Source organism: Oncorhynchus clarkii, chromosome 3 (genome assembly GCF_045791955.1).
Source record: "Oncorhynchus clarkii lewisi isolate Uvic-CL-2024 chromosome 3, UVic_Ocla_1.0, whole genome shotgun sequence".
Lineage (NCBI taxonomy): Eukaryota > Metazoa > Chordata > Actinopteri > Salmoniformes > Salmonidae > Oncorhynchus > Oncorhynchus clarkii.
The window spans coordinates 32412809-32484897 of record NC_092149.1 but is presented as its reverse complement, the minus strand read 5'-3'; the positions used below and the strand labels follow the sequence as shown (position 1 = coordinate 32484897).

At 42.4% G+C, this 72089-nt stretch overlaps 2 protein-coding genes across 3 annotated transcripts in view; both read right to left on the bottom strand.

Annotated features, from left to right (window-relative positions):
* LOC139393465 (mannosyl-oligosaccharide 1,2-alpha-mannosidase IA-like) overlaps window positions 1-11687 on the bottom strand; it is a 208066-nt gene extending 196379 nt beyond the window's left edge. The window contains exon 1 of the mRNA XM_071141983.1: window positions 9940-11687. Within this exon, the coding sequence (XP_070998084.1) occupies window positions 9940-10509 (570 nt within the window). The 5' untranslated portion in view covers window positions 10510-11687. The remainder of the gene's footprint in view (window positions 1-9939) is intronic.
* A 13091-nt stretch (window positions 11688-24778) lies between these two features.
* LOC139393444 (Na(+)/H(+) exchanger beta-like) lies at window positions 24779-67589 on the bottom strand. 2 transcript variants are annotated; one of them, XR_011629787.1, is made up of 13 exons: window positions 66523-67589; window positions 45415-45878; window positions 43289-43539; window positions 40498-40715; window positions 39549-39751; window positions 37315-37404; window positions 35306-35376; window positions 34358-34534; window positions 33908-34031; window positions 33253-33354; window positions 32061-32142; window positions 28603-30923; window positions 24779-28508 (listed from the first exon to the last, which is right to left on the bottom strand). XR_011629787.1 is itself a non-coding variant. In XM_071141982.1 (12 exons), exons 1-12 carry the CDS (start codon window positions 66845-66847, stop codon window positions 30604-30606), a joined length of 2427 nt encoding a protein of 808 aa, XP_070998083.1. In that variant the 5' UTR covers window positions 66848-67589; the 3' UTR covers window positions 24779-30603. The 2 variants fall into 2 exon arrangements, 1 of the variants encoding a protein (XP_070998083.1); XM_071141982.1 differs by having other exon boundaries at window positions 24779-30923.
* Between the last annotated feature and the right edge of the window lie 4500 nt (window positions 67590-72089).

Genomic DNA, 72089 nt, shown 5'->3' with positions numbered 1-72089 from the left:
TTACTCCCAGACATCACCTCCACTGCTCTGCTCAGCTGACTCCACTGAGCCTCCAAGGCATGAAAAGACTTTGTTTTTTCATTAGAAGTGATTCACTGCTTTATTTCTCACCCAGTTTGTTCACGGCAGACCTTCTTATTTTCGCTCTCCAGTCAAGATAAACAAGCCAGAGGACACCGCCATTGCCGAGGAGGGTTGTAGTTGTAGGAGTATCATTTCTAACCTTTATTTAACGAGGCAAGTCAGTTAAAAACAAATTCTTATATACAAGGACGGCCTACACCAGCCAAACCCGGATGACTCTGGGCCAATTGTGCGCTGTGCCATGGGACTTCCAATCACGGCCAGTTGTGATACAGCCTGGGTTTGAACCAGGGTGTCTGTAGTGACGCCTCTAGCACTGAGATGGAGTGCCTTAGACCGCTGCGCCACTCGGGAGCACAAACCTGGAAAGATGCAAACCTCACTGTGAATAACCCCAGCTAATAAATTGTTAGTCTTCCCTTCCATTGAAGTTAGAGAACCGAGGCACAGTCCCTTGTCACATACACTTAAGAGTGTAATTAACGATCCGCAATCTGGCTCGAACACACACACACACACAAGCATAAACAATTGTTAGTCACTTATCGAGGGTGTTTATTTCTTGTTTGTTTTCTTTTTCGACGGACACAGCAGGCAGAGAATTGGAAATTGCCTTTCCAGAGCCAATCATGCAAACTCAATGGAAGAAAGGGGAATCTGTGCCACGGTCCCTAATGAGTAGAGTAACATTACCTCTGTTTGATTAAGAGCTTAATTGTGATTATAATTAACAAATATAACCTCATCTGGCCACAACGGCCTTCTAAGTGGCCACTAAGTTAAAGGGCTAATTCCCAACAAATGTTGACAGAGGTGAAAATCGCTCCGGAAACGCTCGGGTGGACTGGCGTTATCCATTTCCTTGTTCCTCCTTAATGGAACTGTCACACAATGTAGAATTGGAGATCGAGACAGAAGGCAGTGTAGCTTTAAGAAGCTAGTATTGTCCCCACGGCACTGCATACTGTATTTCCCCATAGAGGCCCTATAACCTGATTCCCTCACAGAGCCTGTTTCTCAGAGAATAGGCGTATTCAATAGCAATACAGCTTCCATTCTGACGTGAAAGCATCTGTGTGTGTCCTTGGGAAAGATGCTTGAGCTGCATGGATGAATTTTTTTTTTTATATGAGTTACTACGGTAACAACGTACGGTACAGATGGCAGACCCATTGAAAATATCAGAGTACAGAAGTTTAGCCTTGTCCATTGTAGTAGCAGAACTGTCGCTGCACCCCTGGGCTCCCGAGTGGCACAGCGGTCTAAGGCACTGCAAGGGGCGCCACTACAGTCCCGGGTTCAAATCCAGGCTGTATCACATCTGGCCGTGATTGGGAGTCCCATAGGGCGGTGCAAAATTGGCCCAGCGTCGTCCGGGTTTGGCTGGTGTAAGCTGTCATTGTAAATACGAATTTGTTGTTAACTGACTTGCCTAGTTAAATAAAGTAGAGGTCGACCAATTAATTAGGGCCGATTTCACGTTTTCATAACAATCGGTAATCTGTATTTTTGGACACCGATTGTGGCAGATTTTTTTTTTTACACCTTTATTTAATCTTTATTTAACTAGGCAAGTCGTTAAGAACACATTCTTATTTTCAATGACGGCCTAGGAACGGTGGGTTAACTGCCTTGTTCAGGGGCAGAACGACAGATTTCTACCTTGTCAGCTCGGGGATTTGTTTTTGCAACCTTCCGGTTACTAGTTCAACGCTCTAACCACCTGCCTTACATTGCACTCCACGAGGAGCCTGCATGGCAGGCTGACTACCTGTTACACAAGGGCAGCAAGAAGCCAAGGTAAGTTGCTAGCTAGCATTAAACTTATCTTATAAAAACCAATCAATCTTAACATAATCAATAGTTAACTACAAATGGTTGATGATATTACTAGTTTATCTAGCCTGTCCTGCATTGCATATACAGTGAGGCAAAAAAGTATTTAGTCAGCCACCAATTGTGCAAGTTCTCCCACTTAAAAAGATGAGAGGCCTGTAATTTTCATCATAGGTACACTTCAACTATGACAGACAAAATGAGAGAAAAAAATTCCAGAAAATCACATTGTAGGATTTTTTATGAATTTATTTGCAAATTATGGTGGAAAATAAGTATTTGGTCAATAACAAAAGTTTATCTCAATACTTTGTTATATACCCTTTGTTGGCCTCTGTCATTGCCAACAAAGGGTATATAACAAAGTATTGAGATAAACTTTTGTTATTGACCAAATACTTCCCCTTGCTCTGCAAGGGCCACGGCTTTTGTGGAGCGATGGGTAACGATGCTTCAAGGGTGGCTGTTGGTCGATGTGTTCCTGGTTCGAGCCCAGGTAGGGACGGAAGCTATACTGTTACACTGGCAATACTAAAGTGCCTATAAGAACATCCAATAGTCAAAGTTATATGAAATACAAATGGTATAGATAGAAATAGTCCTATAATTCCTATAATAACTACAACCTAAAACTTCTTAACTGGGAATATTGAAGACACATGTTAAAAGGAACCACCAGCTTTCATATGTTCTCATGTTCAAGGAACTGAAACGTTAGCTTTATACATGGCACATATTGCACTTGTACTTTCTTCTCCAACGCTTTGTTTTTGCATTATTTAAACCAAATTGAACATGTTTAATTATTTATTTGAGGATAAATTGGTTTTATTGATGTATTATATTAAGTTAAAATAAGTGTTCATTCAGTATTGTTGTAATTGTCATTATTACAAATACATTTTAAAAAATTGCTGATTAATCGGTATGGGCTTTTTTTGGTCCTCCAATAATCGGTAAAAGGTGTTGAAATATCATAATCAGTCGACCTCTAAAATAAAGGTTCAATATAAAAACTGTAGAGAGCTGGCAAGGTATGTCCCTATAAATATATCTGGGGCAGCACAGAGCTAAAGACCCAAAGAGAGAGACATGGTAAGAGGACAAGCAGGAAGTGAGAGAGGGTTATGGGGACCGGCGACCCTGGCCCTCTCTAGTGTCTCCTCTTTGACCTGCGCTGTTCAGAGATGTGCCAGATTTACACACATGTTGTTTCTGACCAATCAGACAGGAATAAAAGCTGGGGATGGGGCCGCAGGTTAAAACTGGACAACTTTACACTCATTCTCTCTCTCTTCGTTTCTCTTTCTGGCATTTACAGGGAAAGGGAGGAGAAGATGAAGACAAAATGAAAGCAGTCTCCTTTGGCACCTAGTAGAGATGTCAAACAGGGCCTGGGTATTGTTCACACACACTCATACATACACGTTGGCACCTGTGTGAGAACTGACCGGTCAGAAAGCATGTGCAGTGTGGCATGACAGCTGAACTGTATGAGCACACACAGAGGCAGAATCCCATGTATTGTATGACTCAGTCTGTCTCCATCTTTCCTCTCACACAGTAACCTGTCCTTGACAACACAGAGGGAAACGTACATTTTCTCTCTCTCCCTTTTTCTCTGTCTCATTGCTTTGCCTCACTTCCTCCCCATCTCTCTCCCTCTTTCTCTCATCTATGTAATAATGTCAGCGATAACAGCAACAGGGTGCAGCTAATGACACAGAGGGGAGGGAGATGTGCTCTTTAGTCCTTTCTGCTTTAGTGTGCAACATGGATGAGTCTCTGCCTGAAGAGAGAAGAGAGCTGAGCCATAGGCCTGGGAGAGACAGATATGAGAGAGGGAGAGAGAGAGAGAGAGAGAGAGAGAGACAGATATGAGAGAGGGAGAGAGAGAAAGAGAGAGAGAGAGAGAGAGACAGATATGAGAGAGGGAGAGAGAGAGAGAGAGAGAGAGAGAGAGAGAGAGAGAGAGAGAGAGAGAGAGAGAGAGAGAGAGACAGATATGAGAGAGGGAGAGAGAGAGAGAGAGACAGATATGAGAGAGGGAGAGAGAGAGAGAGAGAGAGAGAGACAGATATGAGAGAGGGAGAGAGAGAGAGAGAGAGAGAGAGACAGATATGAGGGAGAGAGAGAGCGATTACAATGTTATTCTATGGGAATAAGGAATAGTCTAATAATTCAAATAGACGTCTAAAGGACTAAAAAAGCTCAAATATAATTTTCAAAGCCATTTAAAATCCAAAATCCGTGTACCCCTCTGTGCTCCTGTGGCCCCAAAAACAAGGCCAACACTGAGTGAACTGTAAGACCAGGTTGCTTTCACTGGAAAGTGACACAACACACAGGCAACGGTAAACAAGTAGGGGTGCATGAGAAAAGTACAACAAACAAACTGTTTCTGTGTAATTTGGCGACACATCTGTGGAAAGTCAGCCACGTCAACAAATCCCTTTTTTCTACCACTACATGTGACTTTTGGACTCTCAGGCCTTTTAATTCCAATGCGAGCTAAATGACTCTCTCTTACACACACACACACACACACGCACACACACACACACACACACACACACACACACACACACACGCACACCACAACACACACACTCAAAGCTCACAAACCTCTCCCTGAATTGAGAGAAAATAAGTTGCGAAATAAATAGGTCCTCCTTCACTGGTGTTTATGAAGTAGTGGGCTACTCTCTCCCATAAACAGTGAGGCACCGATGACAGCCTCAAAGTGCCTTCCCTGGAAGAGGCCAGGCAGAAACCTGTGACTAGGGTCTGGTTTCAATTGCAGACTCTTTTGGCAACTTCGATACGGGGGAAAAAATTGTTCCGAGTTGGGTCCTCTTCAAACAAACAACTCTCCCAACAAATCACAAGACAGACATGCCAGAACGTCGCGATTCGAAATCAAACTTTGCAGTCAAAGCCTCTGCAGTGGTTTTAGTGAAGGTAGTTGATGCAAACTTAGCCACTTGTGAAATGCACTCATTAAAAATAACCTCTGGGATCTCCATCTTTCTAGCTACTCTGTAGTATTTTATTCAAGCAGATAAAGCAGTGACCTAGGCAGTGACGTAGTTCCTCTATGCCAACAGAGTCCGTCGTTGAAACCAGACCCTAGTCACTGTTCCCTAGGGTCGGCTTTACCAGACTAAGGCTTACAAGATGTGCTGTAACATGATATTTTACTTCCAGAGAGGAAGCTTCCCTCCTGGCTCCCATCACACACACACACACACACACACACACAAAGGCAAGGTAATCTAGGCCTTCTGACTTAAGAGGGAAACACACTCAGATACCTCTTGAAAAGCACGCCTCTACAGAGACTTTCCCTGGAGCTAGTGCCCTCTGTACAGAGGGGGGTGGGGGGTGGGGGGGGAACTGCCTTGATTGCAAGAAGGATGCAAGCTAACAGCTCCTCTCCAATGCCATCCTTCCTTTCCCCTCTCCTGTTCTCTCGCTTCACTCGCTTTCTCCGGGCCCTTTCCTGTGGGGATGGGCATCACCTGACTTACTCCTCATCAAACCACCATGAGTGTACTCTGCTTCAGGCTCAGAAAGGTTGCTTTGTCTGTGCATCGGCCTACACAAACAGAGTTGTTATTGCATTGACATGTCTGTAATATCACACTCAGCTGCTATCGACTTGCGCAATATCCCAATACCCAAAGGGCTCAGCTGCAAACTCCTCCACATGCGCTGGCCGGAGAAAACAATGGGCTCACATAACAAACACCAGCGTCTGACATTTGCACTTCTTCCACCGAGCCAGTGGCGAAACACAAACGTTTCCCAATCCTCCACCCCCCACAGAGACCCGCAGGGAGGGAGAAGAAAAAAAAGCATCTTTCCTTCCAACCTTCCTTGAAGTCATCACAAATCTAATTGGTTGGATTGGTGAAAGCAATATAGGATGGTAACATTGCTTAGGCTATACCTATCCAATCCATTTTAGACCTGTGCTTACCTCAAGGAAAGAAGAAAGGAAACAAGGAAGGTAACAACAAAGGATGGATTTGTAAAGTATTCCAACAGGGGCATGGCCCCGCTCTGTAAGCGGTAATTTCCCAGCCCAGGGTGAAGTCCCCTCGTGCACCTGGCCCTTAGCTGGAGACAGGAACAGAAGGTTGAGGGAGGTCATCGCACCCAGCTGGTTAGAGGACAGCAGCAGAACACAGTGTCTATTTTTAACGGGAGCTTCTAATTCAGCCGGTCGCCCATTTCCTTTTCATAACTCATGGGGGTTTTCATATGAAAGACAGTGAACATACGGTGTTTCTTTGGGGGGAATTGGGGGGGTGGGTGACTGATAAGTGTTGGAAGTGAGTGACAACAAAACAATATGTTTTATGGTGTACAATTCCCCTGTGGTTCACCATGATGTTCCACTGGTTTCTTTGGGGGGAATTGGGGGGGTGGGTGACTGATAAGTGTTGGAAGTGAGTGACAACAAAACAATATGTTTTATGGTGTACAATTCCCCTGTGGTTCACCATGATGTTCCACTGGTTTCTCTGGTAGAGAACGAACTATTGTGGGAATATTTCAGGAATGCCCTAAAAAGTACTCTCAGAGTTTTCGTTCTGAAAAGGAGAACTGATTTGTCGTCCCCGAAAAGTCTGACAAAGCAGATGAAGCTTAAATGCTGGACTGGTGTTTGGATTTTCAGTTTGTTATGACAGTTGTGGCAACCCTTCAGAACGCAATTACCCAACATCTTATTCAAATGACAACCAACATGGTCAAAACACATGCAAGCAGAGATACGCACCCACATGCAAGCAGAGATACGAACGCACGCACACACAGACACACACACAGAGACAGAGCCCTGGGGGAACTGTAGCCTTATCGCAACATTGGGAGGCTCTCTCTGCCACAGAAAGCCTGCAATGTGTCTGTCCCATTGCTGCAGTACTCTGAACAGCAAGCAGTGAAGCTGATCCCCTTCACTGTGTTACAGTGTCCCCATACAAATATCTCTTACCGAGGCAAACCACACACACACATATATACACACATACACTGTGTCCTCACATTGCAGTCGTACGTTCAGCATACGCACATCCCCTGCCTGTATTTGCCTGTGCCGACACATCCAGCTCTAGAAAAATACACAGAGAGCAAGGAGCAAATCTTTGGAAGGGAGACATTTTTAAAGGAGCTGCTTGATGTTTGGTGTGTGTGCTGTGCAGACATTACGATAAGACATATAAAAGAGGCTTCTGTGTGTGTGTGTGTGTGTGTGTGTGTGTGTGTGTGTGTGAGCCCTGCGAATGGGAGAAAAAGACGTGTGTTCCTCGATTCATGTCACACGTTCTGTTTGCTCTGGCGATTGTGTTTGTTCTGATGTACCCCTGCACCAGCCCCCTGCCTCAGCCCCCTGCACCAGCCCCCTGCACCATCACTACACTGGGCTTTTCTACACCGACTAATAACCTTGTCTGAAGGTAAAGTAGGAAAGATATTAACAATTTAAAAGAGAAGAGAGGTCAACTTCCCGTTGATTCAGCAATGACTAGAACAGACTTGGGGTAATCTGCCAATGGCCCCCACCCTGATATCAGCTCTTCAAGAGCCAATGAGGCAGCAGCAAACCATGCAGGAACCCAATGAGGCAGCACCAAAACCATACAGGAACCCAATGAGGCAGAATATCAGATAGTTAGAAGAATACAGAGGGAGGAATTTCCAAATGGAGGCCATTTCCACCTGATGAGGACTAGCAAAGGAGGGGAGACTTGCTGGGCTGTCTGTCCAAACAGAAACATGCACGCAAGCACACACACACCTGAACAATTGGCTTTGTTTAGAGGCATCATGTCCGTTTTGGCCAGGAAAGAGCCCTCGAACATTTACCTGCCATTGTCTCCTGTGCCATCCTGTGCCACCTTGTCTTGGCGGTTGGCACACACGGGGGGGGGGGGTGCCACTTAACGCCTCGGCAGTTTGTTGAGAAACTGAAGCCCATTCACATTTGGTACGACATGAGCTCAGCGGGAACATCGGGGCCCTTGCTTTGGGCTGATCATAAGATCGCAAGGCAACCCTCTCGCTGCCTTCGCAAGTTATTTTCCCCTTGAATATCTAGTGTTTATAGCCCTGCTGTTGCAATGTCCGCCACAGCACAGTCAGACAGCAACACAATATAGCTTGTGGGGATCATTTGCTACAGCTCATTCTTCATCATACAGGAATAATGTTGTTTTTTTGTGTTTATTCTTAAATCTCCATGACTATGAAGTCAGACAAACCACAGGCATGGTCTGCATCTGGAATGGAATCCTATTCCCTACACAGCACACTACTTTTGACCGGGGCCCATTAGGTTTCTGGTCAAAAGTAGTGCACTGTGTAGGGAATAGGGTGCCATTTTGGGATACACCCATGGGATTGGCATTGGGAATGTGAAGCACCAGGAATAGAGGCGATGGTTCTGGAACTCTGCCAAATGGGCTGAAACTGTGGAATCGCATGTAACACTTGGAAACAGCAAGAACAGATACCACTCCAGGGTTCCCCAATAGGTGGCCCGCTGTCAGACATAAAAGACCCTAAAATCACCAGAAGCTCAAAGTGATGTTGATTTAGGACATATGGTCCCAAGTATTCCCACGCAGAAATAGAGAGGCATATGTGATCGTGTCCCAACGGAATCAAGGTTTTGTCAGATACTATATCTGTTTGGGATTCTTGTGGTCAATTTGCAGTGTACAAATGATTTATAACTGTGTTCCGGCCCAGCGACCACCAGCTCAAGGAAAAATTGGCCCATGGCTGAATATAATTGGGGATCCCTGCACTATGCTATACTGTAGATAGCCAGCCACTAGAACCAGCCAGATAGTTGTTAACCTATATGCTTTTCTAAAAGACCATTTTTGGGGGGGGGGATGATTCATTCCGTGCTTGTTTCAAGGTTAGTGCAACGGAAACACACACTAGACTAGAGTGGACTTTCCCGCTGATTCAATACTAGGACAAAACGTTAGTGATGATGGTGTGGGACTGTTGGTGATCACTTAACAACATGACCACCAGATAGAAGAGAGGCATGTGAGGACATTGAGAGGGTGACAACAGAGTAAGTGGAAATGACAGCATGCCACATCCCTGTCACATGCAATGTCCCAAAGCCATCCATGCATACTGGACACTGCCTGTTTGTCCCAACACTATCCCCCGCCTCCTCTGCTCTCTCCCCCGCCTCCTCTGCTCTCTCCCCCGTCTCCTCTGCTCTCTCCCCCGTCTCCTCTGCCCTCGCCCCCGTCTCCTCTGCCCTCGCCCCCGTCTCCTCTGCCCTCGCCCCCGTCTCCTCTGCCCTCGCCCCCGTCTCCTCTGCCCTCGCCCCTGTCTCCTCTGCCCTCTCCCCTGTCTCCTCTGCCTTCTCCCCTCTGCCCTCTCCCCCGTCTCCTCTGCCCTGAGTCGGTGAGGATGTGTGATACAGTACAGACATATGCTCTCACTCTCAGGCATTACTGAACTTCACTGAGCTGAACAGCAGGCTGATGCCATACCCCTGGAGGTAGTCCTGAGCAAGTTGGTTAGGCAAACATAATAGCAGTTGGTGCGTAGACAGTGCTGTCTGTGTGTGTGTCTGTGTCTGTGTGAGATAGCCCATAAAATCACATTCATTACCCTCAATGCCTCATATCTATAACCATTGTTATGCACTAACAATGACGCATTTCATTTTGCATAGTCACTAACAATCTGTGTGACTAAGATGTCTAGCCTAAAACCTCATCAAAGACCATAGAGAGCATGTACAGAACATCTTTTCCATATTATTGGGAAGTGAACCCCCCTTCTGGACAATGGCCACATTAAAAACCCCTTAGGCAGCTTGATGCGTAATTACTGCACATGTTGATTACTTGTATTACATTGCAGTGGCATTTCGCATTGTGACAATTGGTCTGCAATGATTTGACAGCTTAGGACAGGGATCCCCCATCTGTTGTGTAGATAACTGTATTACACTGTGACTGCTTATCGTCTTACCTCCTTGACTTTCTCCCGACGCTGAAGGGTCTGAGGGTCGCTCGGCTTGCCATGTTCGATCCCCAAGGGCGGCTTTAGCAGACATTTTTTAAACTTGTTGTAATCGAAAGAAGTATCCGTGTTGCCACCCTGGTTAGAAGACGAGGTCACTTTCTCATCCTTAGAAGCCGAGTCCGTTTTAGACCTCGACAGCATCATGTCCTCCAACGCTTCCCCGCCAGCGACTTTCTTATCCGTTTTAGCCTCATTGGTGACAGAGGGCTTGCGGCTCAAGGCTTTGAGTTTTGTGCTCGTCTCCCCTTTGGCCGAGGTGATGCCCCGGAGATGTTCTGGGTCCTTTGCGCCCTTCTTAAGATGCTCCCTTACACCATTCTCAGACCCTACCGTTACTGGTTGGCTCTCCGTCTTTGAGAGAAAAATACGTTTCAAACGGACAGAGTCAGGTAAGAAGAATAAGGCCCCGAAACACAGAGTTACCAAGCCCGAGAGAAAAAGTAGAAAGACGAATTTCTGGGATAGGCGAAGACCCATGCCCGATGCTGACACACCGGGCAACTTTCGGAAAACCATTGAAATTGTTTTTCTTAATGATTGCCTTAACTTATTCAGCAGTCTACAGGCTACAATGGTTGTACAACACTCCACTCTAACACTATCTCTGCTGGGAAGTTTCCCTATGTGTCTTGTTTCATGTGTAAAAGTTGATATGAGGGGCTGAAAAACACACCCCCGTGACAAACTGATCGCCACAACTCTCCTTATCGTGCAGTCGATTGGACCTGCATAGGTAAAGTTTACCTTTCAAATTTTGCGATCACGTTTGGCAATGAGATCAATAACGTGTGGCTTACATTAGCAGGTATAGGTTATGACAGTCATAGCATAGGCATTTTAAGTTTTATATTGTTCAATATCTCACATTCACAAAGAAAAAGACAGGTTTATAATAAATGCTGGATGTAAAATAACGGAATATGCGGAATCTACGCTAAAATGACGTTTCGTTACTTTACGTAGCCTATTGATCCTAAAATGCACCCATCACAAAGCCAAAGTAAAGTTGATCGTATCTTCATTATTCCAAGGCGTGCCCATCATTGAACAAAAACATCACCGGATGGTAAAAGCATGCGTAGAGCGTCTTTATCGGCAGGTTCGTTCATAGCGGTCCCCGTTGCAGGTCACAGAATGTGTAAAACCGAAGAAACCCAAGCATCTGGTCTTGTATCCTGTAAGGTAGGGGGATGCTGCTGCTGTATGAACGTGTATATTTATTCATGCCGCCACCGTCCGTTAGAAATAGGCACGTTCTTCAGTCTCTCATCATATCTGAATACGCAGCACACAACCCACACAGCGAAGGTGAACGAATACGGTGTCGCATACGCGCACGAATTTGTTTTAGCTTCCAAAAATCCGTCGAATGGAGACTAAAAGACAACCATCCAAGAGAAATAGTGCCGCTTGCAGTTCAATCCCATCAACACATCGTGTCTTCCACCCGCCGTCTATGGCTTGTCTTCTCGTGCGCACCCTTGTTGTACAGTGTTCGCCCGCTTGCTCGCCATCAGCGCAGAGGGGGAGAAAGAATACATCAAATATAGGCTAGAGTGAAACGAATACTGTTGCTAAACCGAGTGGGTTGGTCGGGCTCTCTTGCTGGAGACACCGCAAAGGCATACGAATCCACAGTCGAAGGGAGGACCAGCAGCAGGGGGTTTATCGGGCTCACTGGGCAGTTATGAACCAAAGGGGCTGTGGGTCCTTTTCCCAAAAATGCAGTATTGGATAATCTAATTTTAGCCTACCAATTGGGGTGTTATATATCAATGCGATTGTAGATATTAACCTATTTTTTGCCATTTAGTTGTTTTTTTATTTATTTTATTTTGGGACATAATAATTCATTGCACCGTCACCACTCCATGCATTAATAACTCAAAGTAGCCAAAATAGTCTTTATGATGAATAGCCTGCCAAAATGATGTTTACGTCTATAGACATTATAAGCCAACATCTAATATGAAAGGTAATAACATTGACCAGATTCAACATGGGATGTGTAATGAAGAATTGTACTGCTTCTGTCGCATAGAAACAGTATGCTAATCACACGCTAAAAGTTTGGAAAGTTGTACCTCTGCATATAAGAGAGGGGAGAGCAGAGGATAAATTGCAGACATGCTGGTGTCCAGAACCAAAATAAGATAAATGGTCCCAATTAACATGGTGGTAGCTTTAACTAAAGAGCTATGCACAGCACTATCAAACCAACTGGAAGATGGGGAGGGTGTGGGGAGCACCATCAGAGAGTTTACAGAACACCTATACTGCATGGAGAACAAAAATACATATTATAGTCTCTCTCTCTCTCTCTGGGCCTAATAATGCTTGGTTTGGAGAATCTTGGGTGCATCTGCTTAAGTGGCATTGGGCTCTGGATAAGGTTCAATTGTGTGTTGAGCAGTTGTTTATGTAATTCTCACACTCTATTTGACCCCAGAGTCTGACTGTCAACACATCCCACTGTAGGTGTAATTCAATCAGACTAGCTGCTTGTAATATACAGCGAGGAAAGCAAAAGAGGACCGTTAAATCACCCCATGTATTTCTTCTGCAACCTGGTCTCAGAGCATTTCGTATTATTCTGTTGGTAAATCCGGGACACTCCATTTAGTATGATATATTATATTTTGTATGGTATATATTAATTTGTGAATCTCATCATCCATTCCGTATGATATGTTACAAATTTCAATTTGTATGATATGTTACAAATTTCAATTTGTATGATATGGTACAAATTTCAATTCGTACATGTTACGAAGTGGATTGTGGTACAATATGGTACAACATTTGCTAACGTACGATATGTTACAAATTCCAATTTGTTGTTGCTCATGTTGGCTAGGTAGCTAACGCTAATGAGAGCTAGCTCTAAGTGTTAAGGTAAGGAGTTAAGTTAAAGGGTTGTTAGGGTTAGGGAAAGGGTTAGCTAACACGCAAAGTAGTTGCAAAGTAGATTAAAAACAGTAGTAAGTAGTTGCAAAGTTGCTAATTAACCAAAATGCTAAAGTTGTCCGTGATGAGATTCGAACACACAACCTTTGGGTTGCCAGACATTCATAAGGTGTCATAACCACCCATAAATTAACACAATATGTCACAACAGGTGTAAATATAATGGTCATGACAGTGTTATGACCATATTATGACAGGTTATGACAAGTTATGACAGCTGTTATGACAATATGACATGGTTATTAAAATGTTCTGACACTGGGAGTCAAGTGAAATGTTACCAATGTGTCTCAATGGTACGAGTTGCAGCTGACTTGGCATGGAGATCTGTAGGTCAGCGGCAGGCTAGTTTATCATGAGGATAAACGAGATACATAACACACTCCCAGCTCTCTCATTGCAAGCAGATGTATCATTCAGTGCGTCCTTGGAAGTACATTTCTTTGTGCTTTGCTTTCTCTCATCGTTGAAACAGTACAGTTCTGAGTGGATGGGTTCACTGCATGGATATCATGTCAAACATAGTGAATGTTGGTGATCCAGAAAACAGCCTTGACACATATGGAAACCAGTGTTATTGGCTCAATAAGGACCACATTGGATCACTAGTGCGCAGAAAATACATACTGGACATACATTCCTCACTTTAGAGGGGAGTCATATTGTCCTCTATAATCATTACCCACTGGGCACACAGTGGCGAATCAACGTCGTTTCCACGTATTTTCAATTAAATGACGTTGAGCCAACATGGAATAGACGTTGAATTGACGTCTGTGCCCAGTGGGTAAACAATTAAATAAACGTCATCAGGAAAGAAACCTCTTTATGATATAGAAAGAATAGTCTTCTGCTTGTTAACCTTCCTTTTCCTGTTCCTCTACATTTAGATCTATGATTTGGCATGCGAACATCACTTTACAATTGATGCTTATTTAATGATCCATCAATACGTCTATCCTCCAGAGTCGGGCTATTCTTCTGTTTGACTAGAAGACGTACGCCTTGTTCTCATATTCAAACGTTCATCATTCCTTTACCAATGATGCAAGGTTTTAGTCATTGTTCAAGCGAGGCACAAATGAAAAAGTCCATCTCGGTGTCGTGTTCATTCTAATGCATCAAACAGTGTTGTTGTGGAGACGTATTGGCCTGTGCCAGTGTACTCTGGATTAATAATATCACAGCCGCTGCTATTTCTTTTTTTAAGCACCCGGGCAAAATGAACCCTGACACTGGAACTAATGGATATAGAGCACGTCTGATGTTTGCAGCTCAACTACGCCAATCAATCCCGTGGGGAGTAAAAGAGGCCATTTTGACTTGTTGCACAGGGGACAGACAGAGATAGTAGTGCTGACGGCACAGTCTTAACGAGTGAGAGGAGCCAGCCAGGGCTGCACGTCAGGACAACTACAGAGGGTGAACTAAAGGAGATGGTTGGTGTAGGACAAACTGACCTCCTAATGCAGATGTTGTGAGAGAGTCGGAAAGTCCTTCATCTCTCCAACATTGTGCGATTCATAACATGACTGTGGCTGCGCAGACATCTAACCGTCGTGTATCCAGATGTTCCAAGGACAGGTCTTAAGTCAGGGGTTTGTAGGCCTACTGTATATGTTGATAATTCATGACCATGTGCAAATCCCAACACGCTGATATGAAATGGTCGATTACGGTAGTTAGGATTTTCCTAAGTGGACAACGAATAGCAAATAGATGTTAGTCTACAGGCCTATTCATTCAGGTTCCTACACGCTGGACTATTAGATAACTGAGAAGCTGGGAACTCTGCTGAAGTCCAGTGCGTGTTTAGCGTGCTCAAATGAATTTCAAAACATTATTTTGAGGAGAATGGCTTACTGTTTTTAGTACCTAAACAACCATTAGCCAGCCATACATTACAGCAGGTATATGGACCGTGGAAATGAAAAAAATGGCCAAATGCAATTGCAAACCACTAATGCTATTGCCACCAGACCATTAGGCAAATGGAATGAACCGTATTACTTCTTAACTGCAGTGGTTGTATATCCTTATGTGCTAGCCAGTCAGTTCTCAATCAAACAAACCAGTGGAATACAATGGAAATCTCATTTTAAAAGGTCTGCTCTGTGATACTAGGATAGGGCACAGCACCATCTTCTGGCTGCTCTTGCCTATGTCTTTTGGAAATGTGGTCTCTTGCTGCCAGGGCATTGAGCCGGCTTCCTCTAGACTCACTGACCTTGCAACCTCACTGCACATCAATGTGTATTATTCAGAGAATGTGCTTGCTCTGCCCCCAACTGCCCTACAAAAAGTTTATTTGTTTTTATGTCCAAAAGTACAATAAAACTTAACTGGTTCCAAAGTAGCACCCAGAGGGGTATTCCAGGAATGACAAATAAAATCCTGAAAATGATTTTCACTCCATCCCTTCGGCTATGTTTGGAAATGATGGGAAATAAAAAATGACTTCAACAGCCTACGGTATTATTCCACATGAAGGACACCTACTCCCAACATTAAAAGGTGATCAAGAGGAAATAAACAGAAGTATTCATGCAAATGGTGCACATTTATCTTGTCCCACTATATTAGAGAGCATTGTGGATCCTCACGGCAAGCCGTTTGACAAGCAAATGAGTCACGGCGATTTAACATACGGCATTATGAATGAACAGATTGATGGAGCCTAAATGAGTCGCTGCCTTCGGTCTAGGCCCCTTATGCATATTTTGGTCATTCCACGAAATGAGTGCCTTTTGTGTCCCTTTGATATTTTAAGAAGAAATTGTGCACCAATATTTAATTTTAAAAGCCTGTTATATGGTCTATATGTTTCAAATAGACCACAAGGATAATTCTATACATCTTATTTTCAATATGAATAAAGACTGCAAAGTTTTAAAGAATGTCCCTCCATGAATTCTAGGAATATTTTAACCCACTTATTCCCAAAACGTCTCCAAGTTTTCACCATAATTGTAGAGCCGTGGTTATTTCGTTGCTTTCACAAAGTCATTTCTGGAGATTATTATTCCTTTGTGATTAGTGATTCATTTACGTCTGTCCCTCATTTTAAAGTCAACCCTGTTACGTGAACTGAACTCCCGTTTTAATAATGGTGAAACTATTCCTTTTAAAATATATATATTTTTTAAAGAAACATTGAACATCTAATAGTCAGATCATAGTGTAAGAGCAGGTGAGCTGGTTCTATTCTTTTTGGCCATTTTCTGCTGGAAAACTGAACGGGAGGAGCATCACACGTCAACCCTGTCACCCATAGACATGCAAGAAATGTTTTAACAGTTTAAACTTTTCGGCTTGCATTCAATTGCCCCTCCCTGTTGCACACAACACATCAAATCACATTTTATTTGTCACGTGCGCGGAATGCAACAGGTGTATCCCTTATCGTCAAATGCTTACTTACAAGCCCTTAACCAACAATGCAGTTCAATAAATAGAATTGAGAATATATTTACTAAATAAACTAAAGCGAAAAATAAAATAAAAAAGGCCAAAAAGATCATCAAGGACAACAACCACCTGAGCCACTGCCTGTTCACCCCACTATCATCCAGAAGGTGAGGTCAGTACAGGTGCATCAAAGCTGGGACCGAGACTGAAAAACAGCTTCTATCTCAAGGCCATCAGACTGTTAAAAAGCCATCACTAACACAGAAGTTGCTACCCTATATATGTAATGGCCTGGGTGTAGCTGGTGCAGAGGGGTCAGGCACAGGTCCGCAGAGATGTGTAATAAAAGTAACTTTACTCAAAATTACCAAATACATGTAGTAATACAAAGCCTACACAAAAGGACCGAAATACATAAAACAAACGCACAAAAACCATGGGGAAAACAGAGGGTTAAATAATTAACATGTAATTGGGGATTTGAAACCAGGTGCGTAAAACAAAGACGAAACAAATGGAAAATTAAAATTGGATCGGCAATGGCTAGAAGGCTGGTGACGTCGACCGCCACCCAACAAGGAGAGGGACAGACTTCGGCGGAAGTCGTGACAATATACATAGACTTGAAATCACTGGCCACTTTAATAATATAACACTAGTCACTTTAATGTTTACATATTTTGCATTAGCCATCTCATACAGTGGGGCAAAAAAGTATTTAGTCAGCCACCAATTGTGCAAGTTCTCCCACTTAAAAAGATGAGAGAGGCCTGTCAATTTTCATCATAGGTACACTTCAACTATGACAGACAAAATGAGAAAAAAAATCCTGAAAATCACATTGTAGGATTTTTAATGAATTTATTTGCAAATTATGGTGGAAAATAAGTATTTGGTCAATAACAAAAGTTTCTCAATACTTTGTTATATACCCTTTGTTGGCAATGACAGAGGTCAAACATTTTCTGTAAGTCTTCACAAGGTTTTCACACACTGTTGCTGGTATTTTGGCCCATTCCTCCATGCAGATCTCCTCTAGAGCAGTGATGTTTTGGGGCTGTTGCTGGGCAACACGGACTTTCATCTCCCTCCAAAGATTTTCTATGGGGTTGAGATCTGGAGACTGGCTAAGCCACTCCAGGACCTTGAAATGCTTCTTACGAAGCCACTTCTTCGTTGCCCGGGCGGTGTGTTTGGGATCATTGTCATGCTGAAAGACCAGCCACGTTTCATCTTCAATGCCCTTGCTGATGGAAGGAGGTTTTCACTCAAAATCTCACGATACATGGCCCCATTCATTCTTTCCTTTACAGAGATCAGTCGTCCTGGTCCCTTTGCAGAAAACAGCCCCAATGCATGATGTTTCCACCCTCATGCTTCACAATAGGTAGGGTGTTCTTTGGATGCAACTCAGCATTCTTTGTCCTCCAAACACGACGAGTTGAGTTTTTACCAAAAAGTTATATTTTGGTTTCATCTGACCATATGACATTCTCCCAATCTTCTTCTGGATCATCCAAATGCTCTCTAGCAAACTTCAGATGGGCCTGGACATGTACTGGCTTAAGCAGGGGGACACGTCTGGCACTGCAGGATTTGAGTCCCTGGCGGCGTAGTGTGTTACTGATGGTAGGCTTTGTTACTTTGGTCCCAGCTCTCTGCAGGTCATTCACTAGGTCCCCCCGTGTGGTTCTGGGATTTTTGCTCACCGTTCTTGTGATCATTTTGACCCCACGGGGTGAGATCTTGCGTGGAGCCCCAGATCAAGGGAGATTATCAGTGGTCTTGTATGTCTTCCATTTCCTAATAATTGCTCCCACAGTTGATTTATTCAAACCAAGCTGCTTACCTATTGCAGATTCAGTCTTCCCAGCCTGGTGCAGCTCTTTGGTCTTGGCCATAGTGGAGTTTGGAGTGTGACTGTTTGAGGTTGTGGACAGGTGTCTTTTATACTGATAACAAGTTCAAACAGGTGCCATTAATACAGGTAACGAGTAGAGGACAGAGGAGCCTCTTAAAGAATAAGTTGCAGGTCTGTGAGAGCCAGAAACCTTGCTTGTTTGTAGGTGACCAAATACTTTTTTTCCACCCTAATTTGCAATTAAAAATCCTACAATGTGATTCTCTGGATTTTTTGTTCTAATTTTGTCTATCATAGTTGAAGTGTACCTATGATGTAAATTACAGGCCTCTCTCATCTTTTTAAGTGGGAGAACTTGCACAATTGCTGGCTGACTAAATACTATTTTGCCCCACTGTATGTATATACTGTATTCTATTCTATCTTATTCTGTGCCACACTGACATTCCTCATCCAAATATTTATATATTCTTAATTCCATTCCTTTACTTAGATGTGTGTGTGTGTGTGTGTGTGTGTGTGTGTGTGTGTGTGTGTGTGTGTGTGTGTGTGTGTGTATTGTGAAATTGTTAGGTATTACTTGTTAGATATTACTGCAGTTGGAGCTAGAAAATCAAGCATTTCGCAATACCCGCAATAACATCTGCTAAATATGTGTATGTGACCAATACAATTTGATTTGATTTTGATTCCCTGTCATAAGGGAATTTTGGACTGATTTAAGATTAGAGTTTATTTATTTTTGAGTTTATTTTTATTTTTACAGGGACAGTGCACATTAATCAACGTTTCAGTAAAAGTGCCGGTTTTAGCCAGCCGACTAATTTTCAACCGCAGTCCCTGGGCAGGTTATTAAAAACAATTACAATATAGACAATCATTGAGCAGTGAGCACACGCAGAGCAACATAGGACAAGCAAGACATAGCATACAGACAGAGCAACATAGAACAAAAAGCAGCAAGACAAAATGAATAAAAGCAACAAAGTGTTTCCACACCTCACAAGCTACAGACAACAGACAACATGGAAAGCGGCAACACACAGCTAGGGACCATGTTCACAAATCTGATTGACCTTTAGCCATGTCTTCAAGCATTTTGTGAAAGTGTGATATGTGGTGCAGTTATGTATGTCTGATGGCAGTGTATTCCAGACATGGGAAGCTCTCACAGAGAAAGCGGATTTACTAAAGGTGCTTTTCCTTAAGGGAACTATACAGTCACCTCTCATGGCGGACCTTGTGGATCTGCTGCCATATGTTTGGGTTTTCTGTTTAACAAAAATTCTGAGTGGATATTATATCCGGCACTTACTATAGTCCTTTTTTATTTAACCTCTTGATGGGATTTTTTTTTTATGAAGTTGAACATGAGCTCTTTATTATCACAGAATGTTAAATGTGAATTAAAAAAAAAAATAATTCAAGTTACACTTCTCAAAAAAGCACAGAATCGGTGGAATGACCCATCTCACACTCCAAATGTGAATTGGCAGTGCTATGCCAGGATGCCAGTTCAATTTTAGCAAGGCAGTCAACACAATCTGGGTTTAATTCGGAGTGTCAAAAACAAATATAGGGTACGTCAAGCATCCACAGTTTGTTCCAAAAGTATGAACTTGATTGAACTTTTCAAATGTTTCCTAAACTCGAAAAGTTCACTATGAGTGACTGGGCTATCACATCACATTCACCCCTTCTTTACTGCTCCCTCTACACTCTCAAATATGCAGGGTTAAAAACAACACAACTTGGGTTATAGCCACAATCTCCATTGTGTAATTCCGTAAGAAATACACTCATTCACATTGCATCCCAGAAACACAATCCTTTTACAAAGATATTGTCCCTCCTTTGTGAAGCAAGTGCAGGCAATGCCATAGGGTTGAACGTTCTCTATCATGATAGGTAGGCCCAGATAGTTCCTCCCAGCATGTTGTGCTGTCGTCTGTCCTGAGCTGTGTAGTGGCAGGCCCGTCTGTTTAGCAGGCATGTCTGGCTGATAGGCTGAAGTGGACCAGCAGCCAGTTTATTAATGGCTGCCCTTTATTTTCATTTGGTCCAGGGGTAGTGGTTTACACACTAGGTGCTCGTTGTATTTCCTGCTGGTCAATATTCTGCTCTTTTAACCTTTTACAGCGGAGTGGCTTGTTGTGACCCAGGGGTTGATGTGTCGATGTTATAGGTTGCTGTATTTGACGCTTCAGGAAGAGTTATCTTCAGCTAGTTTGATGTGGAGTAGCTAATGTCTCTCAGAGCTTTTTCGACAGAAGAGCCGACTGTTGCGAGGTCTCATTAACGGAAGGAAAACAAAAATGTCTGGAACGATTTTCTTTGCTCATCATGTTGTATTTGGTAAGATCAAAAGGAAGGGTGTTGTGTTTTTCCCTGGAGATTTCAATAGACTCCTATGTTGCTATAACTTGTAAATAGTCACTAAAATGCTCACTGTCAATTGTTGTTTGTTTTTCATCCTGGCAGTTGTCGTGCTTTGATCCTCGAGAGCCAGATTAGCAGCATTGACTTCTGACATCGGGGGATGGAATTTCCAAGTTGCATCATGATCGATCCCGATTTGTTTTAACCGCTGGTAATAACTATGATATTGACCAATTTTTTCTCCACGAACAGCCAATTAGATACAAAGAACATCCAATGGCATCCTGTTTAATTATACTTTATTTACCCCATCCTGTTTATTTAGATCTTATTTACCCCATCCTGTTTATTTAGATCTTATTTACCCCATCCTGTTTATTTAGATCTTATTTACCCCATCCTGTTTATTTAGATCTTATTTACCCCATCCTGTTCATTTAGATCTTATTTACCCCATCCTGTTCATTTAGATCTTATTTACCCCATCCTGTTCATTTAGATCTTATTTACCCCATCCTGTTCATTTAGATCTTATTTACCCCCATGAGCATCCCCCATCTATTTCCACCCAAAGGTTGCCTCGGGGGTGGCGTGCTGGGGTTGTTGTGGCTGCCCTCGAATGGTGCCGTCTGTCTTCTGTGCGATGGTGATGACTGAAGGGGCGTTACTCCTGTGATCCTTGAACTCTCATGGTTTCTAATGATCATCACTAACTTCTTACGGACCAGAACTGGTAAAGCATGTGTCTATTGCCCCCTTCTCTTTGTCATGGTCCTTCGAGACGGATATGAAAAACTACCCCAGAACAACGACCGACTGACATGAGTCTCAGTCCATTCTCCCATTAGCAGATTATCCAACTCTTATTTTTCAATGGAATCCATTTCAATTAAGAACGTTGAGTTTTCCAAAGGGATGGTGAACCTTCTGGCACGAAATCTATTTAGCAGGGGCAGTTGGGGGATTCTGAATCCCATTGTTTAGATGTGTGGCTTATGTGTGACAATTGCATGCTGGTAAATGTAATCCACAGCAAATCAATAATCCATCACTGACATTGCAGTCTACCCCAGTCCAATTTAATTACGGTCATTGTTGGAACCAGAAGGGCATTAAAGCAGGATCAATTAGTTAGTCCGCTAACTTTGATAAACAACCAGGAATAACAGTTGATTTTCTGGTTCATTTAAAAAGCTAAACATAGGTATTTGAATAAATTAGACCATAGCCATTTCAAGCTTATGATTCTGAAAACAAAAAAGTTATTATTTCAGAATATTCAGGCAAATTAGATGGCTAACTGCTTTGTTGCAGGGCGTCAGTTAGTAGTGCCCTGTTCCTTCGCTTCTGGTCTTCATTTCGGATGCACAACTGACCAAGGCGATCATTTTGGCTGAGTGATGGTTATCGACCAGGGTCTAACAGCCCCCCACAGGTTTCTCTCAGCCTTCTCTAATGTTCAGTCCTCATGCGTTGGAATAAGATAACCGAGGAAATAATCCTCTCATAGTGGAGAAGAGACATTTTACACCCACACAACTCCTTTAGTAGACCTCTAGAGGCTGTTTGGTTCGCTCAATTCAATTCCAAAACACTCTTGATAGGAACATTCAAGCAATGGCTTTTTAACGGCTAAAACAACAATTAGCCATACTTTGCAGCAGGTATATGGACCATAGAAATTAGAATAGAATGCAGTAAACAGACCATTACCCCGATGGAATTTGAACACTGTAAACCTTATTCCCTATCAACTGCAGTGATGAAATGTCTGTGTTTGCTAGGTAGTTAAAGTATCAAATGGGATACTATCTAAAAAAAAAAAGGTAAACGCCTGCTCTGTGATACTAGGATAGGGCTCACCCATCAGCAAAACCCAAGTCCATTTTTGGTTGCACAGCACCATCTTCTGGCTGTTCCTGCCTATGTCTCCCAGGCAGGACAGATAAACTCTGCATTTAAAAACTATTTCCCTGGCTCTTCTTCTGAATGTAAAAATAAGCAAATATATGACATAAAACAGTCAAATGTATTATTCCACCTACTCCAACATTAAAAGGTGATCGAGAGAAAATAAACATGATGTATTCATGGTAACCGAGCACATTTTATCTTGTCCCACCATATTCGGGAGAGTATTGTGGGTCCTCACGCAAGCCGTTTGGGCAAGCAAGAGTCACACGAATTTAACTGCGGTATAAATCAGTGAACAGGACCAAATAGACGGGATAAATCGACAGAGTCAAATGTGTTGCTAGTATTGCATATTTAGCAGTCTCGATGACTGCGAATTCGCTGCAACGCCAGAGAATGTAGGCTAATTTAAATCTTGTCAGGGCAGCCAATTCATTCTAGGAGGGTCAAAAACAAATAGAGCACATCAAATTAGAGTAGGGCAAGCATTCACAGTGCTGTATTGTGTTCCAAAAGTAAGAAATTATTGACAAAAATGGTCAAAACCCTAGAGAGAAAATGCATAAAAGTGCTGTGTTTACTTTGTCTAAAGTTATTGTACAGGTTTGCTGTAATATGATGGTACATCACTCCCCCTTCTGCAAAGATTAAGAATGACATGTTAATAATGTACTGGGAAAGTATACAGAAGTGAAGTGGGAGTAAAAGGTATGTGAACCCTTTGGAATTACCTGGATTTCTGCATGAATTGGTCATAAGATTTGATCTGATCTTCATCTAAGTCACAACAATAGACAAACAGTGTGCTTAAACTAATAACACACAAATTGTATTTTTCTTGTCTATATTGAATACATCATTTAAACAAACAAAAAAAAGTATGTGAACCCCTAGGCTAATGACTTCTCCAAAAGCTAATTGGAGTCAGGAGTCGGCTAACCTGGAGTCCAATCAATGAGACGAGATTGGAGAGGTTGGTTGCTACCTTGCCTTATAAAAAATATTTTAAACACTCACAAAATGTGAGTTTGATATTCACAAGAAGCATTGCCTGATGTGAACCATACCTCGAACAAAAGAGATCTCACAAGACCCAAGATTAAGAATTGTTGACTTACATAAAGCTGGAAAGGGTTACAAAAGTATCTCTAAAAGCCTTGATGTTCATCAGTCCATGGTAAGACAAATTGTCTACAACTGGAGAAAGTTCAGCATTGTTGCTACTCTCCCTATTATTGTATAAATAAAGAAAAAACATTGAATGAGTAGGTGTGTCCAAACTTTTGACTGGTACTGTAGTTGTGGCGTACGTTGGCCGGGATTCAATGCAAGGCGCGTCATGGCGCTGCGCACGACAACAACTTTAGTCCGCAAATTAGGCCTACTTTTACTGGAGAATCAATAGTAATTATATTGCAGAAAGAAACATTGTATCAGAGAAACATATATTTTGATAAATTACAACTTTAATTTGGTATATCGTTTCATTTCAACATTACTGCATTAGTTTGTTTTCGTAATCCAAGGTTTGGAATGCTTAAGCTAGGCTAACCAACAATACAGTGCACAATTTTTCCATACAGTTTGATATTTTACAGTAACATTATATATTTATATAACATATTGACTTATAGAATTGAATTCACTTGTATAGAAAATAAAATATTTGTATTATTGCGAAGTACACATTGCAAATCACTGGAGATCAATTAGCCGACATTAAAACAGATCTACGAGAAGAAGAAAAAAAAACACACACAAAAAAAAAGATGAGTGGCTGGTGGGAAATACAATCGCCATGCTGTGGACGCCATCTGTAGTTGAGCAAGGGAATTCACGAAGAAAAGCATTCATCCTAGTCTGATTTAAGTCAAAGTTAGACTGCATCCCTGCATCTCTGTCTTGCATGTGGCATAGACGGATCCAAATTCGTACCTGACCTTACCGTAAACTATTAATGCCACCCACACATACATCCCGTGTTACACTAGCCATGCAAAGCCTGTGAACAAAATACCCCTTCTTATTGCTCCTTGCTTTAACGTGAGTGATTTGAGTTAAAGGTATCGGTTAAAGTGCTTTTATCAATATGGTGTGGCAAATTGTTACAGACTCAGAGGTAAGGAAAGGAAGTCTACATACATTGCTCTGCTTTGTTGATCGCTTATAATGTTCCAGGCTGCAGTATGTTTAATTAAGATGTTATATCCACATGTGCACGTCAGGAGTGAGATCACTGAGAAATAAAATAAAAAATTGACAATCAAATTCCTTTGGACATATGCAAATGATGACTGTGGAATAATTATTCAAGTCCAACCACCTGTCCATTCTCAGCAGGAGAAAAGAAAGCTATTTTACAGTACAGCCAGTAACGGGTCAGGCCATAATAAACATGACCTTCTGACAGATCGTCAACCATCATAGTCCTATCGAGGTTGTTTTTATACCCATGATCTAAGTGCTCCAACCTATCAATGCAAGGAGAACGATAATTTTGTAACGACACTAGTTCAGATGAAAGAAGTGTTTGGTCTCTTAATGTCAGTCTGGTTCGGTTCCAGTAAGGTAGCCAACCATACGATGGAGTGACTTTAAAAAGCACATAGACCCATGTCAAGCACATGAAGCAATATAAAGCACATGGAGCCAATGTAAAAAAAGTGTATGAAACCAAATAAAGCATGTGAACCGAATATAAAGTACTAGAAGCAATATAAAGCAAATTAACCCAAATGAAGCACATTAACACATCGTAGAACACATGAAGAAATACAAAGCAAAGGATCCCAAATAAAGCATGTGAACCGAATGGAAAAAAAACAAACATGAAGCAGCAATTATACAAATGCAAATAAACGCAGACAGAACCACAAGCATGGCCAAACTTAGTCCTGGGTAACGCTCCTCCTTGCGATTCCTGAACCCACTTCCAAACGAGGCCAGAGAATTTATACAGACATAGCTTCAACAATCCATTAAATGTGAAAAATTATTCAGCGTGGAGCTGAGAAAAGAAACAAAAATTAATTTGCATTTGAACAATTAAGGAAATCAGTGAAGCAAGACATTGAAGCCACTTATAAATGTTCACCTTCCTTCCCTACAGGAAATATTGAACAAAGGCTGCTGCAACGTGACAGACATAGCATTGTCATACACCAATTAATATTAAAGTCCCTAGAAAGGTTGTATGGCTTGAGATTTAGTTGTCTGCAAGGAACAAAAACATAACGATGCCTGTGTTTAAACCATTGGTGCACAATATGGTTGGGTGAGAAACACCCTGACTTTGATTTTAAGATAGACTACATGCACCGGGCAACTACACTGAACAAAAATATAAACGCAACATGTAAAGTGTTGGTCCAATGTCTTATGAGCTGAAATAAAAGATCCCAGAAATGTTATATACGCACAAAAAGGTTATTTCGCCAAAGATTGTGCACAAATCTGTTTACATCCCTGTTAGTGAGCATTTCTCCTTTGCCAAGATAATCCATCCACCTGATAGGTATGGCATATCAAGAAGGTGATTAAACAGCATGATCATTACAAGTGCACCTTGTGCGGGGGACAATAAAAGGCCACTCTAAAATGTGCAGTTTTGTCACACAACAATGCCACAGATGTCTCAAGTTGAGGGAGTGTGCAATTGTCATGCTGACTGCAGGAATGTCCACCAGAGCTTTTGCCAGAGAATTGAATGTTCATTTCTCTACCATAACCCACCTCCAATGTCGTTTTAGAGAATTTGTCAGTACGTCCAACCAGCCTCACAACCACACATCATATGTAGTGGTTTGCTGACGACAACGTTGTGAAGAGAATGTCCCATGGTGTTGGTGGGGTTCTAAAATGGGCAGGCATAAGCTACGGACAACGAACACAATTGCATTTTATCAATGGCATTTTGAATGCTCAAAAAAAATACAAATTCCTGAGGCCCATTTTTTAAAGTTATCTGTGACCAACAGCTATCTGTATTCCCAGTCATGTGAAATCCATAGATTAGAGCCTAATGAATTGCTTTCAATTGACTGATTTCCTCATGTGAACTGTAACTCGGTAAAATCTTTGAAATTGTTGCATGTTGCATTTATATTTTTGTTCAGTATAAATTTAAAGATCGGTCTTCAGAACACTCATGATAACAGTAGTTCCTCCTTTCCAGCAGGAAACCATTGACGGTCTTTAAGTGGTGGCCAAATAAAAGTGCGATGGGAAAGCGTTGAGGTAAACTGCTCTTCCACTAGCACGAAAGCTAAATTCAAAAAAAAAAAAAGGGGCTTAGAAACAATTTTCAAGGCTAGTTGCCAAGCTAACGTTGACTTTCTATGGCTGCACTTACAGAACCTGTTTCGGAACCCTTGTAAATGTCATGTTCATACTACACTACATTTCTGGTCGTTTAAATAACAATACAATGGAGAGAAAAATCTACCAGGGAAGTATCAAATGTCAATCCTTACGTAAAGCTTCATTTTAAACCCCTCTCTGATCAATAACACCTTGTCCTCGTCTAACTCTCACAGCCGAAGCAGCCTGTCCTTGACAACAAGCTCTGACATTTCAACATATCATTCATTCAATTTGGTTTCAGTGAAGATCTATTTTACCTTCCTGGACTCAACCTATAAGTATCCGCCACTGCAATGCCCATGTGAGGGAATGGGGACATGAAAGGAGAACACCACGCACACACACACACGATGTAGTACTTTATGTGCACGAGTGGCCACAGTTTCTTAGAAGCACGCCATTACGCCGTCACCCCGTCCTCATGTTCGCCTCTCTACCGTAACCTCAGTAACCACCATGCACCTCTCCCTCCCTCTCCTCCCCTAAGCTGTAAGGAGACACCCCTCTCTCCTCCCTCCTCTCCTCAGCTGTAACAAGACTCTCTCGCTCGCTCTCTTTATGGGCGTAAAGTGACAATACACGGAGGTCAGAGAGGAAGGTGACAACCAGCAAACTAGGCCACGGTCTTGGACATCTTAGGCTTCTCTAGTTGAGACAGTTACAGACTCCAGCTAAAGTTGTCACTCACGCTACAAATCTAAGATGGTTGTACAGTAGGTGGGTTTTGGGGTTGCTATGCTATTGAATCAATGTTAGGTGCAATGTACTTTGCACCTAAAAGTGGTTGAATTTCCCCTTGATGTTCAGATTGATGAGCGACAGTAATCACATTGACAATACAGCTAGCAGTCTTTTGAAATCAAAATCAAATCAATTATTCAATTGTTCCTTTTGATCTTATGGCTTTGTGTAGAAAATAGAAGTAATGTACTGTATACATAATACCTATACAACCATATACTGTACACGTCAAGGTTTTCATAGTCTTACGCAAATCCTAGATTAGCTTTATGCTGTCGTGCGAGCAGAATAGGTGTTGGCTCTTGCGTTCGGGTGTGAATTTGCTTACAACTAGCTAGCGCACTGCCCGTGATGGTTATAGACCTCAATGTTAGCAGAGGAGCGATGACCTCTTCGTTTGCGTCGACATTACAGCATGGCATTTGCTTTAAAGGGCATCGTTCAATTAAAAATTGTTATAATCAAAATAATCGCTATGCACATTTTACACCAATATACTGCATTGAATAGCTAGTTTTGCCCATGTCCTCAAGCCTGTATCTCCAGGCCATCATTCACCGGCCATGTGGTGCTCGCTGGTGTGACGAAGGTTCTGCGTAGCCAAGAGCTAAAATACAACTTTGTTCTATTAGAGTCGCGCTGCAAGTCCCCTCCTCATTGGATATCACAAACCCACGCGAAAGCTTGAGAGACAAAACGAGGAGAGATTCACTAAAGATAACGAACTAAAAACTAACTAGGTTTCCCTTTCACATCTATGGATTAGACGTCGGAGTAGAGAAACACTCCGGGTCAAAAGTTCTACAAAGAACCAGCTAATAATAGGACCATATGCATGTCAGGTAAAATAACAACCCGATGTCCATCTCCTAGGACAAACTACCTAGCAAGAGCTAGCTGGCTAAATGTCCATCTCCTAGGACAAACTACCTAGCAAGAGCTAGCTGGTTAAATATCCATCTCCTAGGACAAATTACCTAGCAAGAGCTAGCTGGCTAAATGTCCGTGAATGTTTCGTGTTTCGACTTGCCCCAAATGAACATAGTTAGTTTTGATATTTTAACCTGCGTGTCATGGTCACGTCTGGTGTGGATCGACAAAAACTTAACATACGCGCGATGGTGGACGCATGCACAGCCGGTGTAGTCCGAGTGTAAGAATTTGTTTTTAATAGACTCGCCTGGATAAATGAAGGTTAAATTAATTATATATTATTGGCCATTGAGGTGGTTGGACGATAAAGATCCATAGTCCCCTCCTTTACAGCGACGCCTAAAACCCCAAATGTCTATTGAACACTACATTTTCAAAAGGGGAGGGCTAAGAACCAATGGGGAACGTTAAACTGGCAACAGGGTCTTTTAAAAATGTCAAAACAGCTGATGTAAATAAGGTGCAAGAGAGTAAAGAATAGATCAAACCCGTAAGATGAATTGTAAGATGCGACTACCGGCAAGAGAATACGGAGAAAACACCACAAAATGGTTCTGAAATGGCCCATACTAGAGCATTTTCTTAAAGGGAACATATCCTCCTGAGACCCACCAATTCATTTTTGTACACTCTCTTTAACATGCCATTGTATTAAGTCCTGTTGTACCTGAGAGGACATTTTGGGTTTTTCAATGATATCACATGAGTGGATAACTTTCTCTTCCTGGGGTTTCAAAATGGCTGCCAACACAATTAGCATATGTTGTGGTAAGAAGATAAGTGTGTGTAATTATAATTTGTGAGTTTGATATTCAAATTGCTTCGAGTAAATATCTTAGAAATAATTTGGTGAGTTTTCAGAGCAGTGTAATCATTTTCCCCACATTTAAATAAGAGCTTGTTTATAAAATGTCCTCTGTAGAGGACCACATGATGTGACAAATATGTTTACCTACTGTACCCATTTACTGTAATATACATTTTTCATATTTACTATCAACTGTTTCTTTATGTCCACTACAGCGCACGTACAAATTTGTCTTTGTAAATGATTTGAACTCAAAACAAAATTAAGACATTACAAAACCTTTTTTGTCTGGGTGTCAGGAGGATAACAGTATTTGGTGTGATTTTAGGGATTGGCTTATATATAGGGGAGTGAAGTCCATTCAAGATCAACAAATCTCTTGGTGTTGCATCACAATCCTTCTTTTATGTAAATGAGCTTATACTGCACAGCATACACGTCTCGGTGATGCTGCCGATTTCGTACGTTCGATTAAAGTAGAGGCGACGCTTGAAGCGGCGATGCCAGGTTTGCATCTCAACATTTCCAAGCCTTAGGGTCTCCATAGGCGAGGTGGTGAAGAGAGAGGTCCGTCGAGATTAGCACAGTGAAAACATTACATCCAGCGTGAAGTACATCCAGTGTACAGCACTGAGTACGCCGAGTAGAACTCTGACCAACTGAATGACAAACGATGACAAAAGACAACCACATAAACAACAGTCTCATATTAACCCTGACATTCAAAACAAGCAGTTAATTGTGTGATCAAATGCACCAAGTGAAAAGGAGTTTCTGTGTTTGACAAAAAAAAAATAAGGCTAACTTTTCTTGAAAGTAGAAGAACAATCGTAAACGTTATGAAAACAAATGTGAAACTTTGTCACCAGTCCAAAACTTTGGTAACGCATAATTATGTTCCCCCGTCATTCGGGCTAATTCCCACCAAACCCAAGATCACCCAAGGCGGCGATTGCCTTCCTATCACTTAAAAAATGAAAAAAGAGCAATGACAACTATTGAAAAAAGATGGCTATTTAGTCTCCTTTTCTCTTTTGGTTCATAAAACAAGTTATGTCGTAAGTCCTTAACAGTTTTGGCTTTTTGGTTCCTCAACCAATGGGATAGCAAACTCAAATGAGGTGTTGGTGGAGTGAAAGGAGGTGGACCTTTCCCCTGTAGTGCCCCGCTCAGGGGGAGGAGCTGCTGCAACCAGGCCCCTCCCTATTCCTCACAATGGGTGGAGCTAGTTGTTTTTTTAGGGAAGGAATGGTTCATCCTCCTCGTCCTCATTACTAGGGCCCGGGTCACTCAGACACCTCATCAGCCCTGGGTTCTTGTTTCCCCCCTCTTCCTCTCCCTTCTCCTCTTTCCCGGCTGAGGACGGCTTCATCATCAGGCCTTGGTCCTCATCCCGGGTGGCAACCTCCCTCTGACCCAGGCCCTGGTCCTTGGCACCCCGCTTGGAGAACTCGTTCAGCATGTTGACAGAGTCCGGGGACTGGGGGGAGGCGAGGTCCACCTGGATGGTGGGGACGCCTTCTGAAGACGCCTTGATGTTGTAGAAGGCGTTGGGGTCTGCGCGGGGCAGGCAAGGAAAGGGTTAGCGCACGGTACATTACTCCAAACAGGGAAGGCCAACCCGAGCGCACGTTGAGGCGGCAAAAGCTGTGTAACGTCGCAGATAGAAATGAATAGAGCTTACGTAATTCCTATTCTACACGTCGGGTGTATGTTTGTTCCATACATCTGTATTTGTGACTGTTCCACGGAGTCATGGCATGGCTTGTTTAGTAGAAGCAGGAGTGCTAGTGTTGAGCTGGGCTAGAACAGCAGCTCACACACTGTGCCTCTCTACGACTAGGGTTGGCCAACCCTGACTAGAACAAATACTTAAACTGTTCCCCGAACAAAAATAGATATACAATACACATTCACAAAAACACTCACATTACACTTTTTTAAATGTATCAATCACAAACAATTACACCACAACTGTGGTGCTGGATCATTCCGTAACCTGATTGTGTCAACCACATGAAAAATGCACGCTAGAATCATGCATATTGCATTTACAAATGGAAACAAGCAACAGTTACATGCATATACACTAAGTTTGTAGCCAAGGCTATTGGCCGCCACAGCCCATCACCTTCTACACTCACTGGAACTGTACTACATACCTGGAATGACTTTGGCCCCTGCCTTTTCAGCTTTGAAATCACTGTCTAAAATAAAAACCAAGCGCAAAGCTGCTTTACATGCCAACTTACACATGCAAAGCCATTTCCAGTAGAAATACAATAAAAGGTGGAGCGGCCTACTGCATAACAGAGTAATGTAATCGTGCATTCTGTAGATAGCATCACTGTCAGCCATTTCAACGTTATTAACTGGAACAATCTTGCCAAACTAAGTATACTACATTTGAAGCAAATTGCATTCCTTTCCACTCATAACTCCCAAAAATAATTTGAAGTGATAAAGTGCAAAGGTGCCCAAAAAGGTCTGAGATGGAACAAGTCCGTTTCCATCATCTTTCCTGTTCACACTACCAAGCCAACCTGGTTACACAACCATCATAGTTCCTGGAACCATGCGGGAAAGGACCATTTGAATAGAAATATCAGCACCAGACCAGTAATGGTAGAGGTCGGCACGAAAGTGTAAAAAAAGGGAGTGTCAGGGTGTGATGTGGGTGTAGGATGGACTCACCCGAGGACAGTCTGGCTCTGCACATGGTGGGGGAGTCGGGAGGTGCGGCAGGGACCGTGAGGTAGTTACTCATCTCTGTCATCTGTTCACACGCACACACAAGCAACCCTTTCAATATACAAGGGTTGTGAGTTCGATTCCCGCATCAGACGCACGTAGTGAATACTGTATATGAGTTGTCGGCGACTGCCAGTCACTTTAGATGAAAGCATAGTGCCATACAGCCATATTATTTACGATACAATAGGATACTTCATTGTCCGTTTTAATGGAAATTCTTTTAGTGAGGTCAGCAATACAGAAATCAATGCATTACAGCAATACTTCCAAACACTAGATAGGCCAATATCATAAAACCCAACCAAAACACATCTTGAATACAAAAGTGCTATTAAAGTTTGACAGGTCAGTAAATTGTGTTTAACCGGTCTGTTGGGATCAGCGTTTTCCTCCACTCTACAGTGTCCTTTTAAAAAGTTATATTCAATTCAAATGTTACTTCATTTCCAAAATGAACTATTCTGCTAGGATCTGCAGAGTCCTCAGTCTAGTGTCCTCAGTCTACAGTGTCCTCGGCCCACAGTATCCTTTTTAATCAAACAGTTATATTTAATCAAGATGTTGCTTCCATTTTCATTACATAATTAGAGACGGATTAAATGCAAGCTGGCCTTCGGGCCACAAAGCTGCATAAATTAATTAGGATCTGATTGTGTCGGGGGGGGGGGGGGGCAATTTATGGAACACTGACTAAATCCATAATAGTTAGGCTAAATTAATGCGATTGTTTTTAAAAAAAGTTTACAGCTGTGAGTAATGAGAGAACTTTGTGTCTGGTTGTCTGTTGAAGTTCTGTCTATGTCTGGGGGAGGCTTAGCATGGCTTCCAAAACTGATTTTGCTACATTTCATTGTTTCATCCAGTAGAATAAATGTTTTGACCAAATCCAAAAGAGCAGAGTTTGGCCATGTGGGCTTCCATCCTTTAATCCTTAATTCTTTCAGAAAATAGGCTGTTTGTTATTTTGGGGAGGATCCCTTGTATCTGTCTATTTATGTTTTGTTTGCCTTTGAGGGGATAAATATAGTTCTATTGAACTGAATTAGTGGAATTCCAGACTAAGTGAGCACGACAATGGTGAACACAGTGTTCAATCTGGTTTAACCAGGCCAGGAGAGTCTGCTAGTCTTACCTTCTTCTCTAGCTCGATCATCCTCTGCTTCTTCAGGAGGAAGTCGTTCCATCCATCCTCGAAAGGATCAGCCACGAGAGTGTGTCGGTTGTAGGAGCGCAGCTGGAGGGAGAGACGACACACACAACACACACTATGGGACAGGAATGCTATGGAGCTAGGATCACACTATAATAATAATAATAATAATAATGCACTTTTCAGGCACCAGAGTGGATCTGTTGTAGGAGCGCATCTGGGAAGAGGAGAGACTAAACACATTCATTCAACTCGCACCACGGGACAGGGAGGTCTAAGCTAGGACCACACAGCAACAATGCACACTTGTATTCATGATGATGCAGGCTTATGTCTACGTTAGTACTATAATCTTAAGAGATTTAACGTTTGACAATACTAATGAGGAAATGGCAAACAAAGCAATGTGATGTATGCAAGCATGACTGAGACCCTATGGATAAATGGCATAATTATAATATGTAAAATTGTCTTCTCTCTTCACAAACAGAGTGAGCATCTGAATTCCTACATTAGTTGCTGAGAGCAAACTCCAAATCGAGAAAAAAACGGATCCAAGATCAGCTTTGCAGTTGCCCTCCTAATGTTACCCCTCAGATTAGCAGAGGGGGAAATCTGATCCTACATCAGCGCTCACCCTCTGGCGGGTCTTCTGCAGGTTACTCCTGAGGATCTTTCGGATCTCCTCCTCACGGCCCTTGGTGAACTGAGGCAGGGCCCGCTCTGCTACAGCGGGCGGCAGCTTCTTGGGCTGGATGTTCCTGGGAGAGAGGAAGGAGAAAAACAAGAGACATGTTGACTGTGGCTCTACGGATAACTATGGTTGTTTTTGGCCATTACCAAGCTCTAACTCACTTAGAAATTACTTCCTGTAACAACCACGAGAAAGATTTCAGCCACTTTCTCCCATACCAGTTATTTACAGGAAGTAATTGCTAGTTCAGCCTCTTGACCTTCAAACCTCTCTGGCACTCGACAAACACACGGGCTTGCGTGGATATAGGCTAACGCAACAATGTGGAAATGGCTATCAAGTGTAGAGCTGGTGAGCTAAAAGGAGCTGGAGGGGGAAAGAGGGAGCACTCACTGCATGGAGACCTGCGAGGGCATGGCGGAGGGCAGCTTGACGCCCCCGCCGCTCTCCACCAGCTCGATGGCCTGCTTGAACTCCATCTTGTGGTAGAAGGCGATGAGCTGCGGCTCCTTGTAGCGCTCGCCCGCTATCAGGCACTTCTTTATGTACTTCTTGTTGAAGCGGTTTAGCCTGCGGGGAGAGAGGGAGATCGAGAGAGACAAGAAAACAAGTCAACCTTGGAGCCTTTTTATCCCATTGCCTCCATTTCTTGCCCCTCTATATTACACAGCCATTACCAGCTTCATTAAACCCTTATAAAGGTTAATTGATGAAAAGCTCTTGAATATGAGTAGAGCACACACACACACACAACATTGGAGACAGTGCTGTCACTGGCAGGAACACATTGTGAAAACAGACCGCTGTAGGATGAGACCAGTATTTTCATCATAATGCTCTAAATCCAAGGAGGGACTCTACACTAGAGATCGATCCAGTTAGACAGTTATTGCAAAGCTCTAAAGTCTGTCTGGGAACTGGATCTGAAAGTGAAATATGACAACTGTCGGGTGATACAAAAGAAATCGGCTTACAGAGCTGTCTGAACAAATCTTACACGTGGTTCTCTTGAGAGAGTAACTGCCACATAAAAACATTATTGGGTTCAGGACGGTTTCATTGAAGGACAACCATCGGTTCTGAATGATAATCCACTTAAGGTGCTACTGCCAACGCCTGGTGGATCGCAGCTTCACCGCCACGTTGCGGAGTTAGCCTTGGGATCTTTGTTAAAGTCAAACAGAAGGCAATAGACCACAAACAGAGATGACTGGACTGTGTAATAGAAAGTTGTCACGGTTAAGGATCTTCAACCTAAGAGGTAATCAAATGTTTTTTAATACAGTGAATAAAATATATACAGCGCTCGTCATCATGACCTTTTAAGTCCATGCTACGTACTTGTCTTTCCAGTGATGATGGCCGTAGTGTCCACAGATGTCTTCAATGCCAGTCAGCAGATGGTCCAGGAACTAGAAGGGGAGAAAACAATGTTTACGTCCAAATATTGTATCTACGCTAACCAACTAGAGAAGCAGATATTTGAAATGCTTTTTAAAAAGGTGAAGTGAAAAGCGTAACCAAGCCTAATCTGTTACTAATTTTTGTGTTTCTATTACATGTAAATAGTATATTTTCCACATCACACAGGCCATTTTGTCATTTTTGGATTATCCCTTAAGTAGCCTTTTCCCGACGGAGATTCTGTTGCATTGCAACAGGAATTGGCCTCAATCTGGCCAATAGATAGAGCATTAGCCCTAGATGATGTCCATCACACTCACAGATTGAAGCAGAGAAATAGGTACAGACAGAGGACGTTCAGTCGGTGGTCAGTTTTGTTCCTGTATTTTGATTACGGCCACTGCTGTGACAGTTCTGCACAGGGACAGTTTGACATGCAGAGTTGCTATGGGAACACGCAGTTTGGTCGTGCCACTGAATTTATTTCAATTCGCATCGAAAATCGACGTGCATAGCAATATTTTCGGGCAGCGAAGGGACTTTCCTGACAGTCGTTTCTGCATTAGTTCTACCTCTGGTAGAAGAAAACTTCACAACTTCTCACAACAGATGGTAATATTATAATGAAAGCCTCAGGCAAGGTGACACACAGTGCGTCAGGGTCAGCCCCTGGTGCCAACTAGGCAAGAGATAGACTTTATAAAGTAAAACAACTGCAACCTCAAATATCCATTCATCAAAACAACCTACTGAGCAATTTGTGAGACCACACACAATGGTTCTGACATTAAAGCCCTGAGGGACTCCACCGGGCTTTTAAGACACCCTCATCCACTCCCGGTGTACTCCAGGAGTCCTAGAACCGCTCTGTTTATTTTCATCACTGCCATTTACATTGGAGAAGAAGCTATAAGCTGCTAACCAGGGCATCTAGCCTAGAGTGCCGGTGACTCATCGCTCCTCTGTGCACCAGAGAACCAACAGAGCCCCGTTGAGACACTGTGTGTGTGTGTGTGTGTACAGTACGTGCCGTTATTCTGTGGCTATTATTAGCAACAGGAGCTGCCGAGTGACGGTGTGCCATGCTGCTCAGAGGTCACTCCAGGGCAGAGCGAGAATGATCAGTAGCATCAGAGGAAGCTCGGCCTACGCAGGGGGATTTCACTTGCCAATCTGGCAACCATGGTGGATGAGTCAGTGGAGACAGTGGAGAATGAGAGGATGGTCCATTGGGAGCCACGGAGCAATGCAGGACGTTTAATTAGTCGGAGTTAAGAGGAAGCAGGGGAATGCTGCGTTCCATTATTAAAAGGCAAGGCAATGTCAGCAAGACAAAATACATGAGAAGAAGATCATTCCATTAATGGCAGATAGGGGGGAAGTGCAGAGAAATATTTTGCACTCAACATTTATTTATTTTATCTTTATTTAACTAGGCAAGTCAGTTAAGAACAAATTCTTATTTTCAATGATGGCCTAGGAACAGTGGGTTAACTGCCTGTTCAGGGGCAGAACGACAGATTTGTACATGTAATGACAGTACTGTAATCTGGACAGATACTTCATTTCAAAGTCAAATGGACATCCCTCAGATTGAAATAACCAAATCATTCATTTAACCACAGCCATTAATGCAAAAGCCCATTTTACAGGACAAGCTACAATTACAGTGAACAACACCAGCCTTACAGTGCAGCTTCAGTGAGTTTCTTGCTCTTGTACTGAAAATGTCATAACCTGACCAGGGCCTGTGGGCCTGTATTTATAAAGTGTCTCAGAGTAGCAGTGCAGATCTAGGATCAGTTTTGCCATTTGGATCCTAAAATATCAGCACTCTTACTATATCCCAGGAGGAAATGAACTTGTCTGATGGGTGGTCAGGCTAGAGGAGAGGTTAGAGAAGGAGAGGCCTGGATGTGAGGGGGTTGACAGGGTTTAAAGGTCACCTGGGTGTGGATCTCCTCATTGATGGAGCGCTTGGCCTCCTGCTTCTTCTTCACGGCCAACAGGTCCACCAGGGGTTTGATAGTCATGCCCTGCGAGGGTGAGGAGGAGAGAGAGAGAGAGAAGGGAGAGGTTACTAAGGTAACATTTGTGATCATGACGCACAAATGATAAAATGTCCATCTTTAAAATCTATGCGACACCAGTGACCCAAGAGAAGCCTGTAATGTCCATTTCAACACCTTCCATTAGTGTGCATGGTGTTTACTCTGTTCCTTTCCTCAAAGTCACTGCACAGAGAAGCACTGGCTGAGGGGCGACTTTCATGTCATTTATTTCCACAGCTACTGTATTCTGTTTCCATTTTGTGTATTTAGACAGTCAAGCAACATTTGCATTTAAATGAAGTTATGCGCAGGCGGTTGGTGCACGAGGCCGTTCCATCCACGACTGAGGCATGCTGGGAAAAGGATTTCTCAGGGCTGGTTACAATACCATTTGGCATACTGGTTCTATCAATCTCTTTCATCCTGTTCCACTGTGTGTGTCCGTGTGTGTGTGTGTCCGTGTGTGTAGGCTTTAGCGTATCATTCTCTCTCTCATAAGGAGATTAAGTATATCTGGTTAACTATTATACCCTAAGTGGATGACAACAGACTCTGGCCCTTAAATAATACCCCTGCTAGCACGCACGCACACACCCAATCCATCCCAGACTGCCAGCGCTGAGTGAAAAATGAATAAGTCATTCACTGAAGACATTTGTTTCACAAAAGGCTTATAGAAGGCTTTATTTTAGTAGCTGCCATTTTGGGGATACTCTGCCAGATGTCGAGTGTCCTACTGCTTCAGCATGCATCAACAGCTTCACTGTAAGATGAGTTTGCTCTGCAGGACTGGGGAATATCTGACGCGCAGAGCTTCAAACGGACAGCGTGTGTGTGTGTGTTTGTGTGTGTGTGTTTGTTTCAAAGTAGTAGCTCCAGTGACCTTTTGTCACACTAGCATACAGTAGCAATGGGTGCCAACAAACCATGAAAATCATTGAACACTTTAGGCCTTAAAATATACTAGGGACAAGAGAGCAACAGCACAATGTAGCAGCAAAGCAACCCATTTTGACCCAAAAGCACTCTGTAATATAGTCAACTTCCTATTAGGGCTGGGCGATATATATCGTGTGACGGTAGAAAAACGTCTGTCGTTTAATATTATTATTATCGTTTATTTCGTTGTGTCGGAAATCACACTATTTTTCGTCAATTGGACGTCGCTTTGCGTGTGGAAGGAAATTTGCAACACAAACAAATGTGGAGGGGAGTGAATGTGACACAGAGCACGGAGACACGGAGCTCGTACCTAAAAGAGGGGCTACTTCGGTCACATGGACGTTGTTTGGGTATGAAAAGTCTGACACGGACTAGAAAACAGTCCTCTGCAAAATATGCCGCAGGCCGGTCCCGACGACAGGCTCAAACACCACTAGCCTCTAACCACCTGCGTAAGAATCATGTGAAACAGTGCGGAGAGAGTCTACCGATGAGACCCAGAAAAGTACAGTCAAGTGCTCAAAACAAACCCCCGACTCAGACATTGCAAGAGGCTTTTGCCCGCGGCACACCATATGGTAAAGAATCAGGAAGATGGAAGGAGATAACAGCTGCCGTTACAACTTACATCTGCAAAGACACGGCCCCAATTTACACGGTCGAGAAACGGGGGTTTCGTGAGTTGGTGCTAACGCTCGACCCAAGGTACCAAATACCTTTTATTTGTGGAGTATAATTCAAAATGTAAGAAGAAATAGGCCTTTACATGTGGTCATTGTATATAAACTATTTATTCATCAAAATGTATTTAAAAAATGTGCTATATCGTCATATGTATCGTTATGAGGATTTGAAATTACCTATATCTGGATATGAGATTTTGGCCATATCGCCCAGCCCTACTTCCTATATTTAGTGTTCACTCAGTGACACATTTTATCTGATAGTCTTTTTAACTTGCCATAATTTAAAGAGTGCCTTCGATTTCATTATAAATCTGAAGACATAAGCAGAATTCGAGGGTTGCTAGCCAGGTACCAGCTCTTTTTGTGCCGTCTTGCCAACTCCTATGGTCATTGGCGTGGCAACCATGGCCGGCATGACAACTGTGGTCATTGGCGTGGTAAGGTGCTTAGACAGCACAAATCAGATCAGGGACAAGGCTAAAGGACTGGCCCAGTACCCACCTGTACAAACACGGTGAAGAAGATTTCGGTGATGATGGCGGTGAGGAACATGGTCCTCATGGGGAAGTGGTCCTTGTCTAGCAGGTAGCCCAGGGAGAAGGCAATGGCCCCTCGCAGGCCACCGTAGGCCACAATGAACTGGTCCTTGGTGGTCAGCTTGACGATGCGGAACTTGTTGATGATAAAGGTAAGGCCCACCACGCCTGAGAGAGAGAGAGGGAGAGGGGGAGGGAGAGAGCAGAAGCGAGTCAACCTTCAAGGCCTTTTATCTGACTGACTCCATGTTTGGTCCCTCCTTACACACAGACAATACCAGCCTCTTTAGAACCTAAGAAAGGTTAAGGATTCCCTTTCCAAATTGATCAAAAGCTTCTGAGAAAGAGGAGTAGAGCCCACACACTACATTGTAAACAATGGCACACACATTGTGAAACTAGCAGATTATAGGAATCAGAAAACTATAGGATGTTTGGTGAGAATAGAGAATGGTCAATGGGGATAGTGCAATGTCAAGTCACCAGGTTTCAAACGAGGCTAAAGTCAGATGAAGGTCTGCTTTGGGTCTATCTATAACTGCAGAAATGACATAATACTTGAAGAAATATTTACGCTTCCTTTTTTTAGGGACGTGTATCTGACGAGTTTTGAAACCTGGGCTTCCTCAACGTGAGGACCAAGCGGAAAAAAACAAGGGGCACTTCCTCTAATAGTGGTCTCATTACCTAACAAATGTAGTGACTGGTATTTCAGTCTGGCTCCAATAATAACTTGCCCGTGTCAAAATGAGGATGTTAAAAATCTGTATCGCATCCTCTACTGAAACAACTTGATCAAATTATAACTAACTATGAGAAAGTTGGGCCGGTCACGTCATTTCTCTCACTATCTTTTGGAATCTGATGTAGAGACTGGTACAGTACAGTGAAGAAGGTGTACGTGTCCGACTCACCAATGACACGTGACACCAGACAAAGGATGACGGTGACGGAGACAAAGGTCCAGTTCCAGGCGTGCGGCCCGGCCACCGTGGCCACGCCCAGGAAGATGAAGATGAGGGTCTCGCTCACGCTGCTCCACATCTTCAGGAAGTACTTGACGGTGGTGTGGGACTTGTGGGATATGTTGGCCTCCACGTAGGGTCGCATCACAGCGCCGCATGCAATCAGCCTGGGGGAGAGAGAGAGAGAGAGAGAGAGAGGATGATGATACATTTGTTCTCTGAGAAAGAAAGCTTTTCTTGTTTTCTGACATTGAATGTCTATTCTGAATTGTAGCATCTAAGAATGAAAACTCCAGACACAAGTACATTTTAGTATTTAATTGCAACTTAAACTGTTCATTTACTGGCTGCACCTGGCGTAAGCTACCCGAGGTTCCCTGAGCCAGGAAATATGGCAGATATTTAAAGGGCTACGGATTTCAGGAAGCAAACTCGCTCGCTATAAGACGTGCTAAAGTGGCTACGTGACCAATACATTTTGATTGGATTTGATATTGATGCAATATAGTGATGGGGGGGATCGTTACAGTTAGACGTCGCAATATTATTTCTGGACGATATTACATCGATATTTGACTCCGAGTATCGATTTTTGCTACTGTAGGTAGCGTTAGATGGCGCTAGTCAGTTGTACTTGCACCAAATAGTGGGCCAACATGTTTGTTTTTTTTTTTTTACTTTTATGTCCCTGATGTGTTCAAAACTAGTTGTTTTCTCATGCCCTCACTTGTCTCTCTGCAGCCGACATATAGTGAGCAATATGTTTGGGAACATCCAATTGCCGTACCGGAAAGCAATACATATAGAATCGTGAGAATCGCAAGACATATCCTATCAATACGTGATTGTGTTTACAACTCTTGCCTTGGTATAGGCTCAGATTATATAGGATGTCGTCGCACTCCTATCGCACAGCACTGTAGCCTACACATACTGTCAAATAGGTGACCGGTCTATTCACTTTCGAGCATTCTTGGCTATTGAATGAGCAGTTGGTAAATGGTAGTCTACTATTTGTTGTGTCGCGGGAATAAACCAGATATCAGAAAAGGAGAGACATGTCCTGCCATAGGATTATGACTTAGGCCTATATGACAAATGTAAAATAAATAGGTTAAGACTACACGATGCTATGTGATCGTCTTAGCAACGGCAAAGGAATCCGTTTTATCATTAGGCCTACATTTTGCCGATTTCTACTAGCCTACCAGTAAAATAATTCCTGTGCATCAAACACTTCCATTTCCTCCAAACAATAAAAAAACTACATTTGCTTGCAGTACAATTAATCAACCACGAGAAGTTGTGCGTAAGTATGGTCTGAGCTGTATGTGGAGAAACATACACTTTCCCGTTTGTGGGACAACTGAGCACGAAATGTGTCTTTTTTGTGCGCACACACCTTTGGTAAATGAGGCCCCATGTTACTACATGAATCCAACTACCTACATTGTAAATATAGGCTACATTACATTAAAGTTCATGCTAATGACAAAGTTATAGTCTCGTACGTCAACGACATGGCATAGAAAGTAATTAAATTGGTCAAAAAAAACAATACAGCGATATATATATATATATATATATATATAAGTATTTACATGCTAAGAGAGCAAGTATTTCACGTATTGTAGAACCATTGCAACAAGGATACAGATTGTTTTGGAAACTGTGGTGTAAGAGCTTATGAAACAAGGGCTCCATTTCCTCAGCTTGTTCCACGAGTTTGTTCCACGTGTGAACCAATGACTCAGTGTGATTGGACATACGGAACCAGAGTTAAGATGTCCACATCCACTCCCCTGTATAGCGTTGCAGCCACTTCTCTATTCCTCGTGTCTATCGTGAATCAACCCTCCTCAGTGACTTTAAGGGCAGCTAGCTACCTCATTCCCTTACACAACACACTGCAGCTGTCCATCATTCCGCTCAATTTCACTCCGGGGGGCGAGATTTCATGTACAAGCACTGGACAAAAAGCACCCTATACTAATCCAACTCCTATTTAGGGTGGAAGGCACGGACAGAGTGCCAACAGAACTGGGAACAGACTGTCCTACAGTCCTACCATTGCCCCTGTAAAACCCACCGACAGGAAACTCAATTCATCAGCAGCACCGATGTTTATGATCCATATTCCATACCTCACCACCTTTTATAAAAAGCAGGAGACGAAAGCGGAAGACAGGAGAGGAATGGAGATGAGAATGATATGTATCACAGGAGGTGTTCAGGCCAGAGGCGTGACAGGGGGCTGTAAATTGAGCGTTGTATCCCTGCTCTGGGCTGCACATCCGTTGGCCTGTCACGACATGGAAGTGAGTTACTGACGTTTTGATAGAATTCGTATGGACGTCCTTGGCTGGGACAGACCCGGTTACATTTGATTTATTTGACCATTTAGTCAGGAATATTGCTGAGAAGCTAAGAATCTAATTCAGTGTACACTTTATGAGTGAGAGGAAACTTAGAAGATAATGCAGGAATTAAACATGGTCATACTTTTCCTTTAGCTAAACACAGAATCAATGGTGTTGATGGACCAGCCGGACAGGTTCAAAAGGTCATGTATCACAGCCACTCTGTCAATGCATTATAAACACTAAACCAGCCTAAGCAGAACTCTCATAGAAAACTTTTTTATTCTCAACAATATCTATGATTTATGACAGAGAAACTCATAAAACCTTGGCCCCTAGAAAGATTGTGTGTATGTGTGTGCCCCACACTCCCTACTTACGCCATAATTCCAGACAGGTGGAACATCTCGGCCGAGAGGTAGGCCATGTAGCTGTAAACGAACACGAAGAGGGGCTCGATGACGCGGGTGTGCGAGGTGAACCGGGAGGTGAAGGCCGCCAGGATACCGTAGATGGCGCCCACGGCGATGCCGCCCAGCGACACAATCAGGAAGCAGATGACCCCAAGGACCACGTCCATCGGAGTTACCTCACCTGCGCCAGAGTACTCCTCAAACAGGTGGTATAAGACCTAGAGTGGAGGGGAGGGAGAGAGAGAACGAGACCTTCAAGACATGGCTCAAGTGTACAGAGAATAACAGAGCCCACGCCCGAGTGCTCCTCAAACAGGCGGTATAAGACCTACAGAGAATGGAGGGGGGTTTGAAAATAAACAACTGGTTTGGATTCCGTTGGTAAAAGCATGGTGCTAGCACGCCAGGGTCATGAGTTTGATACCCGCTGGGGCCCCAATAAAATGCATACACTCCCTGTACTGTGGATAAAAGTGTCTACTGAGTAGCATAAAAAACAGTGATATTATATGGCCTAACGTGTCGGTATAGTCACTGCAGAAAATATAAATAAATGTTCCCAATCCCTCGTGGACAGATGCATTCAACATAAATGGTATCATAGCAACAGACTGGGATGCGACAACTAACAAGGAACTTTATTCGGGGGCCCTGATTTTTCTTCACTGATCTTCACTTTATTCGGGGGAGGGGGCATATGACACATAGACTTGCCCAAAACCTGCAGAGAGAGGGGGTGGAGCAACCACCCTACTTCCACTCTTCCATGATCTTTTCCAACACATCTGCCCTCAGAACTTAATCAAGCATATGACGGAAAAAGGTGAGGTTTTAGTTCTGGGTTTCCAAGATGAAAGTTTTTACAACATGTTGTCCTGGTATTGCAGATAAACTGAACATAGCAGAACAATTCTGCACACGGGCGCCTGTCTGCCCCACAATATTAAAATGGTTCGGCTGAACTATTGTTCATTTAAGTCTCATGACTCCAAGGCTATTTTAAGTGAACTGGTCCTATCAAAACAGTCAGTGTGTGGGGACAGTATAATCAGTAAATATAGCAACAGGAACCACTGTGCATCACAATATATTCAGAATATATTCCACACTATGCCACACTTAACCAAAGCTACTTACAGAACAGTAGTGTATTTTTAGTAGGCCTATGTGATGCCTGCTTCATGCAAGGACGCAAACAGTAAAACAAAAAAAAAAATGTTTTTTCTACTTTATATTTTCAATGACCAACCCATAAGAGAGAGATGGTCCATCTGACAACTGTTTCAGAGGAAAGAGAAGGAAGTCATGAGAGAAAATAATTTAAAATAGATTTGGCCTCTGGTGGCCCACTAAACTGGGCCAGCTTTCGCACAAAAGGTCACAAAAATCACCAAAAACCTAACCAACCAATCACTGGTGAGGAGCTAAATGTTTGCTAGGAGGTATGAATTCAATATCCAGTGACAGAAGTATGGTGGGATTTTCCTAAAAGACTAGGCCCAATTCAAAAATCAGGCTAATTTGGAACTATGCTATTCTGATTTCCTGGACTGCCAGTCCAAACCAATATCCTGTCCACAGAAATAAGAACACGATCAACTAACAACAGAGTCCTCTTCATATGGAGGATGAATGTAGCCTACTTCTGAAAATATAGTTTGGTTTTATTATATTGTACTGCATAGCATAGTGCTGTATAGTATTGTACTGCATAGCATAGCATAGTGCTGTATAGTATTGTACTGCATAGAATAGTGCTGTATAGTATTGTACTGCATAGCATAGCATAGTGCTGTATAGTATTGTACTGCATAGAATAGTGCTGTATAGTATTGTACTGCATAGCATAGTGCTGTATAGTATTGTACTGCATAGCATAGCATAGTGCTGTATAGTATTGTACTGCATAGCATAGTGCTGTATAGTATTGTACTGCATAGCATAGTGCTGTATAGTATTGTACTGCATGGCATTGTCTATTATTGGGGGAAACCCTAACGTGATTGTACTGTAATTCATTAATTGACTGTCTAGAATTGCATTGTACTGTATTGCCCTGCATAACACTGCATACCAACCCATCCACCACTCACCACAGTGACGGCATCATTGAGCAGCGACTCTCCGAACACCAGAATGTGCAGCAGCTCGTTGATGTGGATCTCCTCAAACACAGCCAGCACGGCCACCGGGTCCACGGCCGAGATGATGCTCCCAAACAGCAGACAGGGCAGCAGCTCCACCTGGCTCAGGTATGTGCCCTCGATCTGGCACACGGCGTAGAGGAGACCCCCTACGAAGAAGGCGTTCCACAGGGTGCCGACCACGGCGAACATCAGGATGGTGCCGATGTTCTCCATGAAGGGCCGGATGGGCAGGAAGTAGCCCGCATCCAGGATGATCGGGGGGAGGAGGCACAGGAAGAAGAGGTTGGAGTCCAGCACGGGGGGTACCTCCTCGCCCGCCAGCTTGATGAGGCCGCCGACCAGGAGGCCCACCACAATGAGCAGACAGGACTCGGGCACGATGCCGGACAGCCGGGGGATCAGGTGGAACCCTGAGGAGGGAGAAGGTGATTAGATGCATTGTTCTCGTTCATTGTTCTCAAGGTTTACACTTTCTAGGCGGGATCTGGAATGTACCAGTCACCTGAAGCTACAAACTCATTGAAGATAAGGACCAGAAAACAATCACCAGTGACTCACTGAACCGGTTTGAGTTGAAAGCCCCACCAAATGCATATTCAGAATAGACTTAAGTGGAACAGAATCACATTATTTGTTCTCTTTTTCAGAGCTAATTTAACATGCCAGTGCTTGCTTGCACAAGTGCCATTTCAACATACCAGAACATATCTAGGCCTCGTAGATATGGCTGGTGGGTGTGAAAACACACAGAGGAAACAAACTTGATATCTGGCCAGAATCTGCAAGTCAGAACACAAGAAGAGTGGGACGCATTTTCAATGTCACACAACCACAGTATCACCTGTATTTTGTCAGAGGTGGAAATATTCAAGCAAATTCCTCATAATATGAATCACGTGACTCCTTTCAGAGAGAAACCACACACAGACCATTCTCGTTGTGACCATATGACATTGTCACTGAAGAAAACTTGACTGAAAAAGGTTAACTTCAACTTCACGTTAACTAGGCCTAGTATGGGGCCTCCCGAGTGGAGCAGTGGTCTAAAGCACTGCATTGCCGTGCTAACTGTGCCACTAGAGATTCTGGGTTTGAGTCCAGACTCTGTCGCACAATTGGCCCAGCGTCGTCCGGGTTAGGGGAGGGTTTGGCCGGCAGGGATGTCCTTGTCCCATCGTGCTCTAGCGATTCCTGTGGCAGAGCGCAGTGCACGCTGACACGGTCACCAGGTGTACGGTTTTTCCTCCGACACACGGCTGGCTTCCGGGTTAAGTGGGCATTGTGTCAAGAAGCAGCGCGGATTGGTTGGGTTGTGCTTTGGAGGACGCACACCTCTCCTGAGTCCATACGGGAGATGTAGCAATGAGACAAGACTAAATACCAATTGAATACCACGAAAAAGGGTTATATATATTTTTTTCTAAATACTAACTCTGTATAACAGAAAATGTTTTTTTTCCTGATAGTTTATTTCTTAATCCAATTCTTGTTTGTTATTTCATCAAAGCTATTACAATTAGCTGCCATGGCAACACAGTTTGGTTGTCTCAACATTGGCTAATACAGGCTCAGACAGGCTAGCTTAGTCCCAGGGCCCGGTTTTTCAAAACGCTTAATCTGGATCAGAATGAATGATCCTGTAATCCTATTTTCTTGCTATCCAGGATCAGATTGATCTGGCTGTTTTTGAGACAATAAATCAGATCACATTAATAATAAAAGGGACCTTGATTTTAATTTTTTTTTTTTTAAAGAGCCCGAATATCACTTACAAGTAGATGCATTTATTTGACATTTCTCAATAACAAAATTACCACTTAGGCCAACCCAAACTGTGGTCAATTTAACACAATGAAACTTTGCTTTTCAGATATAAGAATGTTTTTTAAAACATCCTTACTTTAGTTACATTGAAATGTCTTGAAATGTCTGGGCCCGGGAAACTGCTAAACGAATGCCTTTTCAAGCCTTAAGTGGAAACTACCTGACAAATGTTTTCAAGGGGGGAAATAGAACGAGCCATTTGAACTGACAGGCTAGCCCATCAATGGAGGGCATCTGAAACTGTGACCCATCAAATCCCATTACTCCTAAAGCCTTTCTGTAGTCTGACCACGAAACCCTGACACAAAATCAACACAGTGTATATTTACATTGCTGCCGCATGAGGGTAAGGGTGGCACGTTGGCAGCACCATCTGGCCTGGCTAACACAGGGTGTGATCCCACTGGGACATAGAGAGGAGATGAGAGGCAGGCAGGCAAGTAAGTAAACTGCCCTTCAACGCTCACACCCTGAGCATAGCTAATTAGCATGTCATAATTTGCAGACTGTACTGTTAGTTACGTAATGGTCGGTGTTCTTCATCACTGTCAGAGGTTTTCAAGGATAAGGGGTCGGGAGAGGAACGTGTAAAACAGCAGGAGTCTAGCGCTTACGGTGGAAAACAGTAAGAGTCTGCAAATTATAGAAACAATGAACTTTGTCAATGTCTTCACAGATGATGCCTTCTTGAACGTACAAAAAAAACCTGCCATCTCCCGGGTATACAGGGAATCTGATGTTTTTCATCAACTCAGTCAGCTGGAAGGCAACACTTTCAGTGTTGGACACACTCTTTCACGGGCTAAACAAATCCATCAATGGAGTCCAGAACACTTCCACGCACTGCTGCCATTTTAAAGCACTACCGCTCTAGCGCAGAGGAAAGTCCAGTGAGAAACGGCCAAAAGAGGCCTAATCTTCACAGAAAGAGATGTGTGGTGCTAGGGGCACTCTTCGCCTTTCAACCGACCTCGTCGGGAAACTGGCACCATTCCACAAATCCCAGGAAGCATCTCCATGTGGGAAAACAAAGGAGTTAAGATAACACAGACTAATTGGAAGGCACTACAAAAGGCTCAGGCCACCTGGCTCAGCCTTTTTTTGTGGAGATATGAGCATCCCTCTTGCGAAGAGGGGTTTGTGAGCTTGACGTGTCGCCTACCGTGTTCTCTCAGAGACTTGTGTTTATGCACAATATGCAGAGAAAATAATTAACCCCTAACCGATTTGATAGAGTGCGGGCTGTTTTAATTAGACAGACATTAGCTTACATCTCAGCCCCAGCCAACCACATTACACAGTTAAGCCTTAAGCAAGTGGTGACTGAATAGAAGCTTGAGAAACAACCAAACTACTTCTGAGGAGCTGTCGGAATGCCTAAGTCATGCTGGTACTAGTACATAAGACAGTGTGGTATTCAAACTTCTTCAGCCAGGATCCCATTTTGTCACGGCAGAATTCCTGGGGACCCCGTTTTTTTTTTTTTTTTTACCCAATAATTTCCCAGGACTAAAAGACACATTTCGATTTTCACATCAACAAATAACCTTGAATTCATAGCATTTTCATTCATTTTCAATACAATCAATCAATATTTTTTCTGTTTATCTTTCTCAAACTTTTGTATATTGCCCCATACAACAATTGGTACTCCCCCAAAAAATTAGGAACAAAAAATGTTAACGAAAGATAAATAAAATAGGTGACCCCACAGCAGTATCCCCGTTGCGACCCCGACATAAGAGCTTGTTGGATGTGTTGCCGGGTGAAAGAAAACAGTGGGACACAGCGTTTGCTCTGGAAATTTCCTAAAAAGCAATAACGAGAATTGGAATGTGTGTCCTTCCAGAATTGACTAACATTGAAGTGGAATTGACCCCAACCCTGATGCATATCCTGCAAAACATAGCTTCGGTCCCTAAGGGAAGTGCGCCTTCTATTTCCTTTGAGTAGTGACTCTGATCCAGAGAGACTTCGGGTTCCCAGACTTCCAAATTCTGAATCACAATCCATAAATAACCTGGCTGCAGCAAGTTGTCAAATCCCAGAGCGTCGACAGGGAACGGGACACCAAGGTTGTATGCGTGTCAGTTACTGCACGTGTTTGGAAAGGTTTGAGCTGTCAGCACTAGGTCTGATGCATCTCCTCAATGCATTCTCTCCTATCTAGAGTTGTCACTATATCATGACATTTTTCAATGCAATGTTTATTTCAGTCTATGGCGTCAGTCAAAAGACTGTTTGAGAATACAAGTCTGTTCTTTGACAGCAAGGTTTCCCATCTGAGGTCACACATCTTGTTTTAAACACATTGTTCAAATATAGGCAGAGTTGGAGAGTAATTGATTACATTTAACGGATTACAAAAAACTAACTGTAATCCGTTTCCAGCTAAAATATTATACTAAGATTAGAGATACTTTTGAAAAACATTACTTCTAGGATTACTTTTAAATTCAGACAGGATGTTGGTGAAAGAAATCATTGACCCTTTTGTTTTCTCAAAGACATTCCAATTAGCATTGACAAATGGCGCAAGTTTAAGTTTGTTCCGCCTGAGCGAGTCTGACTAAAAGTCGGACCACTCTGATGACACACCAAATGCATTTGATGGATCGCTGGAAAAGAGCAGGAATAGGCTTTTGTAGGCTACAGTCCAAGCTATATCTTCCAATGTTGCGACTGGTGTCGGCATCCAAAGCTTGATATCTACACGATGTGACTCACACTGTCGCTCTCTCATTTAGCTATTTGCGCCTTATGGATTGTGGTTGATGTGGATGGCTGTTCACAAATGTGTGTGTAATTTCAGTGTCACCAATAAAAGGTCAATAATAATAGGTCTATAGCAAATGCAACATATGGTATTCATTTTTCACATGCAAATTGCCCTTTTCAGTAGTGCTCAAAGCACGCCATTCCATAAAAGCAGCATTTATTTTCCAACTCGAATCAATGAGCCCAATCAGTCCTCCAAAACAACAATATCATAAACAAAAGAGCAGGCTAATAAGTCCTTCGTTTCTGGGTTATGCTCAGGTAAAACAATTTGGCTAATCTATTCTTCCATCATTTCAAATCCTATTCTTGAAGATCAAGGGGTATTACATTATTTTGGAATGACTGGAAATCTGACAGACTGGTTTTGAATAGGAATAGAAAGATATAACCTAATCATACCTAATCATATTATAAGTAGTAGAGAGCAATGGACTAGAAGCCTACATAACCAATCCATAAAGTAAAATGCAACATCCATTTATGGCCAGCTATGTGAACTTTAACATGGATTTATCCTGAAATAGATGTCATTCAATTGGTAAAATACATTTTTGTCTACTTCTAATGCCTCTTAAGGGGAAACTTATCTGTGAAAGTAACCTGATTACCTAACATTACTGATTACAATTCTGGACAGGAAACTAAGGTAGCAGATTACATTTACAAAGTAACCTACCCAACCCTGAATATAGGCATACAGTATATACATTACAAAAAGAGCAGCAGGTTCCTGTTGCCAGGCTATTCCAACCTCTTGCAATGACATTGCAAATTATTTATCTCAAGGAAAAATGCCAAAGTCTTGAGAGAAATTAATTACAGATACTTTCAAGGAAATAAAAGCTCAGACACACAGGTAGGATTGTCAAATGTTTACCTGAGTGTCGGCCATCAGTCTCTTTTGTGTTCACACAGCAAACACCTTGGAAGTCGTCAGCCACTCAGCCTTGATAAAATAGTCCAAACCAGAAGGTGGCCGTAGCATTGCTTGGCAATGTATACAGTTGAAGTCAGAAGTTTACATACACCTTAGCCAAATACATTTAAACTCAGATTCACAATTCCTGACATTTAATCCTAGTAAAATTTCCCTGTCTTTGGTCAGTTAGGATCACCACTTTATTTTAAGAATGTGAAATGTCAGAATAGTAGTAGAGAGAATGATTTATTCCTTTCCTCACATTCCCAGTGGGTCAGAAGTTTACATACACTCAATTAGTATTTGGTAGCATTGCCTTTAAATTGTTTAACTTGGGTCAAACGTTTCAGGTAGCCTTCCACAAGCTTCACACAATAAGTTGATTGAGTTTTGACCCATTCCTCCTGATAGAGCTGGTGTAACTGAGTCAGGTTTGTAGGCCTCCTTGCTTTTTCAGTTCTGCCCACATATTGTCTATAGCATTGAGGTCAGGGCTTTGTGATGGCCACTCCATTAACTTGCCTTTGTCGTCCTTAAGCCATTTTGCCACAACTGTGGAAGTATGCTTGGGGTCATTGTCCATTTGAAAGACCCATTTGCGACCAAGCTTTAACTTTGACTGTCTTGAGATGTTGCTTCAATATATCCACATCATTTTTCTTCATGATGCCATCTATTTTGTGAAGTGCACCAGTCCCTCCTGGAGCAAAGCACGCCCACAACATGATACTGCCACCCCCGTGCTTCATGGATGGTGTTCTTCAGCTTGCAAGCCCCCCCCTTTTTCCTCCAAACATAACAATGGTCATTGGGTCATTGTTTTTGTTTCATCAGACCAATGGACATTTCTCCAAAAAGTATGATCTTTGTCCACATGTGCAGTTGCAAACCGTAGTCTGGCTTTTTTAAATGGCAGTTTTGGAGCAGTGGCTTCTTCCTTCCTTCCGGTTACTAGTCCAACGCTCTAACCACTAGGCTACCCTTGATATAGGACTTGTTTTACTGTGGATATAGATACTTTTGTACCGGTTTCTTCCAGCATCTTCACAAGGTCGTTTGCTGCTGTTCTGGGATTGAATTGCACTTTTCGCACCAAAGTAAATTAATCTCTAGGAGATCGAACACGTCTCCTTCCTGAGCGATATGACGGCTGCATGGTCCCATGGTGTTTATACTTGGAATTGTCCAAGCTGTTTAAAGGCACAGTCAACTTAGTGTATGTAAACTTCTGACCCACTGGAATTGTGATACAGTGAATTATAAGTGAACTAATCTGTCTGTAAACAATTGTTGGAAAAATTACTGGTGTCATGCACAAAGTAGATGTCTTAACTGACTTGCCAAAACTATAGTTTGTTAACAAGAAATGTGTGGAGTGGTTGAAAAACAAGTTAATGACTCCAACCTAAGTGTATGTTAACTTCTGACTTCAACTGTACGTGCGTATTGCTTATGGTCTAGATGCCAAGCCATCTGCGCAAATGTTCCTATTTAGTAGAAACCCCTTGTAGGTACTAGCCAGATGGCCACAGCTAGATAACTACCTAGCAAGACAATGAAGAAACAATTTAATTCACTCTCCATAATCCCATACTGCCAGTGCCAGCCCAAAGCCAAATGTTTAGCTAGCTAGCTAACGTTAGCATATTCGCTGACTAGCACAACATAGCAGCTGTTTCATGGAAACTAGCTAATCCATTGTGATTTAAGTATAATGTGAAAACTAGCTAGCTTGGAGGAAGCATTTACTGTTGTGTGCATTGCGTCTGTGCACTTAGCTATCTAGCTAGCTACCAACCCATAGCCTACATTGCATATGAAGAGTGACTGGCTCTTTTAAAAATACATTTGATGGTTCCCCATGGCTCCCCCATTGTGCTCTCTGACTGGCTCAAAGTCAAGTATCTTGGCCACTGACGAGTGTTGCGATAGGTTCGTCTCTACCGGGTCAGAACGCAGCAGGTACAACTTGTTCTAGCAAGAGAAGGAAAGGCCTCCCACTGTGATAAGTACATATCGGAAATCTATCGGCAGTGAGATTCTCTGTGCGTTTCATGCTTAAGACGTAGCCTGCAGGAAAAGGGCAGACCGGTCATAGTTGGATGGACTAAAGTGGTTACGACTGCAACCACTAAACCGCCAGATATCAAACCGTCAATTCAGGACTGGAACGCTAAATTACCCATTATCCCTCATGTGTGACTGTGGGGGACAAGGGTTTGTGTGAAGACTGGCTGACGAGGAAGGGAATGACTCATCGCCCCTGGACAAGGAGCTCTTTCACCTCGAAAGGTCTGTGTTAGTCCTCCTAGCTAGGTCACACCCAAAGGCTTAAGACAATACAAACACAAGAGGGCAGGTAGCAAGCAGAGCTGGAAAACAAAGGTATACTGTATTACATATTGTTGAGCTCCTTTCAGAAAATGGTTAGGCCTAAACACTGGAGGCACTTTTGATGTGCCTGAAGCTCCTAGCCAGATGGATGACAGCTCACACATTCTCTAGCGTGGGGGGGGGGTCAAACACACGGCCCACTTGGTTTTAGAAAAAACTTTATTTAACATTTTTGATCACCGAAATGAAAGCAAGACAGTAAGGGTGGATCGGACATTCCAAAAACGATAGAGAACAATTTACAAATTGAGAAGAAAAAAACATTTTCAGTGCGGCCCCCTTGAAGAGCGAATGCAGCCCACGTGGAAAAACGTGTTTGACCACCCCTCTGCTCTAGTGGCTCACTCCAATCATGGCCTCCAGTAGTATTCACCCTCTTCAGTGGCAAGTACATATCACATCTGGAGATAAGGGGGAACATTGGGATCAAAGACCGCTTCCAGTGACTGATTGCTGGTATCCCACCGCCGACACCTATGACACAGGTTCGTCACATGTATGGATAAGGTGCACTTCAGTGAGCAGCATGGTCCTGATAAGCCATGGTGGGGTCAATGGAATGTCCCTTCCTAACCTTATTTCCTTTCTGGTGTTTATCATATTTGGTCTCTATCATTACTGTGCCTCAAACTGACACCATGTTGGGTATTTTTTATTTATTTAAATAGGTCAAGGCTGCAATGACAGATTTTTCGACCCCGCTCCTCTGGAAACATCTTTCTCAAAGCTACGGACCTGGATCTGTGTTATTTTACACAATGATTTTTCTACATAGCTGCTACTCACACTCCACCTCCATGTCTCTCTTTACTCACCCTGTTTGAACCATGATGATGTAGGCTGATGTAGGCTATATTTGATCAAAGTACCAAGAATAACGTCTGACTACTTTATTCAAATAAGACACTTCCAAAACATCATCCTGTCAGGGTCAGTGACCAAATCCACAACACTACCCCGATGCACAGGCTGAAATAAACAGACGAAAAGAGGCAGAGCGAATGAGTGCTCTTTGTGAAAGTGGGTATTATTATTTATTTAAACAACCTCGTCATTAAACAAAGATCTCATCCTGGAGTAATTGGCAATGGTGGTATTTCGAAGCCAGACATTCTTGATTAGAGGTCGACTGATTAATCGGCATGGCCGATTAATTAGGGCCGATTTCAAGTTTTCATAACAATCGGTAATCTGCCTTTTTAGACGCCGATTATGGCCGACAGGCTGACCACCTGTTACGCGAGTGCAGCGTCAAAAGGACCGTGTGCCTGCAAGGAGCCACGGTAAGTTGCTAGCTAGCATTAAAATTATCTTAGAAAAAACAATCAATCTTCACATAATCACTAGTTAACTACACATGGTTGATGATATTACTAGCTTAACTAGCTTGTCCTACATTGCATATAATCAATGTGGTGTCTGTTAATTTATCATTAATTAACAGGCAACAGCCTACTTCAAATTCACCAAACGGGTGATGATTTAACAAAAGCGCATTCGTGAAAAATGCACAATCGTTGCACAAATGTACCTAACCATAAACATCAATGCCTTTCTAAAAATCAATACACAGAAGTATATATTTTTTTTACCTTCATATTAGGTTAAAAATAAATTCATGTTCGCAGGCAATATTAACTAGAAAAATTGTGTCACTTCTCTTGCATTCAGTGCAAGCAGAGTCAGGGTATATGCAACAGTTTGGGCCGCCTGGCTCGTTCGGAACTGTGTGAAAACCGTAATTAATTGGCCAGAATTTTACATAATTATGACATAACATTGAAGGTTGTGCAATGTAACAGCAATATTTTGACTTAGGGTTGCCACCTGTTCGGTGAAATACGGAACGGTTCCTGAAAGAACAAACGTTTTGTTTTCGAAATGATAGTTTCCGGATTTGACCATATTAATGACCAAAGGCTCGTATTTCTGTGTTTATCATATTAAAATGAAGTGTGATTTGATATAGCAGTCTGACTGAGCGGTGGTAGGCAGCAGCAGGCTCGTAAGCATTCATTCAAACACTTTACTGCGTTTGCCAGCAGTTCTTAGCAATGCTTGAAGCACAGCGCTGTTTATGACTTAAAGCCTATCAACTCAAGAGATTAGGCTGGCAATACTAAAGTGCCTATAAGAACATCCAAAGGTATATGAAATATATATGGTATAGAGAGAAATAGTCGACACATCATAATAATAACAACCTAAAACTTCTTAATTGGGAATATTGAACCAAAACTTCCATATGTTCTCATGTTCTGAGCAAGGAACTTAAACGTTAGCTTTTTTACATGGCACATATTGCACTTTTACTTTCTTCTCCAACACTGCGTTTTTGCATTATTTAAGCCAAATTGAACAGGTTTCATTATTTATGTTATTTGTTATTATTATTTATATTAAGTTAAAATAAAAGTGTTCATTCAATATTGTTGTAATTGTCATTATTACAAATTATATACATTTTTTTTAAATAAGAAATTGGCCGATTAATCGGTATCGGCTTTTTTTGGTCCTCAAAAAAATAAATAATCATAAATCGGTCGACTTCTATTCTTGATGCTCATAAAATTTCAGATGGACAATTCATTATTATTTTTCTTGCCAATGAGATGCATGCCTTGGATTTTAGACGGATGTAAAATCAAGATCTTCTGTGGCAGAAGTCTATTGAGACAGTCTTTAGTGTTGTCACAATACAGAAATTTGACTTTGATACCCAATGCCATCACGATTCCAAAATTATACCACGGCAAAAAAAAGAAGCCGTATTAGCCATTCACAGAATGACTCTTAATCAAGACAGATAAAACGTAGCTACTGCTGTGTACAATTGTTGGGCATCTTTTGAGTTATATATCAATCAATTTGACTGCCATGTATGCATTAATGCAAGTACTCTCTGATTCACATTTTTTTTAAGAAATGTTTTTTAAAACAATAAAATGTTTCACATTTTCAAACAGTCCATTTAGTAAGGCCCGCATCCACATACCAGCTCTAGTGGTAGTACTGCTACTACCAGCAGTACTACACATGCACCTGTCGATGACACAAGTTGTTCTGCTTCCACGAACACATCCAATGCTAGCATCAGTAATTCTTCATTTGTTGTTAGCCCAGCTAGCATGGACACTGACAGTTGTGAATCTGATGCAGCCGAGGAGCTACTGCCCCCTTACCTGGGAAAGCACCGAACAACAGACCGGGACTTTGGACAATGGAAGGGGCACAAATATGATGAGAACTACATTTATTTGGGGTTCACTTAAACTGGGAGTAGTGCCTTTCCTCAGCCACAGTGTGTTATATGTGCAAAAGTACTATCTCACAACTCGATGAAACCTTCACTCTTACACAGACATTTAGAAACAAAAAATGCCAATTTGAAAAATAAGCCACAGAAGTTTTTTGAGTGAGAATTAAGATGACTTTTGAGGAGTAAGACATGTATAAAAGCAACAGATACCATTAATAAGAAGGGGCTAGAAGCGTCTTATATGGTGAGCTACCGAGTGGCTAGGACAGGCAAGCCCCATACTACTGTGGAGGACTTCATTCTTCCTGCTGTTGCGGATATGGCTGAGACAATTCTGGGGGAAAAGGCAAAAAACTATACAGACAATTCCTTCATCAAACAACACAGTTTCACGACCCATCAGTGACATGGCAGGAGATATTTTGAAACAATCACTGCTTCGCATACAAGCCAGTGCGTTACAGCTGGATGAGTCAGACGTGGCGGGCCTGGCACAGCTCCTGGTATATGTCCGTTATGTTTATGGGGGGTCAATTAAGGAAAACATCCTCTTCTGCAAACAGGAGAGGATATTTTTAAAGTACTGGACAGCTTTGTGACATCAAATGGACTTCGGTGGTCAAGATGTGTTGGTGTCTGTAGTAATGGCGCAAAAGCCATGACAGGGAGACATAGTGGAGTGGTAACGCGTGTGCAAGCAGTTGCTCCCGACGCGACTTGGGTACACTGCAGCATCCACCGAGAGGATCTTGCTGCCAAAGGAATGCCTGACAGCTTGAAAGACGTTTTGGACACCACAGTGAAAATGGTTAACTTTGTTAAAGCAAGGTCCCTGAACTCTCATGTATTTTCTGCACTATGCAATGATATGGGCAGCGACCATGTAACACTTTGACAACACATAGAAGTGTGCTGGTTATCAAGGGGCAAAGTTCTTTACTGACCATAATTCACTTGTCTGACTGCTTGCATGATGACGAGTTTCTCACACGACTGGCCTATCTGTGTGATGTTTCTCGCCTGAATGATCTGAATCTCGGCTTACAGGGACTCTCCGCAACTATAATCAATGTGAGGGACAAAATTGAGGCAATGATTAAGAAGTTGGAGCTCTTCTGTCTGTATTAACAAGGACAACACACAGGTCTTTCCATCATTGTATGATTTTTTGGTGTGCAAATTAATTCAAGCTTACGGACAATGTAAAATGTGATATTGCGATGCACCTGAGTTGGGTGCGCAATTATGCAGGTCCTTTCCCGAAACGGATGACACAAACAACTGGATTCGTAATCCTTTTCAAACTCTGCCTCCAGTCCACTTACCGATATCTGAACAAGAGCCACATCGAAATTGCAACAAGCGGCTCTGTGAAAATTCAATTTAATCAGAAGCTATTGCCAGATTTCTGGATTGGGCTGCGCTCAGAGTATCCTGCCTTGGCAAATCGCACTGTTAAGACACTGATGCCCCTTTCAACCACGTATCTATGTGAGAGTGGATTCTCGGCCCTCACTAGCATGAAAACTAAATACAGGCACAGAATGTGTGTGGAAAATGATTTAAGACCGAGACTCTTTCCAATACAACCCAACATTGCAGAGTTATGAGCATCCTTTCAAACACACCCTTCTCATTAACCTGTGGTGAGTTATTCACGATTTTTAATGAACAAATAAGGTTTTATATGTAAGATGGTTAAATAAAGAGCAACATTTTAGATTATTATTATTTGTGCCCTGGTCCTATAAGAGCTCTTTGTTACTTCCCACAAGCCGGGTTGTGACAAAAAACGCATTCTTATGTTTAATAAATGTATTGTATAGTGTGTGTGTTGGGCAGGCTTACAATGATGGCAAAAAACAACATTTGAGAGTGCGCTGACCCTGGTGCTGGAGGGGGTACGCAGCTGGAGGTTGAATGTTTGAAGGGGTACAGGACTATAAAACGTTTTGGAACCACTGCATTAATTAATCAATTATACAATGAATTTGACTTAGTTTTTACCAATCAACAACATAACAGTAATCATTCATTTGAATGGTAAATCTCTATTGATAAAATGGGTAAATCTATTGGATAGGCAGATTAATAGCAAAGGTGAATGCATTTTTACTTACATAGTACTAGGGTAGTGAATTGATGTTAGCTTCAGCTGTAACCTAGCAAGGAAAGTTAGCCTAGAAAGCTAAATAGCTAGCAAGCTAACATTACCGTTATCTTCTTGCATTGTAAAGTGCTGTAGCTGTATACAGAGGTTGTTTTGCGAACAGTAATTAACGTTTTCAACATTTCATGTTGCATTATTCGAGTGTCTTAACTTGTGCAGCAGGAGTTGGGAGTGTTTCAGCCCAGACTCAGTGGTTCCTCAGGACAGGCTGGCTAGCAATTTCTGTATACCGTGCAACACTGGTGGGATCTTACGCAACACACCTCTTACTGGAAGTCCTATTTGAAGGAACTGGTTCAGAAATAGTTTGTGTCCTTTACACTTCTTTAACTCAGTCCACATATTTCTGCACCAGAGGTTTGTTTTCATAATGATTTTTGGCAGGACTCTGATACTATGCAATGTTAACCATCAGTGAGAAATGTAATTGTTGCTCTGTCGACACATTCCAACTTCCGACTGTCACATCCATCCATGCTGCAACCAATTGATGAGATCAGTCCGAGAAGACACAAATCAAATAGAATTCTAATCAAAGCTCAACGGCAAACTAATTGATGTTTACAGATCTCCATCGATGTTTAAGATACCGGAGCATTAGCATATTGCCCTCTGAAGATTAGTCATGCCTCAGTGACAAACTGTGAAGATAAATGTTCAATGTTGACATGTGAAGCCATCAGCATGTCCCCCACAGGGGTTCCCTTGTGTTCATGGTAAGGAGTGGCTCTATGGCCTAATCCATCAGATGAAGGTGCATCTCTTTCTTCCACCATGCTATCGGTGACAGATTACAGTGAGCCACAGGGATGAGAAGAATGCAAAAGATAATGTCTGAGACAAAGACTAAAGACTAAAGCGTAGGCTATCCAACACTATTCACTGCAATAATTGTAGGTCTGTATCCCGAAGACGACAATGATGAACCCGATTCAATTAGGATATTTGTTCATATGGACAATCAACCTGTGAATACCCTGGTAATACATAGATTTTTTTTTTTTTTTAAACGTGACTAGTCTATGTCGATGGGATGTAAAAAGTTAAAAGAACCAAATAAGCAAATAATGGGAAAACCTTTAAAGTTGTAACACTTTGGCAGGAAAGGGAAATGTCATTTTAGTTAATGATATAGGCTTACTTATTATCTCTCCCAGACTTCCACACAGTCATTAAATATTAGGTCTGAAGGCCACTGTGTCAAATAAGGCAAAGGTTGCATCTTCTGAATCCACTGTCACATTACTCAGCTATGGGCTAAAGACCACCTAAACGTTTCAGTGCTAGGCTTGCTTGCAGAGCCGAACGTGTAATCTTTTACACTTCGTACACTGGAGTCGTGTCCGGGTGATTAAGCTTTTAAATACTCGCGCCAGAAGCAGTGCTTAGACAAATGGATTATGTAGGCCAGGTTTCTCATTACAGCACTAATTTGGAAGGCATAAATCTCCTCATGTTTACGCAGAAAACCAACCTTGAGCAAACTGAGATAAAATGACAAACCTGGTATTTGAGCCCACTGGAGCCATTTATCCTATTAGCTCTACTTTCAGACCACTCCTTGTTCCTGACAACTCAAGGCAATTGTAACAAGGTGACTGGGTTTGATGTTGTAAAATTATTAGGCCTAATCTAATTATGGTTTCCATTGGCAGGCCGCGGTTCCGGTAGTAATAGATTATACTGCTTCGTGACGTACAACATCTCCATATTGTTACAGTATGCCCAGCAGTTGTGCTGTCCGCCTCTCAGGCTTATCATCCATCTCAGTTGTATGTTTACTGTAGATAACGGCCTCTTAAATCTTCTGAAAGAGTGCCTTGATCTTTCAGTGAACCATTTGTGGTAGAAACAACATTTTACGAGAGATACAGGCTCCAAGTGTAAACTCGTGAAAAGAAACAAATAGGGCTGGACTTACAGGGCTGCCCGCTGGCCCGGGGAGGTTTTGGAAATCTTCCATGCCAGTCAATCTACGTCAATAGGCCAATGAAAAATACATATAGTGCTAGGTCAAGGGGTCTGAATAATTTCCGAATGCACTGCATTTATGAATGCGCACACGCACACACCAAAAGTTTGGACACAACTAGTCATTCAAGGGTTTTTCTTTAGTTTTTACTATTTTCTACATTGTAGAATAATAGTGAAGACATCAAAACTATGAAATCATGTACAGTAGTAACCAAAAGTGTTGAGATTCTTTCAAGTAGCCACCCTTGCCTCGATGACAGATTTGCACACTCCTGGCACTCTCAGCCAGCTTCATGAGAATGCATTTCTATTTACAGGCGTGCTTTGTTAAAAATGTATTTGTGGAATTTCCTTCTTAGTGCATTTGAACCAATAAGATGTGTTGTGACAAGGTAGGGGTGGTATACAGAGGGCAGCCCTATTTGGTAAAAGACCAAGTCCATATTATGGCAAGAACAGCTCAAATAAGCAAAGAGAAACGACAGTCAATTATTACTTTAAGACATTAAGGTCAGTCAAACTCTGGAAATGTTTTATAACTGAACGTTTCTTCAAGTGAAATCACAAAAACCATCAAGCTCTGATGATGAATCTGGCTCTCATGAGGACCACCACAGGAAAGGAAGACCCAGAGTTAACTCTGCTGCAGAGAATAAGTTCTTTAGAGTTACCAGACTCAGATTGCAGCCCAAATCAATGCTTGAGTTCAAGTAACAGACACATCATCATCAACTGTTCAGAGACTGTCAAATCAGGCTTTCATGGTTGAATTGCTGCAAAGAAACCACTACTAAAGGACACCAATAATAATAATAAAAAGAGACTTGTTTGGGCTAAGAAACACGAGTAATGAACATTAGACTGGTGGAAATCTGTCCTTCGGTCTGATATTTGGTTCCAACAGGCGTGTCTTTGTGAGATGCAGAGCAGGTGAATGGATGATCTCCGCATGTGTGGTTCCCACCGTGAAGCATGGAGGAGGTGTGATGGTGCGTCGCTGGTGACACGGTCTGTGATTTATTTAGATTTCAAAAAAAGGCACACAACCAGCATGGCTACCACAACATTCTGCAGCGATACACCATCCCATCTGGTTTGCACTGAGTGGGATGATCATTTGTTTTTTTACAGGACAATGACCCAACATTCCTCCAGGCTGTGTAATGGCTATTTGACCAAGAAGAGTGATGGAGTGCTGCATCAGATGAGCTGGCCTCCACAATCACCTGACCTCAACCCAATTGAGACGATTTGGGATGAGTTGGACCGCAGCGTGAAGGAAAACAGGCAACAAGTGCTCAGCACGTGGGAACTCCAAGACTGTTGGGAAAGCATTCCGCATGAAGCTGGTTGAGAGAATGCCAAGAGTCTGCAAAGCTGTCAAGGCAAAAGGTTGCTACTTTGAAGAATCTAAAATATGTTTTGATTTGTTTAACACTTTTTTGGTTACATGATTCCGTGTGTCATTTCATAGTTTTGATGTCTTCACTATTACTCTAACTAAACTGTTAGTTTGTTATGTAGATTATTTACCAAACACGCGCCACACAAATAGCCTAGATTGAGCAGAATATCATCTGTCGGGCAGAAACAACGTGCAGCTCTCAAACAACTGGTGGTCACACGGAGTAGCCAACAGTGCCTTCAGAAAGTATACATTTATCCACAATTTGTTGTGTTAACGTCAGAATTTAAAATGGATTCAATTAAGATTGTGTCACTGGCCTAAACACCATACCCCATGTCGGTCGCCAGGTGTACGGTGTTTCCTCTGACACTTTCGTGTGGCCGGCTTCCGGGTTAAGCGGGCATTGTGTCAAGAAGCAGCTTGGCTGGGTTGTGTTTTGGAGGACGCACGCTGTTGCCCTTCACCTCTCCCGAGTCTGTACAAGAGTTGCAGCGATGGGACAAGACTAACTACCAATTGGATACCACGAAATTGGGGAGAAGAAAGCGGTAAAATAATAATTTAAAAAATATATATAAAACGGCTTAAATCCATAGCAAGATTTAAATGGCTGTCAAGCAATGATCAACAACCAACTAGACGAGTTAACCATTTTTTAAATAATAAAGATTGTACAATCCAGGTGTGCAAAGCTCTTAGAGACTTACCTAGAAAGACTCAAAGCTGTAATTGCTGCCAAAGCAGATTCTAACGTGTATTGACTCAGGGGTGTGAATACTTATGAAAAGGACATATTACATTTTCATTCAATTTGCAGATTTCAAAAAACATGGTTTTCACTTTGCCATTATGGGGCATTGTATTTAATACATTTTGAATTCAGGCTGTAACAAAATGTGGAATAAGTCAAGGGGTATGAATACTTTCTGAAGGCATAGATTAGACAGATTAGATACATTTTTTGAAAGACCTTGAAAGTGGTCTCCTGATGTCGTTTAAGCATCGTTGTGGACTTTCAATAATAGCCTTGGGAAACTCTCGCTCTAAGTACGTGCCCTCAATGCGAGCTTAGTATCACCCGTGTATCAATACTGAATAGAGCCTGAAACATTCCTCTGCGACTCTTGCTGCAGTTGTCCCTCTGATTGACAGTCGGTGAAGAGCCACAGTAAAAGCTGAACAATGTATGACAGGACAAAACTAATATAGAAAACAACTCTGTGCCATGACTTGCATTAGATGGGGAAAGGAGATATTTTTGGCTTGTATATTGGGTCATTCAAGGTGAGCATGGTTGCCGCCAATCAATTGAATAGTTGACTAGGGCCAATTCTTTTTCCAAATTAATTGCCTATCAGTGTCCTTGGCTTTATTTATTGCAGTACAATTGTCTATGCAAATGTATTTACACAGTACCATCAGCATGTCATTGTGTGACGTGAATGGATATATTGAGTCAAAAGGTGCATTGAAGGGCCAACTATGCAATCTTATGCATTGTGAGTGTTGTAAGAGTGAGCCGAGCGGAAAAGAACTTGGAGAGCGTCTGTGTTCTATCTATTTTTCTTCCATTTCCATTCAAAGCACCTCTGTTCCAGGTGGCAGTTGGTTTACCCCAGACAAATATTGACCACAGATTAGACCAACGGCCCAGAAGGTGGGTGAGTAGGACTCGGGCTCTCAGCAGAACAGAACAGGACACGGCCGCCTGCCATTTTAGTTTGAGCTGCCATGTTTGCATTACAAATGGAGGTGTGACAAACTTGAGTTGCCAGGCATATATCAGGGGTTATTGTACCTACCTGGTCACCTGTTGCCTAAACATACTGTCGGAGTAGACCTAACCGAGCTGCAAAGCCATGTAGGCCTACCAATGTAGTCCAGTCTGCAGCCTAACTCTTCAGATATAGGCCTTATCATATCAACCCTACAGCCTATATTTATTAGTGTTGTATAATACTACCGCCATGACCCTTCGGAGACGCAGGGTTCTACCTAGCATATAAATCATCTACTAGTTGAACTGAACACCAAACTACTTGTGCTTTGATGCGTTACACATTAAAATGCGGAACAGGGTAATTTATAGCAGTGTGTTAGTAGCTTGTTAACACACATTCCCTCTGTTAATGGTTAGATATTAACTGGTGCTAACCGGTGCTCCCGCAATGTACCAGTACCCCCTGTAAATAGCCTCGCTATTGTTATTTTACTGCTGCTCTTAAATGATTACTTTAATTTGTTTTCTTTCTTTTTTTTTTTTTTTTCTTACAAGCCCTTAACCAGCAATACAATTTTAAGTATGTCACTATTAAAAGATACCGACCGGTTGTATTCGGCGCATGTGACAGACAAAATTTGATTTGACAGCATTTACGAGAGACAAATATCTAGGCCAAGTCCAATACATGTCTTCCAATGTACAGTACAGATTGTTGAGGTAAAACCATAGGCTAGTCCTGAATGTGGGCCACAACTCACGTGAACAATACTTGTATTGAGGACTTGAATGTTAAGTGTAGCTAGGCCAATACATTGTTATCAGTCAATATGGCCTGTACTCCTCAGACCTATATCAGTGCTGACACACTTGCTAGAACGTTTAATAATCTGAGGATCTCACTATCACCACACTCTCTGCTACAATAACTCATACTTATCCCAAGGCTATATTGACACATATGAAGAGCTATTGCTTAGGGGAATAAGGGATATTGATTGTAGGTCCTTCTTATCAAATGAAGGAAGTCTAGTCTTGGAGAAAAAGACCAGAGCAAGCAAAGCCAGTCTGACAGGGCAGCAAAAGAACATTTAAATAGACAATGGATGCAGCTTTAGGCTTAAAAAAAAATAAAAAGAGAGAGAATGCGATCTCTGAGCAGGACACGGGCAGGAACCTGGGGCTGAGCATTGCAGCTGCCACAGCAGATTATAAACACAGGGGTTTCAGCATAATCAGAAGGCGAAGGTCACTGCTGTTCCCAGTTGTTTCGCTCACGCTCACTCAATCTTTCAGACCTGCCTCTCTCCTCCTTTCCCTGCTATCCTGCATTCTCCTTTCTACCCATTTCCCTGTCGTTCTGTCGCTCACCTCTACAATTTCCTCCCTGTTCCTCTCCATCTTCTTTCTCCATCTAGACCGTCACCTTGCCTCATCCTCACTCACTCCCTTCCTCCCTCCAAACCACTGCACCCAGCTGGGCGCTCTCCCAATCTTCCCCCAGGACAGTGGGCCTCCCACCCTGGGTAAGTGGGACAGTCCCTCTCTGGCCTGGCCACAGGCTGGCACTCACCCAGGCTTAATATTATGTTGCGGAGAAAATGGCAGGCTGCTGGCTCTTAGCGAATGGCAGCAGGGGACGCAGCAGGGAACACTGCAGGGGCATGAGAGCACACCACATACAGGAAGAGGAGAAACAGAGAGAGGGAGGGAGTGGGAGATGAGAATGAGGGAGTGGGAGATGAGAATGAGGGAGTGGGAGATGAGACGAGCACTGCATGAAGAGCAACAAACAAGTAAAGGAGGTGAGAAGTAGCAGTGCGAGATGAAATGATTGCAGTAAGGAGAAAGACAGGGAGTGGCGAGGGGACCACAACCAGTGACAAGGAAAAGGGAAGAGGATAGAAGTTAGACTACACGTGAGTGTGTGTTTCCCATTGCCAAACATTCTGTGTCAACAAAACAGGTTTTTAACAGGAACAGTGGTCAAAGATGTCCCCTTGATGAGAACTTGCAATGATTTCAGTCTAGCCTATGCACAAAACTGCAACAAAAATGTGCTTAGTCACACATCACATTGTGTCAAGGAGCACTGACTGCGCCTTCCCACTTCAAAACATGACCTAAGCGTATGATCATCATTCCCGGGAAGATCACTTACTATGCAGAATACAGGAAAACAAGTCCAACCAGTACAAGAGTCACCTAAGACTAACAATGAGTATATCTGTGACATCTTTATGCAGAGTACAAGGGAATGTCACATTATGGACTACCCCTCCATAATCACCTATTGACTTCAATATGTAGTATTTTCCCATCTCACATGGCATAATCCCCTGCTAGGGAACAAACCATATATTCTTTAAACTTTAACATTTGATTGGGGTTCAAAGGGTATATACTCAAGAGTATCAGGAAAGACGTCATTTCTCTTGATAATGCTGAAATGAAATGGCAACCAATGGCATTCTTCAAACACCCTGCTCACCTCAAGGAACTGGTAAGAGAAATGGGTGCTTTACTTTTTCCTCTGTATAGGCTATGAGAATAAAACTCAAGCTGAACCTCAAAGCAAATAAACCAGCCTGACAGTGCAACTCACCCAATTTCATTAATGAGGCCAGCAACACCCACAACGAGATCTCGAAAGGCACCTGTATGTGATGGTAATCTAGAGACAGGACGGGGAAGGCCTTTTTTGTGTACGTGTAGTTAGTCTGTTCGTGGCTGCCTGCTATCCCTCGGTGGTCGTCGCGGCGGTCGTGTCCTCCTCCAGTGTTGTCCTGAGCGCTGATGTCCGGTGAGCTGGCAGCTCCAAGCGTCAGTACGGTGCCCTCCAGAAAGATCAACATCACCAAAAGTAGGAGTCCCCGCTCCAGAAAACTTCTGGAGCCAGTGGGTGAGTGTAAAGCTACGCGAACAGACATGTTGCAATTCGTTTTTATAACTTAAAATAATTTAGGGGGGGAAGTGAGCTGGAAATCGTGTAGTTAGCGTGTAATGAACACACTTTCCTCATTAGCAACTGGTTTTCCAAAGGACCGACAACATATCCATGTTCGACAACTGGCTGGCTAGCTAGGCAACTTTAGTGAGATATTCGAGATGGATGCGGCAGTTCCAGGTTCTGTAGCAAGCTGGCTAACAACGTTCGCGAAAACAGGAACCGTCGAAGCTGCCTGAGCTAGCTATCCGTCCAGGCAACCGAGAGCTCAAGACACGGCTACGGCGCTGTGTTAGTTAGCAAGTTACACACCCTCTCCTAAATATCACAACTTTGAATTGAAAACTTGGTCCAAAATCTTGCTTCAGATACTGACCGCGTAGGTTAAATCTCTTCCGCGAAAGATGTCATTGCTCACCGCCGACCGGTAAAAAAAGATGCTGCTCATACAATTTATGTTCCACCAGAAGATAAATATCATCGATAATGTCCGCGGTTACAGCTGACCGAAGTCCAATGTTGACCTTGAATGAAACGTTTAGAACTGTCACGTTGCAATTGTGTGGGGGGATCATAGATATTTGAACTGCATTCCATGCTTTCGCATCCGTGTATGCGCCGTACCCTGTCCCGACAAGACCTTACTCAGTCAGTATGAGGAGCTGTGGCTCCATCCATCACACCTTTTTCTAGCTCCAACAGTGGCTTCGAATGTTATCCCTCCGCAAGTGGGACTCCTTGTAATGTGATGTTAGCGAGATAAATACAACCTTCAAAACGCACACCCTTTCGCGGAGGGAGGAGAATGGGGAGGGATCCCTTTTTTAATTTCGACCACAGTGACATCTATTGGAGAGGAGGTATTTGATACCTTATATCTTATATTCACGTATGGAAAAACCATACATTTCCTGTTCAAAAGTCAGACTAGGCCCAGTGGGTAGTCGCGCCCATCACATTCTGTCCCAGGAGGCTTCGAGGGCGTGAACTGCTATGGCTGATCTGCCTGGATTGCAGGGCAGAACAAAGCCATGGCTATCCTAGTATCTGGCATCTGTTGGAGCTGATTGCACCATAAACTATTTAACTTATTTAAGTCTTCAGTGTAGGCTAACTCAAATTGTACCTCTAAGATGAGAATATCTTGTAAATACATTCGTTGAAAAGATTGGAATTTATATTTTTATGATTTTCAATTCAATATCAACATGTTGTTATGGAAATGGTGTGTGTTTTTGTGCGAGTCCAGCCAAACACATTTCACCATCCCTTCAATATCAAATGGGTGTTATATGGGAATGGGTGTGTTTTCTTGCGAGTACACCCAAAACATTTTGTCATCCATTTCGTAATTACAATAGGGCTGTACCTTGGGTGGTGACACTATGTCACGAATAGCATACTGTACACAACCTATTTTTGTTTGTTTACTTTGACTTTTAGTGTAGTCTGTCATTGTGTTTAGTTTCTCCCTGTGGCACTTTAACCCCCACAGCTTGCCAAATACAGTTGTACCATACCACTGAAGGTGTCTGGCTTGTAATTACTGTGGTGGGAAATGGTATGGTCATTGAGAGCTGTTTGCACCTAAAAGAAAAATATGAACTGCTCACAACAATTAGTGTAATAAGACACATGAGGATGAGTAGATCGGATGCTGCTGCTGATGATCATTTTGGGTGTCATAAAGTATTTAAAGGAGGTGAAGGTAGTTGAACAAGTGCTTTTTTTATGAAGCACCTTGAAGCACACAGTGATCATTGTGGACATTCTTATTAATGTACAGTATTGTATATTGTACCGTAAAAATTGTAATTAATCCAAGGGGATTAGGTAGTGCAGCCTCTGTCTGACCTGCCAGCACCTGTATGCAGTCTACCACAATAGCTGCATTAATAAGTTATGATGAATACCAATCACATGCCTGTGTTGCTGCACTTCATGCCTCTGGGGCTTAGGCACACACATTGGCATGGGGAAGTGTCCCTGCATGCACCCTTGCACTCTGTTCCTGCAATTCCATAAAATATTGAAGTGCAGCACGATAGTGAGACACACACACACACACAGAGGTTTGCTGTGCCTATTTTTAAAATACTTCTTCTAGTGATGTTGCACAATAGATTTTTTTAATTTGCTTGAGATAAAGAGTACGATAAAAGTCAGGTAATACACACATTTTCAGGCCAGGAGAAAGTTAATTGAAATTGATTTCCACCATCCAAAATCCATTTGTCTGTATATGAACAGTTGCATAAATGGCCCGGCTTACTTTTATGGGTCGTTCCATTCGATTTCAATCACTTTTCGACTGCACCCCTTTTGATTTGAACAAAACATTCTATACATATTTTCCCATGGTAGAAGTGTTCAGAAAGTCACTTTTTGGACCTGAATGCCAAAACATTTAGGAGATAGAGGTCCTCATAGTTGACCCATTTTGCACACCCCATCCTGCCATGAGACATCCATGTCTTCATCTCTGGAAAAGATAAATTATTGAGTTTGATATAACTGTATATTTCAAAGTTTACAAACAGAGTTGTCAAACTATTTGGTCATTTATTTATTTTTAAATCTATTTTCTTTCCATTTTTTATCCTTAAATGTCAATTATCTAGACACAGCATGCTCTTGAATACAGGGTGTCATGTTTGGCTTATACATTTATTAAAATGGGAATACATTTGAAAATGCAACTTTCAAATGGTAGCACAAAGATGGTTGGAGGTCCACACATCAGAGAGTGTTGTTGACTTGAATGTGAATAACATGCATTTCCATTTAAGTCAAAATTCGTCGGTGGGTGGTCTGGCGGCCATCTTTGTGGTAGTAATTGGGAGTTAAACATTTTATTTAAATGTCAATGGTGTACCAGCTAAGTTGCATTGGTCTGAAGGGATATGTCCATTCTATTCATTGTATTTCTATGATTGAAATGACACCCACCCTGTATTCAAGAGTAAGCTGTGTCTCAACTAATGGCGGGCACAACACAAACACCTCAGATTATGTAAAATAGGGTCTAAAATATAACATGTGCGAGAGAAAAAATTTGGGAGTTTAAGTGTTTTTAGATCATTTACGTTAAATGTAAAGAAATAAATGATAAAATAGTTTGACAATCCTGTTTGTAAGCTTGATATTACACTCCAGAGATGAAGACATCTCATGGTAGGGTGGGGTATGTAAAATGGGTCAACTTTGAGCATCTCCATCTCCTAAATGTTTTAGCGTTCAGGTTCAAAATGTAACTTTCTGACCACTTCTACCATGGGCAAATATGTATGGAATGTTTTGTTCAAATCAATAGGGGTGCAGTCAAAAAGTGATTGAAATCAAATGGAACGACCCTTATGCAAGGCTCTTTAGTCATGGCATGATGCTCTCATTTGCATAGTTTGGAAAGTTCATTACGTTTGCCCTCATTTCAATCATGGAGAGCGAAGCCAACATTTTGGCAAGTCTGGTCTATATTTGTACACATAAATGTGTACATTTATTCTCTCCTCTCTATTGTGGCTAAGGTCATGGTGCCAGTGTTTGCTTCAAGGACTCAAATTGCTACATGACTCCAAACTACATCAAACACTTTGAGGAAATAAAAAGAGACATGTCGTTTTGGTCCGTGGATATGAACCAAATTACCCAGGACGCTTAAGTTAAACACATGTTTGGTTTGTCTTGTGTATTCTTTCAGCTTAGTTTGTGCAGATATGTACATTGTGTGTTTCAAAGGGCACATTAACCCAAAGGCCTCAGGGCTCAATTCTGAAATCTAATGTGCATTGGAACCAAGATAACCCCAAGACAAATATGATTGTTTGATGTCTTTTTGGATGAATTTTTGTACCTTTGAGCATTGTTTTACAACCCTAACTCAATAAACTAAATTTTTCTCACAAACATCACATGATTCTTTTAGAAACCAAATGACTCCAAAATTGCAAAGAACTTCACTAAAATAACGCATTCCCTTCCATTTTCAGGTTACCAAAACCAAAGACAGTATAGCATGAAGCCTTTTTGGGGTCACATGATAGCTTTAAAGAGTATATTTTTTGCCTGTCTCTTCATGGAGTTAACAGGTCTTCTCCTCCAACCACATCATGTGGAACAAAACAAGCCAATTACACCCAGGCAGCATTTCAACCTGCAGATGGGGACTGGGTGTGATTTCTAGCATGTTCCAATGGAAGAAAAACAGGTGGGACAGACCATATGATTCAGACCCATAGACTTAGATAGACATGATATCATTGTATCTGACCCATTATGGCGTCTGTGAGAGGAGGGCAGCGCTATTGAGGCCATCTTCATTTTGAAGTAGTCAATTTTCTTCTACTACTTCTATGAGTTAGCAAACAAACTGAAAGGGTGCGTACTGCCACCCGGAGTGTGTTGTTTGAACAGGTATAAATCCCAGGTTGGCGATTAACTGCTCACAAGTATAATTCATTGGCTGATTCCTCCTGGTGACCTAGATGGAATTGTGTGATCCTTCCTTAACCCATAGGAAAACCCACCCAGTTGACTACTTCAAAATGGTGAATGGCGCTACCAGCTCACACACTTCGACACAAACAAATAAATGCACACTGTACTCATACAAATAGCCTATGCCCTAAGCCTACGTCATTGAAAACAGGTCAGCAACTAAAAAATGATAATAATCGTAACCTTGAGTAGACAGTGCACTGTTTTGTAAAGCCTGATGAAATAATAACAACAATACTGTATTCATTGTGTTGCCTGCTTTATTTACCCCACTTGGCCCGGGCCGTTGTGAGATCATGCTTAGATACCATCTACCGTCTAAGCACAAATGTGAATTTGACTGGGCTACGTCAACAGACCTTTTCATTAGAGGCAAGCCACAAGATCCCTGGCAAACTGCTAGCCTGGTAAAACCGGACTGAATGCTGTGCTCAAGTTAAACAATGGTGAGCGTAGCATTCAAACTGGTTTAACCAGGCTAGCAGACTGGTACCGTCTCATCCTATCCACAACATGCAGCCTAGTAATCATGACCCCCTCAGTGTTCAATTTGAAAAACAAATGCTGTCATGTTATGCCACGTTGTCATTGTCTCCTGATGTAAGCACTGTGCTCACTGACAAGCCCTGACAACATGTCTAAAAGAATGTCAGCATGAAACGAAAATAGACTGTGGAGATAACAATGTTGGTTTGTCGAGATGCTCAAACAACAGTCTACACTTCAGT

Excerpts from the sequence above, each read along its gene's own strand:
- LOC139393444 (XM_071141982.1), bottom strand. The coding sequence starts at position 66,847 with ATGTCTGTTCGCGTAGCTTTACACTCACCCACTGGCTCCAGAAGTTTT. Across the intron at positions 37,405-39,548 it reads TCTTCACCGTGTTTGTACAG|GGCATGACTATCAAACCCCT; the intron begins GTGGGTACTGGG and ends TCACCCTCGCAG. Across the intron at positions 34,032-34,357 it reads CCCTCGCAGGTCTCCATGCA|GAACATCCAGCCCAAGAAGC; the intron begins GTGAGTGCTCCC and ends CCTCTCTCCCAG.